Here is a 71,584-nt window from a genome sequence, read left to right on the forward strand (position 1 = left end):
ACCACATCTTTTCACCTTTGCAGACTCTGAGCCAGTAGGTGATCAATACATGATGTTTAGTGAGTGAATGAACAAATGAACAGGTATATTAATAGATGGGGGAAATTAAGGAAGATGACCCCATAAGCTGATTATAGACAGAGGAAGGAAGGGAAGAGAGCGAGGGAGAGACAAGGGAGGCAGACTGGCTGCATCGTCAGCATCGCGGTAACTCTCTGTGCCTCAGTTTCCTCATCTGTACTAAGGGGGCAATAACGGTACCCAGCACATGGCATTAAAATAGAGCCCGGCACACAGCGCTTGAGAAGTACCAGCCACAACGCAAGTGGTGACAGGCCGGGCACTGGAGGCAGTTTGGGGATTTGTATTGTAAAATGAAAGCAGCAAGAGATTCCATAAAACCAAGCAAACAGACATGCTTAAAGTCAACACGATGAAGACAACAAGTTGAATCGAACCATTTCAACCCAAGGTCTGCGCTCGATGAGGGCAAGTTTGGAGAGCCCTATTGCTCTCTGTTATCTGAGCCACCCACGCAGGGCATGGATTTCTGAAAAACAAGTCCCAAGGTCCTGTGAGGTCTTCCTCTGCCCTGCAGGGGCGAGTCCTGCCCTTCCAGCCCTGCCTGTGGTTCCCGGAAGGACCAGTGCCACCTTCTGCCCTCTTCCTCTCCCAGAGAGGGTCATGACGCCATGTCTTGGGGCAGGAGAAGGTGAAGATGGGCCTGGGCCGTGGTGTCATTGCTAGAAAGCAAGTGTGTGCCTTCTGGAGTGTCAGCAAGGGATGCTGAAAGGAGAAAGGAGATAACTTCACGGGGCTCCTATCGGCCAAAATGCGACAATTTGACATCCAAAAGGAAATACTCGTTATAGTTCAACAGCACAGGCGGAGTCTTCTAAAGGCTGAAAGTCCGTAACGGACATAATGGTCCATAAATTCAAAAGGGTAAAGTGAAAATAAAGTGTAGAAATAGTAAATTATAATAACAACATTGGTTTTATAATTTTAACAAGTGGGAGATGAAGCTGTAGATAGTGTTTCTTGCGTCTATCAACTATATTGTCACGTACGAAGCATTGATCTGCCTTCTTTTTCTCTGAGTAGGGAAGAGTGAAAACGGGAAGCTGTGAATAAGCCAGATAGTTCCAGAAAAAGCGAGAATCAACCGCGGAGAGGAAGTGGCACTGGAGGTCACGTGCAGGAGAGAAGAGCATCCGCTAAGATGTTACAAGTTGGTAGATTTGCAAGACACCAAGAGGAGGCAAACTGATGGTGCAAACTCAATTCATCTCCGGGACGAGCAGACCTGGAACATCTGACTAATTTAAACGAGTTGTGAGACAACAGACGCGGGTGCCACTTATGCTAACAGCGGGTCTGGTGGTAAACACCCCACAAGCATGCCCTCATTTAATCCTCACAACAACTATATGAGCAAGACACTCTCCCTATTCCCATTTTACAGATGAGGAAACTGAGGCTCAGAGAGGTGAGATGAAGTCCTTCCCCGAATCCGAGTCAGCTGGGCTCCAACCACCCCGTACCCGACTCGGCCCTCTGTGCTCACAGGTGCTCAGGAAGATGCTATTTGCACCTTGCCCTGGGCCCTCAGGAAACAAAATGAGCGCAGCCCCCAGGAGAGGGCATTGGTGGCCTTTTGGGATAAGCCGAAGCTTGAATCTGAAGAGGTTCCCTGGACAAGAACCACTACTCCCCAAGTCTTTCTCCCGCTCAGCCCCCAACCCGTCTGAAAGGTTTCCCAGGCCCTGGACACGTCCCCAAAGATCATTCGGGGGTGGGCTTCAACTCACGGCCCACCTGTGCTCGAGGCTGCCCCAAGTCTCACACGCTATCACCTCACTGACTCTTCACATTCCTGGTGGAAGTGACCATCCTCATACTCCATCTCACAGATGAGGAAACTGAGGCACAGAGAGGTTAAGGGGCTAAGATCTCACGGAAAGAGAGTGATGGAGTTAAGGCTTGAACCCAGATACTTATCTCCCGAGCCCAAGCCTTAACCGCTGACCCACACTGCCCCCTGAGGAAGGGAGCTGGTGCCTGGAGGGGGATCCCATAGTGAGTCTGGGGGAATCTGACAGTGGGGGTGCGTGTGGCGTGTCTGTGTGTGTGTGCGTGGGGCAGTTGGTAGGCTGGTTCCCACACTCTCTGGGGAGCTCTGCCAATGGGCACAGTGCCCTGAAGCCCACCATCACTCTCCTGACCAGTCTGGGCCTCTGGTCCTCGGTCTACTTGGCACAGAGCCCCCTGCACACCCCTCTCCCTCAGTCCCTTCTGGCAGATCCCACACCTCAGCTCTCATGCATCTCTCCATCCCACTGCCGTCTCCAGGCAGGGCCCATGCAGGGGCAGGGTCTCCCTCAATGCCGCTTATTTACAACCAGCCCACAGGATCTTCCTATGATGCATTAATTCCCAGGGAATCAGCCCAGATTCAATCTGCAATTGACAATTCCAGAAGTAATCAAGTGGACAAGACTTCCCCCACCATGGCTTGTGGTTCATGGGACACAGCGCCCTCGAGAATGGCCGCTGGATGACCCCATCCCGGGAATTCTGCCCTTGCTCATTTTCCCAGATCATTCCACCCATTCTTCCCAGGATGCATGTGCAGAGGAGCTCTCTGCAGCATGAAATACTAGTGGAGTGGGGAGTTAGTGAGTGCAAGGATGGGGAGATAAGGAAGGCTAAGCGCGAAGCCCTTGACTCGAAAGGGGCAGGGCCCCAGAAGAGGCAGAGTCCCTTACTTCCTCCAACTCCGCCTGCTGGGTGCGCTGTCTTCATTTCTCCTACTAATGCCGAAGTCCACCAAGTGATGTCTTGTGTCCTTTCTGCACCCAGCCAGGGTCTGTGACACACGCCTCTCCCATACACACAGACCCTTCCCAGCCTCCGCGGGGCTCCCATTGGGCATTTCAGAGGTGGCCCAGCCCTCTTCCGTCTACAGCTGGCCCTGGAAACCTGCCAAGATGCTGGTGCCAGGCCACGGGCCAGGAGGGCGATGCCTGTCATCTCCATTAATCCTCCGAGCTGGCTGTGATCATCTCTCTTACAGAGGCTCAGAGGAACTGGCTCGACCTGGGTCACACAGGCTGGAACTCAGCAGGAACAGTAGGTGACACGCAGGACAGCCGGGGCCAGGAAGGGCCGTCTGGCATCTGCCTGGTTGCTGGCAGCGCTGTGCGAGGCAGCTTCCTGCTCCAGTTCCCTTCCCCTCCCAGACCTGCTGCCTCCACCACCAGGAGCCTCCTTCCTCCCTCCCTCCTTCCTCCCTCCCTCCTTGCTCCCTCCCTCCTTCCTCCCTCCTGGGCGGGGCAGGCAGAGACTGGGTGCTGTGTCAGGGTGCATGACTTCCACACTGTAGCCCTCAGAGCCCTTCAGAGCAGTCGGAGGCCCATCGAAGGAGGAGGAGGAGGTCGGGCTGCAGCAGGAGGTGTGGCCACCACTGCAGAGCCTGGAATTGGAGGTAGATGGGGCAGGGAGGGAGGCCAATGCACAGATGGGGAAACTGAGGCACAGGGTGAGGAAGAAAAGCCCGGGAGGCATGCAGGGTAGGCCTCACCTCCACCACAGCCTAGCTCTCCAAGCTGTGAATGGATGTAGCGCCCCAGGGGGAGATGCCCATTCAGCCAGCTCAGGGGAAAGAGCTGGGACCCCGAAGCCGGACTGTAGAACTGGGGAGTCGGGAGGGAGTGGAAGGGAGAGCCCTCCCCTCTTTGAGCTCCTTCTGCTCCCGTGTGGGGGGTGGTACGTTCTCCCCTCACAGGGTGGCCGGGGGTACGGAATGGGAGAAGCCTGGAGGAAGCTCCTGGAATGCTCCCCTCACACACCCACTGGGACTGACACCAGGGAGACCCACCGGCACAGGGAGAGCACCATTATAAAGGGCTGACTGTGTGCACCCGACACTGGGCTCTGAGCTTACGTTGAACCACTGTGTTTATTCCCTGCACCAGCCCAATGAGGTAGGTACTGTCACCGTCCCCATTTCACAGGTGGGGAGACTGAGGCAGAGGGAGCTTAAACAGCTCTCCTGAGATCTCACAGCCAATGAACGGGAGAGCGGGGTTCCCTGTCCTGACCCTGTGTGCCAGAGGAAGCTGCAGGTCACCCACCTGGCAGAGTCCCACAGCGGGGACTGGGGGCATGAGAGAAGGGACAGAAATGCACTCATCCGCTCATTCCGCAGATGCCTCTGGAGGACACACTGAGCCAAGCAGGCACGGGGGGTGCACAGAGTGTGATGTGGCCTGCCTTAGGTTTTCAAAGGGATCACAGTCAAGCAGGGCCCTACTGGCCTCAACCCTGTGCCACCACCACAACCCCCACCAGTGCCCCGAAGGGCTTGCAACAGCCCCAGACTGGGGCCACGTTCTAGGGGAAAATTCCAGCAGTGTGTGGATTGGTCTCAGTAAAGACTATCCCATTAGTCTGCCAGGAACCTCATCCAGTGAAAACAGAAACAGGCCCGAGGGTGGCCGGGAATTGAGCCTCCTCCTGCCCAGAGAAACCTGGGGAACAGGGCTGAGCAGAGGGCTGTGCAGACCCAAAATAAAGAGCCTGCTGTGTGCCAGGCGCTGTACAGAAGTTATTTTGTACAACCCTGAAAACCACGCTAGGAAGTGGGACTTCCAGATCCCTACAATGCAGATGAAAACACCTCCTGGTTCAGAGAGGGGAAGCAGCTTGCCAGAGGCAGCACAGCGCTTCCTTATAGATTTACTCTCTGACTCCCGGCCTGTGCCATGGCCACCCACGCCAGCCTAAAGTGGCCGTGTCAGCATCAGTCATGCCCCGTTTCCTCCTCGGGAAGTTGAGTTATCGTATTTGAGGCTGGCTTGGTTACTTGGGATGAGCAGCCTCTCCACTCCCAGCCTCAGTTTCCCCATCTGCCAAATGGGCTCATAACCTACTCCGACCCCACCAGGGCAGCATCTTCAGCAGTAGGCCTTTCAAGGTGGCGCAGTAAATGGTAGCTCTTGCTCCCAGTGGGGCGGGCACTGCGAATTCCCCAGCGGGAGCATAGGCCAGCGAAGTAATGCTGTCCCAAGGAGGGCCTGAGTCATGCCCCCCCACCTTGGACGCAGGACGCTGTGGTTTATGAGCCGGATTCAATGACCTCCTTTGGGATACGGAGCAGAGGGCTGCCTGCTGCCCCGGCAGAGCACCTACGGGCAGCGTGGGCGGGCAGCTCAGTGTCCGTTCAACGGACTTAGTCCCTGTTTGCTCTTCCTATAACTGGGGTGACCCTGGTTAATATTCACCAACCCCCTCCCCCGTTGTCCCTCTGGGGCCACTGGTTAAATACCGATGAGGACAGGGGTCTGTCTCCTCAGCCTTGGTCACCAGCCCTGGCCTGGGACAGAGAATCGTAAGTCCGCCTTCTGCTGGCCAGAGCCCCAGAGAGGCCTCCGCGTCCCTGTGCTGCTCGGGCAGGCCCCGGGGTGCAGGGGATGGAGCGGGGTGGGCTGGGTCCTGTCGTCATGGTAACAGCAGCCCTGGAGGTCCCTTCCTGATCCCCCAGCCTGCCCCGGGGCCTCCCCAGCACCTGCTGGTGAATGAGCTGGCCTCTGTATGCAGAAGCGGGAGTGGGTGTCGGGCTCTGGTGACCTGGGACCCAGGAGAGGGCGCGTTTCTGCTGGCACAGCTCCTGCCTTTTTGTAGAGTGTCCCCCGCAGCCTCAGCACCTCCCCCACTGCTTGGGTGCGTCTCTTCCTCCCCTTCAACAGACGGGAAAGACGGGCCCAGAGAGGGACAGTGAGGAGCCCAGGCTCAAGCAGGGACCTGGTGGGGAGGCCAGGCCGGACCAGAGGCCCAGGGTGCCAGCCGCGCACCGGGCCTCCATCCTCTGCAGACCTGCCCCGAACAGAACCGTGCCAGGCCTCAGCCTGGAGGGGGCAGAGCGGGCCTCCCTGTGCACGGGGGGCCTCTGGGAGTTGGGGACACGGGAAGCCCTGAGAGGGACACTGCCGTCAGGGCTTCGAGCTGGGTTCCTGGGCCCTCGCTCCGGCCAGGCGGCTTCTCAGCTCCTTGCCTGCAGTCGCGCGTTTAAGGCCCACAGCAACCTCCTGAGGTGGTTACCGCGGGTATTCCCGTCTACAGGTGAGGAAACCGGGGACAGAGAGGCTCATACTTGCCCCAAACCACACAGCATCCGGGATTCAAACTCAGGCCGCCTAGTTCTAGAACCCGCGCTCCCGATCCCGTTGCTACTGTCAGCGTAATCGTCTCAGGTGTCAGGCGCCAGTTGGGGAACGGGAAGCCGGGGCTGGCCTCCAGGCTTCTCTGGTGCTGGGTGACCCTGGACGGTCGCTCAACCTCTCTGTCCTCTTTGGCAAAACGTGGATGACCTTTGCCCTCTTTCCCCTCACCCCACCCCCACTGGCCTTGGTCTCTGGAGGGTTGGAAGGATGTGATTTTTCTGTCGTTGGTTTTGGAGATGGGGCCTACAAAGATGACCATGGCCAGACCACCACCCAGCACTCCGAAAGATCCACAAGAACATCTGTGGTGGCTGATGCTGCCTGGGAGCTGGCTGTGTGCCAGGCATTCCTTGGCGCTTTGCGCGTATTTAATTTGCACCATAGATCCATGAGCAAGCGCACCCTTATCATCTCCAGGAAACTCAAGTTCAGAGAGGTTAAGTAACTCGTCCAAGGTCACACAGCTGATAGTGAATTGACCTCGGGCATTCTGGCCTCGTAGCCTCTGATCTTAGCCACAGAGCGATGCTGCCCCTCTTCATTCAGCCAGGCCACCTTTGAGGTTTTCTGTTACAAGCCCTCTGGATTCAGCTTTATACACGCAGAAGGGTCTGGAATCTAAATGCCGATTAGGATGAAATCCCAGTCCCATAAGCAACTAGCTCTGTGGTTTCCAGTGAGTTATTTAACTTCTGTAGACCTCAGTTTCTCCATCTATACAAAGGGCTAATAATAATTCCCACCTCCTAGGGTGAGCTTTGAGGGAAGAGTAGATGAGACAGTGCACATGGAACACCCGTTGTGACCGATTGTGACACTGAGGACGGTGATGCTGATGCTGACGTTGGCCGGGCACAGGGCTTCACAGCTAAGAGTCAGGAACTAAATACTTGGAGAACTGAATTTTAAATTTTGCAAACTCAGAGGCGGTTCAGCGCTGAGCAGGGGCCCCTTCTCTGGTCCTGGGCGAGGTGGCAACCGGCCAGGAAGAAATCCACCAGTGCTCTTGTGTCATCCCCGCCTGTGAGCAGGTGCGGGGAGGGCCTCCACACCTGGGGGTTCCGCCCACCCATCACCTGTCCGTCCCTCACGTCTGCCCCACAAGAGATTCTTTTCCCCACTTCACAGAGGGGAGGCCAAGGCTCAAAGCAGTGAAGTCACTTGCCGAGGCCACTGGCCGGTAAGTGGCAGGCCTGGCTCATATCTGGGCTTGTTCAGTGCCAGGTGTCAGCGGGTCGTGACCCTGTGCCGCAGTGATGTCCCTGGACCCTGCTGGGTTGCTCTTGGTCGCTCCTTTCCTGCTCCTGGGAGGAAATGGTGTGAGATTAGGCAAGGGGACGCTCACCTCACCCTCCCTCCTGGCAAAGATGCTCCCCTGCCCCGGGCTCTGGACATTCACTGTGACGCCTTCACTCTTCTGGATTAAAGGCACCCATGCACCTCTGGGTGCCTCACCATCTGCTGCCTCATCTCTGGTTGGCTCCCCACACGAGGTTTTGGGGATGTGGGGTGCTGCCTTTGATAGAAGTGCTAAAGAGAACAGAAATCTCGGGCCCCTGAAGTAGTAAGTAACAGATTAGGGGGCAAAATGGAGCCAACAGGAGGCTCAAGGCTGACGTCAGGGTCCCTCAGGGCCCAATTCTGACATCCACAGAGTCTGAGACCTGAGGATGTGGCCGTCTCCCTCTGTAGTTGGAGTGGAGGGAAAACCAAGGCTTGGTCCACCCTTGTCACTGACTCATTGTGTGGCCTTGGCGAGGCCCCGACCCTCTGGGCCTCAGACCCTTTACTGTAAAAGGAGAGGCCAGAGTAGGTGATGTACCATCCAGGAAGAGGGCTGGGGTAGGGCGGCACGTGCTCACCCCAGCTGCAGCCCCTCTCCATCGCAGCCCCAGCCAGCCTTGCACCTTCTAGAGACCAGCAGCCCCCTGAGTGGGGGGCACCTCACCCCAGCCCTCCTCATGGGAAATCTCAGTCCATTTTCTCCACCAAACCCAGGTACCCCTTTAATTAAGAATCCAGCATCAGTGCACAGGGACCTCATCTAGGTCTTCGCCCACGTCGATTGACACAGCTGGGAGAGCGAGGGCCCAGGACCAGACGGCGCTCGCCAGGGCCAGGAGGGCAGTAGTGGTCCTGTCGGGGCTGGAAGCCACCGCCTCTGGCCATGAGACCACTCGGCATATTTAGTGTCCCCACCCTTTGAAGGCCGAAATCCCTCAGGATCTCTGAGCCCTGCAAAGACGGGGAATTTCCATAAACCGGGAAGGATCACACCAAAATCCACTGGGTTAAGCAAAGAGAAACCTGACGGAGATGGAAATATTCAAGACTAATTCTAGCACCACCGTCAGCTCTAAAACAACTGGCTAGTTTAAGAAAAATATAAACACGTATTATGTAATGTGTGATCTGCTCCATTTGAATTATTTAGAGGCATGAAGGCCAGAAAAAAGTGGTGGAGAGAAACCAGCTCCATTTTGCTGCTTTATTTGAAAGAAAGTTTTGAAAGTCCAAGGGGGTAGATACAGCCCCGTGTTTCTAATTTCCACCTTTTCCCCCCAGGTTTTCATATTCCAAATTCAAGGACTCCTTTGTCTTTGTATTTTATTAAAACGATTGTTTTAGTTCTGTGAGTAATAACTAGCTAGGTGGTCGCAGGCACTTCTCCTCTGCTCGGACCTCAGTTTCCCATCTGTGAGGAGAGCAGGTTCACGTAGGGGGCTGCAGACAGGTGGCCCGAGGCTGGGGCGTGTCTGGAGTAGAGGAGCTCTGCGGGGCGGGGCGGGATCCGTGTTGCTGTGGGTGACACTGACTTTGACCATCGCCAGGTAGAGCCTGCTCTTGCAGGTTGAGCCACAGGCCTTGCCGCTCCCTATTGTCTCCCCCCAGCCGTAGAGCACATCTCCTTCCCCTGCTTATCCTCTGAACCCCTCAAGTTGGCCACCCTCACCAGCCTCTCCCTCAGAGAGCTGCTCCCTCAGATCCCTTCAGTGGAAGGTTTGGTGTCTAGACTTTTTTCACTAAATTTTCTCAACAACCTCACTTTCTGTATGAGGCTAAATGAGGGCCAAAGCGACAAAATGACTTGTCCTAGGTCACACAGCTGGTAGTGGCAGAGCCCAGATTAGAACCCAGCTCTCTCTGAAGAGAAAAGAGATGCTTTTTCAACCCCTACTCGCCCCCCCACACAAACCCCACTTTACTGGAGAGACCAGCGTCTCTAACTCCCACGTCACTGCTGAGCCCAGAGCTGGGACACAGCCGGTGACCAGGATGAGCAGCTAAGCTGACTGCAGGGACCACAGCCCGTTCTTGTAGCTGAGGCCACAGACTCACGGTGAGGGCAGCCCTCCGGCTCAGGAACATCTCCTAGGGGCTGAGGACTACCCTGGGTGGTAAGTGGGCACAACCCCCCTGCTGAGTTTCCTCAAAGCTCTACTGTGCTCTGGCTGTGTGTCATAGGGCAAGATTTTTCCCCTCTGGGCAACAGCGCCTCTGTCCATTAAATAACAGAGTTCCACGGAAGCCCTCTGCAGGCTTTCCCGATCACCCCTGAGCCTGATCGGGCCTGCTTCCTGGGTAATCGTGTGCATGGACAGTATGCTTCCTGTGCCTCAGTTTCCTCTTTTGTAAACTAAGGGCTGGGGCACTTGCACCTCAGGGTCATTGCCGATGTTAGTGGAGCCGTCAAGATCGTGGACTCCAGGCCCGGGATCCCCAGGTGTACACTCTGGTCCTGCTACTTCTCGGCTCTGTGGCCTTGGACAGGTGACTCACACCTCCCTCGCCTTTGGTCCCCTCATCTGTAAATCGAGACTTGTCGTGTGACCTGCCTCATGGGATTGTTACAAGAGGGCAATGAGACAAGACAGTCAGGTGCTTAGAAGGGAGCTTGGCATAGGGTGAGACCGTCAAAGTCTTTGGTATTGTTCTGAGTCTTTCAGTGATGATGGTGTAGAAAGTGCTTGGCACCGGCCTGGCACATAGTAGCTGTTTAATAAACTGTGGTTGCTCTCCATGGTGCTGATCAGTGGCCTAGGGACTCATCTTGCAGCCTGACTTGGGCTTGGTGCCCTTCTCTCTCTTGCAGGACAATGCCCTCCTCCATCACGTGGGGCCTCCTCCTGCTGACAGGCCTGTGCTGCCTGGTCCCTGGCTCCCTGGCTCAGGATCCCCAGGGAGATGCGGACCAGAAGACAGATGCCTCCCAGCATGATCACGAACACCAGCAGGAGCTACCCTGCCACAAGATTGCCCCGAACCTGGCTGACTTTGCCTTCAGCCTGTACCATCATGTGGCCCATCAGCCCGACACCACCAACATCTTCTTCTCCCCAGTGAGCATCGCCACAGCCTTTGCGATGCTCTCCCTGGGGGCCAAGGGTGACACTCACACCCAGATCCTGGAGGGCCTCAATTTCAACCTCACTGAGCAAGCAGAGGCTCAGATCCACGAAGGTTTCCAGCATCTTCTCCTCACCCTCAACCAGACAGACAACCAGGTGGAGCTGACCACGGGCAATGGTCTATTCATCAATGAGAGTGCGAATCTAGTGAATAAGTTTTTGGAGGATGTCAAGAACCTGTACCACTCAGAAGCCTTCTCCATCAACTTCAAGGACACAGAAGCGGCCAAGAAACAGATCAACGATTATGTAGAAAAGAGAACCCAAGGAAAAATTGTGGATTTGGTCAAAGAACTTAGCGAAGACGCACTTTTAGCTCTGGTGAATTACATTTTCTTTAAAGGTAAGGTTGCACAACCAACCTGAGCTTGTTCTCATGGAAGCAGCCAAAAATATTCTCAAACACTCAGTTCTTAAACTTTCCTTTGCAGTGCAGGATAGGATCTCAGGTTGTGTTATTCGATTTTCCACACACAACCACTAAAAAACTTCCCACAATCAAATAAGGTTAGGGAATGATGGGTTCAACAGTCAAATCATTGTCTTCTCTGCAGGACTTTTCATAGCCTTTAGTATCCTGTTGTGCATTGTAAATCCCTACCAGGGAGGGGACTTCAATATGCAATATCTCCCAAAATAGATATCCAGAAAAACAGATTGTAGCAGAGTGTATGAAGGGAATAGTGTTTCATGAAACATACTTTGAACAACTCTAGTGTAGTGGAAATAGTGACAGCTTTGGAGTCAGAAAGACCGGGGTTCAAATCCTACCTCTTGAGCTTCTTACCTGTTTGACTATGGGCAAGTAATTTTACCTCCTGGAGGTTCTAGTTTCCTCTCTGTAACATGGACATAACAATTCCCTTGTTGTCAGGTTGCTGTAAGAATTGAACATGTTACAGAAAACATGGGACCACATGCTCACACAGTAGGTGCTCAACTAAACTTGATCTCAGCCTTCCTCCCTCTGAGTGCTGACACTGTCAGGAACCTGTAGGCCCCAGAGGGCATCCTCAGGCAGTTTAAACAGTCCACAGGAATAGCCGGGGGTAGGGGTGGTGAGAGTCAAGGCCGGGGGCTGCTTCCCTCACACTGTTGGCTCCTTGCTCTTGAGGCAACAGTGCGATGGAGAGGGCCGAGCTGGAGTCAGCACATCTAAGTCCCAGCTCTGCTATGGGCTTAGGGTGGGCCTCATCGCCTCTCCAGCCTCCATCTCCACCTCCCGTCCAATGAGAACATTGGGCTCATGGTCCCTGGGGCTCTGCCCATCCTGACTTGGCAGGATGGTGACGTTCTGTTGGTCTAGCAGAGGGGAGCTGCCCAGGCGTCCGCATTTCATGTGTTGGTCCAGGAGAAGGCCATCAGGGTAAGAACGAGAGTGATCTCCCCAAATGATGGGAACTGCCCGCTAACGAGGGGCAGGGAGCCTCAGGCAAGGAGGTGCCAAGTATGACGGGTGCCAATAATTTTCCTTTAGAATCTCCAAAGCCACCCTCGAATAAATAAGCATGAAATACAAGTAAAAATGCTTACTCTGCACAGCCAGAGCACCATCCCTTATAGACGCCAATATAGAAATTCCTACTCCCGTCTTGCGTTACCCTCACAAAAGTTCTTTCCGGAGACTGACTTTGCTTTAGCCCCATTTTACAGATGGTGAAGCTGAGGCTCAGAGAGAAGCATCTCACCTCAGAGGGTCAGGGCTCCTTTCTTCTACGACACTTTTCTAAACCTCTTCCCACCCCGGCTGATGCCCACCTTCCCTTCTCTCCAGGCAAATGGGAGAAGCCCTTCAATGTTGAGTTGACCACAGAGGAGGACTTCCATGTGGACGAGAACACCACAGTCAAGGTGCCCATGATGAACTGCCTGGGCAAGTTTGATGTCCACCACTCTGACATGCTCTCCAGCTGGGTGCTGCTCCTGGACTATGTGGGCAACGCCACCGCCTTCTTCATCCTGCCCGACCAGGGGAAACTGAAGGACCTGGAGGACACGCTCAGCAAGGAAATCCTCGCCACGTTCCTGGAAAAGAGATCCTCAAGGTGACTTTCCAACCAGGGCTGACCCGGGAGCTGCCACACGAGGCCTGGCCAGAGGGTGGGAGGGTGGACCCACATCCCGCGGGCCACAGTCCCTGTGCACGACCTTGTGCTTCCAGACAGAGGCCAGCGTCAGCTCAGGGAGACCAGCCGGGCTCCGTGGGGGGAACAGGGCCCACGGGTGAGGAGGCCAGAGTCCTGTCCCTGGGGACTTCCTCCCCAGCATGGACACTGCCCCTCCCTGGTGCCCGGGCCCAGTGCAGGGCGAGCAACACCAACACATGCCATGCGAGAACCGAGAGGGAAGAGGTGGGCTTCCTGGCAGGGGAGCAGTTGATGTGGAGTTAGAGGAGGGAAGTTCACAGCTGTGCAGGGGAACATGCTCGGAGAGGCCGGAAAAGGGAAGGCCCGGAGTGGCGACCTGCAGCACGTGTTTGAGGGTGTTGGACTTCCTCCGTCACCAGATCAGTGTGGCCGGATTGGGGCTCTCGTAGTGAAGTCATACCTGAGCATGCGCCCAAATTAGTGCATATCCCCATATTCATAAAATGCCCACCCCCTGCACTATTCCATTATGTATATTATAAAAATATCCATCAATATATAAATATGCTTAATATAAACATATGTAAATAATCAAATGAATTAAAAATAGATAAAATAAATCATATATAAGAGCATACATAATAAACGTATATATCTGAAAATGAAAATAGACAAGAAGATAGGTCAAGATGAAACAAGAAGTTTTAGTACCTCTCCCCACCCCCTCGGTGTTCCTGCACCAGAGGCTGAGTGAACAGAGCAAGGAGGGGCTGAATCCAGAATGGCTCAGACAGACGCCGAGTGCCAGTCAGCTCACCTGTCAGACCCTCCTGGGGCCACACTTTGTCTCCATGGAAACCGAGGGCTGAAACCAGCCCTGCATTCACTCATCATTCACTGAACAGATGTCACTCAGACCCCGACACTTCTCAGGGGAGGTGGCGTTGGAGAGGCTTTGCAGGACAGGATGGTCCCTGTGATCCTAACATTCTCTGACACGGGTGTGGAGGAGCTAAAAATAGAATAAACCCAGGCCGACCTTGCGTCCTCGTGTGGGCAGGGGGACAGGGCGCTAAGTGGGAGAAATGATCAGAAAGGAAATACATTCAATGCTCTGAAACTCCTTTGTTTTCTAACCATGGTGACAGTTTCGTCAATTTACGTTTGCCCAAACTGTCCATTTCTGGAACCTACAATCTTAAAACCGTCTTGGGCAACCTGGGCATCACCAAGGTCTTCAGCAACCAGGCTGACCTCTCGGGGATCACTGAGGAAGTGCCCCTGAAGGTGTCTAAGGTGAGTTTGTCCCTGTGTCTATAGGTCAGAGTGTGTCCGGGGGCCGCAGCTCAGGGGTGAGTGTGAGCACACAAACACACCTGCAGATGGAGGTCCTCTGAGGACCGCCACTGGAGTCACCCAGACTGGAGTGTGGTCAGAGGACTGAGTGCGGGAGGCGCCTCACGGGCTTCGGACATTGTAGGGGCCTCCTCTGAGGTGGTGAGCCTCTCCCTCTGTCTCGTCTTCGTTCAGGGCCTTCCCTTCTCTGGGCCTCGATGGACCCATATTCACAAAGTCAGCCCCTGGCTCGGGGATGTCAGAGGACTTTTGGCCCCGGCGTCCTGTGACGCTGGGAGCTATTGGCGAATCACTGAGTCCGAGTAAACATGTGATTTTGGCTGAGGCACCATTTATTCGGGAGAATTCAAGGTGACCAAAGAGACAACTGTAGGTCAATGACAGTGCGAAGTGAGCAACTGGTTGTGGACTAGGTGATGTGAAGGTCCCCATCTCAGTCCTCATCCCCAAGGAGCTTAAAATCTGCTACTAGAAACAAGAGATGGGCCAAGGAGGATGAAGTGAAGAACATCTTCTCCTGCTGAGGTTGTGGGCTGTTTCCCAGGGAGGCTGAGGGTGTTGCTCAGGGAGGAGAAGTGAGGGTGCGCTGGTGCAGTCAGGCAACGGCCTTGAGGAGGTGGAGAAAGGCCTGGGTGTCCCCGCAGGGAGGGTGGACGAGGACGGGGAGAGACAGGCTGGGTGGAGAAAGGCCTGAGTGACTGAGCCCTCCCGGTCACCCCTCCTCATCGGGCTTTGCTCCCAGGCCCGGGTCGGGGGTGGCCCTCTTCCCCTGCTCAGGACAGGCCTCTGTGCTCTCTCCCCTCCAGGCAGTGCACAAGGCTGTGCTGACGGTCGACGAGAAAGGGACCGAAGCTGCCGGGGCCACAGGGATGGAAATCATGACCGTGTCGTTACCCCCAGATGTGGAGTTCAACAGGCCCTTCGTCTTAATCATCTATGACAGATACACCAAGAGTCCCCTCTTCGTGGGAAAGGTGGTGGATCCCACCAAAACATAACTTCCTCTCTGGTTTAGCCCCCACACCAGGCCAGACCCCCGACATTAAAGAATGGCTGACCCGGCCCAAGCTTCAGTGTGACGTGCAAGTCCCTCATCCTCTTGTCTCTGAGTCTCCCTTTACGTCCTCAGGATGTGTGACCCCAGGTCATAGCAATCTTTCCTGTGTCTGCTGTATTAATATCAATTAGGCATTGACACCATCCGGGCCCTGTGCTAGCTAGACCACGATGAAATGTTGGCCGAAACCCAGAGCTTACTGACATGGGAAAGCTCCAGGCCTCCCAGTCTTGTCTGGGAATCCCCAAGGGGGACTCTCTCGGGCTCAGAGACCAGCCCGAGGCCCCCACCTCCACCACGCATCCACCAGCTCCACCTGCTAAGCCCCCACCCCTGCCAGTGCTCACTGCACCCCCCGCCGCCTTCTGAGAGCCCCTCACCCCGCGGGGCTGCCAGTGCCGCCCACGAGGCTGCCTCCCTGCTGCCCCCGGTGCCTTCAGCTCTGCGGGGACATGGAGCTGCCACATCTGCAGCAGCAGAGGGAGAAGAGCAGGTCCCCTTTCCATCCCGCATCGTCACCTGAGCCAGGCTTGGACCCCGACAGCTCACGGGTCTTTTCTGTAAATGGCTCTGGCTGATTTCCCTGGAGCCCTGTCCAGTGGGGCTGGACTGGGAGTACACACTTCTGTCCTCCTCACTTCACCTCTGCCCCAGGAATCCTCGACCTCGTTACTCTTCTCCCCAGGTGAGGAGACCCAGGTGAAGGTGCATCACCTGCTCAAACTTGCCCAGCACTGTCAGGCCCCCAAGACTCTTGCCCTGTGCGCTCTCCTCCTCCCTCACCCTGTGGCCAAGGGGCCCCGGATGGCTCTGGAGAGTCATTCTAACGATCCCTGGGTTGTGGGAGAGGAAGTAGAGCAGACCACTGACCCTCGCTGGCCCCACCGGCCCTCCCTAGGCTAAGCTCCGATGGGGGCCACATTTCAACCTGCCCCCTGACCCGCCCTGGGGTCTTCGGAGGGAAACCACAGCTCCTGCGCCACAGCTAGAGGCCGTCCTGGGAGCAGCCCTTTTCAGGAAGGGCCACGTGGCTCCTTCCCGCCCTCCAGGGCCTTGCTGAAGGGCCGCAGCCGTCAGGGAGCCCTGCTGGACCCCCAGGCTGAGGGAGCCACTCCCTGAACTCCCAGCGGAATGTGCGTGTCCTGTGGGAGGGCTGCCCCGTCCCTCGCAAATCTAATCATCACCGCCTGAGCCACTCACTGGGGATGACACGGACCTAAAGACGTAGGTTGAGTCATGTGAAATGTACGCCTTTTAAGTCAAAATGGCCACATATGTGTCATGTCACATAATTTAATACAATGGATAAGGATTCACTGTTTCTCAAATAAGCCTCATATCCTCTTGAGCTTTCTCTGCCTAGAGACTTCCACCTTCCACCAGTTCCATTACTGACACCAACATCGTCAGCACCTAGAATCACACCAGACCCGAGGGTCTAGAGCCCTGGATCAAGCTCAGACTCTGCCGCTTTCCAGCTGTGTGACTTTAGTGAAGTTGCCAAACCTCTCTGAGCCTCCATGTCCTCATCGTGGTTATAAAACCTACCTTGGGTTGGTGTGAGGTTCACTTCAGATAGTTGAAACAGGTTTCAAAGGACAGCAGAGCAGGTGCCAATATGAGGGTCTATGCTTGTTGCATCCATGAGCTCCCTCTGTAAGCCTGGCTCCCTGGGAGGGGCTATCCAGCGTTTTCTTGTTTAATCTCACAGCAGCCCTGTGATGTCGCGAGTGCAGCTGCTCTCCTCTCATAGGCACATTGTACCGATGAAGAAACCGAGGCTCGGAGAGGCTGGTTGTCTTGCTCAAGGTCACGGAGCTGGTTAGTGGCAGAGCTGGCTGCAGGGGCTCCACCTGCTCCTCCAAACTTCACCACGTCACCCACGCCACCTACCAGACGGCCACGCTGGACTCAGACAGAGCTAGATTCCTCCTCAAAGGGTGCAGAATGCTGGGCGCCCACAGCGCACGCCCACGGAGCCTCTGCAGTTAGATCCCCCGACCTTCTAGAGCTCTTCCCACCCGAGCTTAAAGAGCTCACAGCCCGGAGCAAGCAACCCGGGCCACACCTCACAGTCCCCGACACTGGTGCTCTGCGGGAGGAAAGGGGCAGGCGCAAGGCCAGCGGAAATCCTGAGTCCAGGGAGCGTGAAGAAGGCTGAATGAGCTGAGGACGCTCACCTAAGACACCGTCATTTACCTCGAAGAGAGGCCTGTCGTTACATTACTCTGGACTCTGCTTGGCAGAGACCCAATTCAAACCAGCTTCAAGCCCCCGCTGGGGCATTCCTTGGCTCATATGGGAACCACCAGGGGCAATTAACGGGACCGGCAAAGCGTTGGGGCAACCCTGTCCTCAGGAGGACGGGAGGGTGCCACACATCAGGCAGGACAGCCCAAACCTCAGCGTCGCCTGTTCTTTGGAATTTTTAAATGTATTCACTGTCTAGTCTCACCCTCAAAAGAGGTCCTTGAAGATCACAGGCTGGGAACCATTATCCCCAATTTACAGCTGGGGAAATGGAGGCCCAGCAGGTTGGAAGACCTGACAGCACAGCCCAGAAGGCAGGTCCCTCACTCTGAGGCCTGGGCTGCCCTGACAACATACATTCTCCAGTCCATTCAGACCGTATGGACCATTCCAACCTCGCAGTCCTCACAGGGTCCGCTTCTCTGCCCTAACCCCAGCGGAATTACAGCTGCTGGGGGTTCTGGGCTGTTCCAGATCAGTTTCCATCTCCAGGCAGGAACCCAGCTCTGCCCTGAGTCACATAAGAGGGAAACACACGAGCAGGCCCCGGCTCAGGTGCGGAGGACGCGGTAGTGACATTTACACCTCTCTGACAGTTTGCAGGAAAATGATACACTAGTGAGATTTTAAGCACAAATAAATGAACATTTGAGGGGTTGAACAGGTGGCGCAAGCGGTTAAGTGCTCCCACTCCACTGCGGCGGCCTCGGGTTCACCGGTTTGGATCCCGGGCGTGCACCAATGCACTGGTTGGCAAGCCATGCTGTGGCAGCGTTCCATATAAAGTGGAGGAAGATGGGCACGGATGTGAGTCCACGGCCAGTCTTCCTCAGTAAAAAAAAAAAAAAAAAAGAGGAGGATTGGTGGATGTTAGCACAGGGCTGATCTTCCTCACCAAAAATAAATAAATAAATAAAAGAACATTTGAGTTTAAGCACAAGCTCTGCCTTGACTGGTGGGGCCATCTGAGCCTCATTCATCAAATGAGGACAAAGGTCAGGGGTGCTTCTGGGATCTCACACATGTGCACTGATTCATAAGCGGGAAACACAGATCTCATGTTGGTTTGTGTGTCATGAGCTCACTTGATCCTCTCCACAAACCATGGGGTGGGCATTTGTACCACAAGGAGAAGCAAACATTTGCTGGGTATCTGCAGTATCCTGGGCACAGAGAGAAGGAGATCAGGTCCCTCCTTGAAGAACGGTGGTCAATGGACGGTGGGCAATGGTGGTGGATAACGAGTAATGAACGAGGCTGTAATACTGTGACTTATAATAAGAAATATATATTCAGTTTTCATCCGTGTTTCTGGCACAGAGATCCTAAAACCCTTGGAATTTCCTAAGTGAAAGCCCCTAGCTCGTCTAAGAATGGGGGCTGGTTGCCAGGGGAACCAACCCCAGACCTGCAGGGAGGGTAGAGGGCTGGAGATTGAGATCCATCACCAGTGGCCAATGATTTAATAAATCATGCCTATGTCATGAAGCCTCCATAAAAACCTAAAGGACAGAGTTCCAGAGCCTTCCAATTGGTGATCACGTGAAGGTGCTGGGAGAGTGATGAGCTGGGAGAGGGCGCGGGAGCTCCTTGCTCTTTCCCCGGACCCTGCTCTCTGCATCTCTTCCATCGGGCTGTTCTTGAGCTAAATCTTTTTACAATAAATCAATAATCCAGTAAGTAAAATGTTTCCCTGAGTTCTAGCAAATTAACTGACTCAGTGAGGGGCCTGTGGGAAGCTCCATTCTATAGTCTGTGGGTCAGAAGCACAGGTGACAACCTGGACTTGCGATTGGTATCTGAAGTGTGGGGTGTGGGGGGCAGTCTCGTGGGACTGAGCCCTTAACCTGTGGAATCAGGTGCTGTCTCCAGGTGGACAGTGTCGGAATTGAGTTGAATATTAGTACACCCAGCTGGGGTTGGAGAATTGCTTGGTGGTGGGAAAAACCCCCCACGCTCTGGAATCGGGTGCAGAATCCTTAGAGCCCTGCCGCGTGGGGAGTGTGCACCTTCAGTCCCTTCCGGAGCCGTCAGAAACGATCCACAAACACCCACACGCTGAACCACGTGGGAGCCCCTTTAGAGGCTGGGGCCTTTCTGTTGCTGCTCCTTGTTGGGTAGTCACAATCGGGGCAGCAGGCAGAGCACGGGCCGCACTCACAGCCAGGCCCTGCCTGGACGGCTTCTGAATGAAACTGAGCCAAGTCTGGGAGGACTGATGGAGAAATCAGAGCTAGGCACTCTCACCAAGGCGGCTCCCTCCCCAGCAGGACGCAGGAGCAGCCCAGGGTGGCAGGAGACTGGCAGTGTTATAGCACGAGAGATATTCTGAGACAGCACCCTGTGCGACTTTGGGGGGATTCCTCAACCTCTCTGTGCCTCAGTTTCCCCATCTGCAAAAGGTGAGACAGAATATCTACTTTGCGGAGTTTCCATGTGGACTCCATGAGATGGCTTGTTTCTACAGCGGCTCCTGTCTTGGGCCTGGCAGCCCAGAAGTCTTCCTGCGGCCTGGGTGTCGGGCCACGGGGAGGCCCAGCCTCGGTCTCACAGTGCTGGGGGGAGTGATGCTGCTACTTCAGGGGCCAGTTTCTGGAAGCCCGCTGTCCCGCAGAACTAAGCCCCAGGCTCCAATACCAGCTTTATCAGAAATGAAGGCGCTGCGTGTCCCCGCAGGCCTTGTTTTGTGCTTTCCCTCAGTTGGTCTGCCACTCGGGCGGGGAGGAAGGGCTGTTTAATAAAGCTGGACAGGTGTCCGGAGCAGGCACTCGGGTGGCAGCGGCCGTCTTGTGATTGGTGCTGTGGGTGTCGAAATCGTTACGTGAGGACTGAGCACAGAAGCTAGAGACGGAGGATCCGAGCAGGAATGTGACTCCTTCAGCCTGGTCCTTGCTTCACCACGACGGGCAGAGCCCCGCGTTCGCCCCACAGGAGACACGTGGAGCGAGCGAGACATCACCTTCGCTGTGTGGAGCCCTTGAGGTTCTGAGCGTCTCTGTTACTGCAGCACAGCCCCGCCCATCCTGACCGAGACCCCTGGAACTCGAGGAGACGCGCTCGCAACGTCTTCACCGAGGAAGCAAGCCTGGAGTGATGACCGAGGTCTGAGGAGGACAAGGCAAGGCTGGAGGGCACCCTTCAGGAGGGAGCCACGTTAGAAAGTGCCGGAAAAGGAGTGCTCAGTGCACGCGGAGGGAAGTCAGCCCAGTGAGGTGGTGGGCGTGTGCCGGGGGACCTGGGGGACATGGGGCTGAGTCACAGGAGAGAGGGCAACAGCAAGTCAGTCGCGCAGGGAAGGGTCGGGCCTGGGTGGATCCGGCAGACGACTGCCTGGGTCATTTCCTTTCAGGAGTCAAAGCCCCTTTCCGTCACCAGGTGCTCATTTGGTGTCACTTGGCATCACTTTACTTATCTGGGAACAAAGTGAACACCACATCATGAAAAATCAGAGCCATTGGAATTTTTTTAATGCCACAGCATGACTTTCACAGACAGCACAGCAAACAGAGCAAGTTAGAAATGTGTATTAAGATAAAAAAGTGATTTTTTCCTTAGTCAGTAGTTATCAATAGCCTCGAAACATGTTCTGAGTTTGTCAATGTAATTTCCTTTCATTCTGAGGTGACTTTCAGCATTAAGATGTTAGGACAAAAATGCTACAGGAGTATGACAAAATAGAAAGAATTCAGGAATCCCAAATCATCCTTCTAATTAGTGTGGAGCCCTGAGCAGGCCATTCGATCTGTGTGCCTCAGTTTCCATTCTTGCAAAATGAGGGGAATGAGCCCTAACTCACTGGTTTCTTCCATGGATGATTGTGCCTAGTGTCTTTATATAGTGCTGGTTCTTACTGAAGAGTAAACGTTAATCTAGACCGCAGATCCCATCAGCAACCATTCGGGGCCTGGCTTCCCTTGTCTCTTGATTCACTGGCAGAAAATTAACACAGGAATAAATTACAGATACTCACACATTTTGTTACCAACGACCCCGAGCTGGGAGTCAGACAACCTGGGATCTTTTCTCAGCTCTCCCCTTCACGGTCCCTGGGAGCCAAGGAGGTCACCTCCCCTCCGTCTGCCTCCATTTTATCACCAGCAAAATGTGAGCAGTAAGTTCCCTGGAGGTCTTGATATTCTGGAAGCCTGTAACCACAGCAGGGGGGCCCAGTGTCCCTCTTTCACTGATTCCTCTGAGCCTTGGCGTTTGGCAGCTGCCTGTCATCTCCCGTCTGTGCCTGGACAAATGGGCTTTGGGGCTTGAAGGACACGGATTCCAGCTCCCAGTGTGAGGTTTTCTGGATCTGGGACCTTGCAGTAAAGTTTGTAGAAGATCAGCCAAGTATCAGGCACAGTCCCAGGCTCCGGACATGTTTCAGTCACTTACTCCTCTGTGAGATGGGCATCGAGGCGAGATGAACCCTTGGTCTTACATGGCCACGGGGCTCCCATCGCCCCACCCTTCCAGACGGCCTTGCACCTGCTGGCTCCGCTGGACTAGGCCAGTTCAGGGGAGAACAGCAAGGCCCCCAGGTGATATCAGGTCCTTGCTGGCTGAGCTCTGGAGGCACCCCAGGCTTGTTATCTGAGCGTGCCAACCCCCGTGACTGACCATAAGTAGGTGAAGCCGTGTGGGAGTGTGGACAGCCTGTGGAGCGAGTCCAGCCCAGCGAGCCTCTCTGGGGAACAAGTGAGTTCCATCTGCTGGTGAGTGGTTTTCCCTCAGCCTCTTGCTGAGCTGACGCGGGTGGGTGAGGCTGGGCCACTGAGCTAGGATGATTAGCTCCTCTTGACAGGGGAGAAAACTGAGGCACAGACAGGTCTGGCTCTGATCTGCCAGGGTCAGGACTCGAAGGCGGGCAGCCAAGCCTCTGCTGTGCCACTCAGCAGTCAGCCAGGAGGATGCAATTGCCTCATTCAAACACTCCCAGCACATAGTAGGCCCGCTACAATGATCCATGCTGGTGGGCGGGGCTGCACTGGGGTTACTTTTCTCCTTCTCCCAGCCTCCCCAGTTTGGACAGGACCCCGTGGCCTCGGTGGTCTTCACCCGTGTCTCTCCAACCTGCAGAAGGCAGGGACGCGTCCCCTTGAAGGGCCCCCTATTCTCTAATGTGCTTCTCTGCCTCAGGATCCTTCTTTCTCACTTGGCTCTTTCCAACTCCACCAGAGGCAGAGTCTTTGACCTTGCCTGGTAGATTCCATGCCCCACCACTTAACTATCTCGCTGGAGAAAGCAGAAGCCCTTTAGTTTCCCCCATGATGGCCTGTTCCCCAGATTTCCAGAGGACGGCCATGGTCTCCCCTGTCTGCTCTCAAGCCCCCACCTCCTGCACGCTGGATCCCTGGCCTTGACCTCTTTGTTGGAATTCCTCCTCTGAAAGGCTGAGGTGTGTTCATTAACTCCTCAGATAACCCTGCTATCTTTTCTGTCACCTCCTCCCCTTTCTTATCTGGGTTCATGGCCCCATCTCCCATCCTTTGACTCCTCACTGGTCCTAAAAGCTTTCGTTTGCAAAACCCACCACCCTCTTCTCCCAAAGAGCTGATGTCTCAGACCCCTTCTGGCTGTGAGCTTTGATGACTAGAATGACTTCGTTCATTCCTCCCAACAGTCTCATTTCAGAGAGGAGGCTCAGAGTGATTAAAATGTTATCCTAGTCCACAGCTGGTAAGTGACAGAGGCAGATCAGAGCCCGGATCTGTCTGAAGCTAAAAATCACGCTTTTCCTCCTCCCGCCACATCACTCTGTGTCACTGGAGGGACCAGCATCTCCGAGGCCCCCGTCATCTAAGCCTAGGGCTTGGGGGCAGGTGGTGCCCAGGGGGATGGGTGAGCTGCCTGCAGGGACTGCAGACAATTCGGGGGCTAGGACCTGAGACTTACCATAGAGCTACCTCAGGAGAGGCTTCTAAGGGCTGTGGCTGGGTGTGAGGGTTTCGTGGGGACACCGCTGGCACTCAGAGGGGGTTGTCATTAAGCTCCCACTGCTAGAAGGACCACAGGGGCATCCGAGCTCCCAAGGCGACAGGTGAGGACATTTGCTGTGGTCTCCTGAAGGCCTGGCACAACACCCCACAATAGAATCCTGGCATCCCCAGACAGGGGCCCCACCCAAGAAGAATGGACACCCCAAACTGACTAGGTCTAGGGAGCACTTTGGCCCCCATGAGCAAATCAGCTGGGACTCACTTGAGCCAAATTCACTCTGAAATGAGAAAAGTCTGTCCAACCTGAGAGGAGGAGGCCCACGTGGGCCTCGTGCTCTGAGCCCTCCTCCCCATCAGGGGACCTCCACAGGGCACTTTGACACCAGGGGATGCTGGGTAATGTCTGGAGAATTTTTGATTGTCATACCTGGGGGTTGAGAGGTTGCTACTGGCATCTAGTTTTCTCTAGGAGGCCACACATCCTACAATGCACAGGACAGCGCCCCACAGCACAGAATTCCCCAGCCCAGAATGTCAACAGTACTGAGCCTGGGACACCTGACTCCCCGAGTGCCAGGCCTTGAGAAGCCACCAAAATCCCACTTCAGGGGGCGGTTATCAGGGGAACACCCCCGTACACAGAGCCCCAGACCAGAAGCAGAGACAGCTGTCTGTCCCCGCTCTGCTTGAATGGCTGTGTGGCCTCGAGCAAGTTACTGAAACTCACCAAGCCTCACTTTCCACAGTGTGTAAAAGGAAGATAACAAGACACCCCATGAGACAAAGTTAGCATCTGTGATGCCTCGAGGGTGAGAGCTCTCATGTGATATTTTTCAACAGCATTCCCAGGCCCTGGACGTTGGAGGATCAGATGATAATCAGCTCCAGGCTCAAGTGGCCTGTAAGGTGAGGGCTGTAGTCGCTGAGGGAGAGGGACGAAGTGTGTGGAGTCAGGGAGAATCTGCACCAAATCAGCCAGGATGGGGTTCCTCACAGCCCCGCTGGGTTCTGGCTGTGTGTCATTGGGCAGGATCCTCCCCTCTCTGGGCAGCAGTGCCTCTGTCTGTTAAATAACAGGCTTCAATGGCAGCCCTCCTAGGGCTGCTCCAGACCCAATCATCCCTGCCTCCTGGGTAATCGTGTGCATGGACAGTATGCTTCTTGTGCCTCAGTTTCCTCTTTTGTAAAATAAGGGCTGTGGGACTTGCACAGCGGGGTCATTGCCAACGTTAGTGGAGCCGTCAAGAGCATGGATTTGAGACCCAGACTACCTGGCTGGGTGATTCTGGTCCTGCTACTTTACTGCTCTGTGACCTTGGATAAGTGACTTAACTTCTTGGAGCTTTGGCCCCTCATCTGTAAATCGAGACTTGTCATGTGACCTACATCATGGGATTGTTACAAGAGGGCAACGAGATAAGACAGTCAAGTGTTTAGAAGGGAGCTTGGCATACGGTGAGTACCATCAAAGTCTTTGCTATTGTTCTCAGTCTTTCAGTGGTGACGATGCAGAAAGTGCTTGGCACAGGCCTCGCACATAGTAGCTGTTTGATAAACTGTGGTTGCTCTCCATGGTTCTGATCAGTGGCCTAGGGACTCATCGTGTGGCCTGACTTGGGCTTGGTGGCCCTTCTCTCTCTTGCAGGACAAAGCCATCCTCCACCACGTGGGGCCTCCTCCTGCTGGCAGGCCTGTGCTCCCTGGTACCTGGCTCCCTGTAAGCATCCAAGCATGATCAAAATCTCGATCAGCACCCACCCCTCCCCAACATAACCCCCAACCTGGCTGACCTCGCCTTCAGCCTGTACCGTGAGCTGGCCCATCAGTCCAACACCACCAACATCTTCTCCCCAGTAAGCATTTCTATAGCCTTTGTGATGCTCTCCCCTGGGACCAAAGGTGACACTCACATCCAGATCCCCCAGGGCCTCAATTTCAATTTCAAGGAGACAGTTCAGACTGATATCCACAAAGGCTTACAACATCTCCTCGACAGCCTCAACCAGCCAGACGACGAGTTGCAGCTGACCACCAGCAATATACTACTCATTGATGAGAATCTGAAGCAAGTGCATAAATTTTTAGAGGATGTCAGAAAGCTGTACCACTCACAAGCCTTCTCCATCAACTTTGGGAACATTGAAGAGGCCAAGAAAGAGATCAACAAGTTTATAGAGAAGGGAATCCAAGGAAAAATGGTGGATTTGGTCAATGAGCTTGACAACGACACAAGTCTTGCTCTGGTGAATTACATTTTCTTTCACAGTAGGTTTTACCACCAGCCTGAGCTGTTTCAAATGGGAACATCCAAAAATATTCACAAACAGTCTTTAAATCTCCTTGGCAGTCTAAGATAGGATATGGCAGTGCATCTCAGCATGTGTTACTCAATTCTATACACACAGCCATTAAAATAGTTTCCATGATTGAATAAAGTTAGGGAGTGATGGGTTCAACAGTCAAATCATCCTCCTCTCTGCAGGACTTCTTGGAGCCTTTAATGTCTTAATGTGTGTTATAAATCCCTACCAGGGAGGGACGTAAAATAAGCAATGTCTCTCAAAGTAGAATCCAGAAAAACAAATTTTAGTAGAGTATATGAAGGGAAGAGTTTCATGGGATGCACTTCTGACAACTCTAGTGTAGTGGACATAGTGTCAGCTTCGGAGTCAGAAAGAACAGGGTTGAAATCCTGCCTCTACCACTTCTCAGCTGTTTGACTATGGGCAAGTCATTTTACCACTTGGAGTTTCTAGTTTCCTCTCTGTAACATGGATGTAATGATGTTCTCCTTGTCAGATTTTTATACTTTCAAAAAACAAGTTACAAAGAATACGGACTATACATTCACATAGTAGGTGCTCAACCAAACTTGAGTCTCAGCCTTCCTCCCTCTGAGTGCTGACACTGTCAGGAACCTGTGGGCCCCAGAGGGCATCCTCAGGCAGTTTAAACAGTCCACAGGAATAGCCGGGGGTAGGGGTGGTGAGAGTCAAGGCCGGGGGCTGCTTCCCTCACACTGTTGGCTTCTTGCTCTTGAGGAACAGTGCGATGGTGAGGGCCGAGCTAGAGTCAGCACATCTAGGTCTCAGCTCTGCTGTGGGCTTAGGGTGGGCCGCATCGCCTCTCCAGCCTCCATCTCCATCTCCCGTCCAATGAGAACATTGGGCTCAGGATCCCTGGGGCTCTGCCCATCCTGACTTGCCAGGATGGTGAAGTTCTCTTCGTCTAGCAGAGGGGAGCTGCCCAGGCGTCCACATTTCATGTGTTGGTCCAGGAAAAGGCAATTAGGGTAAGAACAAGACTGATTTCCCTGAATGATAAGAACTGCCCTCTAACAAGGTGCAGGCAACCTCAGGCAAAGAGGTGCCAAGTTTGCCTTGGGAAGCTTCCAACTGCTCCCAATAACTTTCGTTAATCATCCTCAGGCCATCCATAAATAAACATAAAATCACAGGAAAAATGCCTGCTCTGTGCACCCAGGTTGGCGCCATTTAGTCTCTGTGACACAGAAATTCTGGTTCCTCCTCTGGCTTCAGATTATCCTCACAAAGCCCTTTGGGAGCCTGATGGGTTCATTTTAGCCCCATTTTACGGGTGGTAATGCTGAGGCTCAGAGAGAAGCGTCTTACCAGGGGGCCTCAGGGCTCCCTTCTCTAGCACACCTGTCTACACCTTCTACCCACCCCCAGCTGATGTGCATCTTCACCTCTTTCCAGGCAAATGGAAGGATAAATTTGAGGCTGGGCACTTGATGGAAGAAGACTTCCAAGTGGACAAGAAGACCACCGTCAAGGTTCTCACGATCCACCGCCTGGGCCTGTTTGACGTGCGCCGCATCGATGTGCTCTCCTCCTGGGTCCTGCTGCAGCATTACCAGGGCAAGGTCACCGCCTTCCTGATCATGCCTGATCCCGGGAAGATGCAGCAGCTGGAGGACATGCTCTCTGAGAAGCACCTCTCCAACATCCTCAGACTCATTGACCGACGGTGATTCCCAGCCCAGGGCTGACCTGGGAGCTGCCACACGAGGCCTGGCCAGAGGGTGGGAGGGTGGACCCACATCCTGTGGGCCACAGCCCCTGTGCACGACCTTGTGCTTCCAGACAGAGGCCAGCGTCAGATCAGGAAGACCAGCCGGGCTCTGTGGGAGGCCAGAGTCCCTTCCCCAGGGACTTCCTCCCCAGCATGGACACTGCCCCTCCCTGGTTCCTGGGCCCAGTGCAGGGCGAGCAACACCAACACACGCCATGGGAGAACGGAGAGGGAATAGGTGGGCTTCCCGGCAGGGGAACAGTTGACGTGGAGTTAGAGGATGGAAGGTCATGGCTGGGCAGGGGGAACCTGCTCCGAGAGGCCAGAAAAGCGAAGGTTTGAGGGCGTTCAGGTTCCTCTGTCACTAGATCAGTGTGATTTGACTAGGTCTGCCGTAGTGAAGTAATACATGAACACGGACCCCAAATTAGTGCATATCTCTGTATTCATAAAATGCCCATGCCCCCGGCACTATTCTATTATGTACATTATGAAACGAAAATGAAAATACAAAGTATGAGGTTAAAAAAACGAATAGAAGGGGCGGCCCAGTGGCATAGTGGTTAGGTTCGTGTGCTCAGCTTCGGTGGCCCCTGGGATTCTGGCCCAGAGAAGTCCCACTCTGGGGGTGACGGAACCCTGAAGGACAGTGTGCTTCCCAGAGGACACCTGGAGCTGTCTGGAGGGCTTCTCAGAGGAGGTGGCGTTGGAGAGGCTTTGCAGGACAAGATGGTTCCTGTGATCCCAACATTCTCTGACACGGGTGTGGAGGAGCTAAAAGTAGAATAAACACAGGCTGACCTCGTGCCCTCGTGTGGGCAGGGGGACAGGGCGCTAAGTGGGAGAAATGACCAGAAAGGAAACACATTCAATGCTCTGAAACTCCTTTGTTTTCTAACCATTGTGACAGTTTGGCCAATATACGCTTGCCCAAACTGTCCATTTCTGTAAACTACAATCTGTTAAATGTCCTGGGCAAACTGGGCATCACCAAGGACTTCAGCAACCAGGCTGACCTCTCAGGGGTCGCTGAGGAAGCAGCCCAGGTGGTATCCGAAGTGAGTTTGCCCCTGTGTCTGTAGGTCAGAGTGTGTCCGGGGGCCGCAGCTCAGGGGTGAGTGTGAGCACACAAACACACCTGCAGATGGAGGTCCTCTGAGGACCGCCACTGGAGTCACCCAGACTGGAGTGTGGTCAGAGGACTGAGTGCGGGAGGCGCCTCACGGGCTTTGGGCATTGTAGGGGCCTCCTCTGAGGCGGTGAGCCTCTCCCTCTGTCTTGTCGTCATTCAGGGCCTTCCCTTTTGGGCCTCGATGGACCCATATTTACAAAGTCAGGCCCTGGCTCAGGGATGTCAGAGGACTTTTTGTCCCGGCGTCCTGTGACGCTGGGAGCTATTGGCCAATCACCGAGTCCGAGTTAACATGTGATTTTGGCTGAGGCACCATTTATTCGGGAGAATTCAAGGTGACCAAAGAGACAACTGCAGGTCAATGACAGTGCGAAGTGAGCACCTGGTTGTGGACTAGGTACTGTGAAGGTGCCTGTCACAGTCCTCGTCCCCAAGGGGCTTAAAATCTGCTACTAGAAACAAGAGACAGGCCAAGGAGGATGAAGTGAAGAACATCTTCTCCTCCTGAGGTTGTGGGCTGTTTCCCAGGGAGGCTGAGGGTGTTGCTGTGGGAGGAGAAGTGAGGGTGTGCTGGTGCAGTCAGGCAACAGCCTTGAGGAGGTGGGGAAATTCCTGTGTGCCCCCTGCAGGGAAGGTGCACGAGGATGGGGAGGGACAGACCAGTTGATGAGAGAGGCCTGAGCGTGGTGTTGAGGGACAAGGAAGGGACCAGTCCCTGGGGAAGTGAAGGGTTAAGCGAGGAGTCTGGGATGGGGCTGGGTAAGTAGGTGTGATGAATTGATTGACCCCCACAGTTACCAAGTAAAGATCTTCAATTTTGTTATCCTCATTTACACATACATACATGTACACTTCTCACACAAGCACATGCACGTATGCACACATATGCACATTTATTGAGCAACTATACTGAGTGGGGTGAAGCACCATAGTGGCCCTGAGTGATCATATTTCATAGCTCTGATTTTCCTACTTAGGAAACTGAGGATTCAAGAAGTCTTGTCATCTCCTTGAAGTGACACAGTTAGTTAGTGGGAAAAGTGGGATTTGAACCCAGGTCTCTGTGATGGAAATTCATTTTCTTTCACTACACCATGATGATTCAGTTGTGAATCTTGTGGTTCTTTAATAAAAATGCTCAAATGGTAGACACCCAGCTGGTGATTCTGCTTGTTTGTCATTGTTTTGGTTTTTAAATCAAGGAAATGCTAGAAAGACCCAGGTCCTCAACAGGGCCCTGGAGGGAGCCCTTCCTTGAGCTCCCAGGACAGCTCCTTCCACATTGGGCCTTGCTCCCAGGCCTGGGTGAGGGGGCTGTGCAGCCTGTCTCTGCCTCAAACAGGCCTCTGTTCTCTCTTCCCTCCAGGCCCTGCATATGGCTACATTGACCATCAATGAGAATGGGTCAGAACCATCTGGGAACACTCCTTTGAGAGACAGCGGCTGGTATAGGCATCTGACCATCAGGTTCAACAGGCCCTTCTTAGTCATTGTCAAAGATGAAAGCACCAACATTCCCCTCTTCATGGGAAAGGTGATGAATCCCACGCAAAAATAACTGCCTCTCTGGGTTCAGCCATTCACCTTCCCAAGCCAGGCCACCTCCCTAGGTGACATTAAAGAGTGGCTGACCTGGCCCAACCTTGAGTGTGACATGCAAATCCCTCATCTTCTTGTCTCTGAGTCTACCTTTACCTCCTCAAGATGTGTGTGCAACCCAGGTCACAACAATCTTCTATGTAACCATTTAATCAATATTTATTGTGTATTTACACTGTCCAGGCACTGTGCTATGCCACGACGAAATGTTGACCGAAACTCACAATTTACTTAACAGATACGGAGAGCCAGCAACATCAGGAGATGGACCTCTCTGGAGGTGGGTGGGAACACCTAAACAATTCTTCAGATTTTGGTAGAAGAGCAGGAAAAGAGGCCAACAGTAAGACAAGGGTAAGCCAGGCAGACCACACAACAGGGAGAGAGCTAAGGGGTCTGCACTTATGTGGGGGAACACAGTCAGTTCAGAATGTCAAAGGCTCAAGTGCACATTAAGTAATGGGTGTTTGGACCTCTGGCTAGATCAAATGTTAAAACATAAAAAACATAAATGCTCTAGAAGAAAGAAGCGGTTAATTTATTTCTTGATATTGTAGTGGGCAAGGCCTCTCTAAATAAGACAGAAAACCCAGAAGTCATAAAAATAAGGATTGATATATTTGACTTTATAAAATGCAAACTGTATGGCCAAAAAAATGCCATTCAATTCACCAAGAAGATATAACAATTAGAAATATATATGCACCAAACATCAGAGCTCCTAAATATATGAAGCAAACATTGACAAAATGAAAGGAAGAAATAGACAGCAACACAACATAGCAGGGGAATCAATACCCCACTTTCAACAAACAATAGAAAAACCAGACAGAAGATCAATAAGAAAACAGAGGACTTGAACAACACTATAGACCAATTGGACTAACAGATAAATACAGAACACTCCACACAACAACAGCAAAATACACATTTTTCTTAAGTGTACATGGAACGTCCTCCAGGATAGACCTTATGTTAGGCCACAAAACAAGTTATAATAAATTTTAAAAGATTGAAGTCATACAAAGTATCTTTTCCCATCAAAACTGAATAAAACTAGAAATCAGTAGCAGAAGGAAAACTGAAAAATCCAGAAATACATGAAAATTAAGCAACAACTCTCAAGCAACCAATGGGCCAAAGAAGCTGGTACAAGAGAAATTAGAAAATATCTTGATATCTTGACATAAGTGAAAATGAAAACACAATACACCAAAACTTATAGAATGCAGCAAAAGCAGTACTAAGAGGGAAATTTATCATTGTAACCATTGACATTAAAAAAGAAGAAAGATCTCAAATCAACAACTTAACTTTACACCTTAAGGAACTAGGAAAAAAAGAATAAACTAAACCCAAGGTTAGCAGAAGGAAAATAAAGATTAGAGCAGAGATCAACAAAATAGAAGATAAAAGAACAATGGGGAAAATCAACAAAACAAAGAATTGGTTCTTTGAACAAAATCAACAAAATTGAAAAACCTTGAGCTAGACTGCCTGAAAAAAAGAGAGAAGACTCAAATAACTAAAATTAGAAATAAAAGAGGAGACATTATGAGCGATTATACACAAATAAAAAGGACTATAAGAGAATACTATGAAAAAATTTTATGCCAACAAATTGGAGAATCTAGGTAAAATAGATAAATTACTAGAAACACACAACCCACCAAGATTGAATCATGAAGCAATAGAAAATGTGAACAGATGTATAACTAGTGAGGGGATTGAATCAGTAATCAAAAACCTCCTAACAAAGAAAAGTCCAGGACCTCATGGCTTCACTGTTGAATTCCAGCAAGCATTTAAAGAAGAATTCACACAAATCCTCTTCAAAGTCTTCCAAAAAATTGAAGAGGAGGAAACACTTCCTAACTCATTTTAGGAGGCCAGCATTACTCTGATACCAAAGCCAGACAAAGACACTATGAGAAAAGAAAACTCCAGACTGATATCTCTGATGATATTGATGCAAATATCCTCAACAAAATACTAGCAAATAGAATTCAATAGCACATTACAAGGATTATACACCACAACCAAGTGTGATTTATTCCTGGAACGCAAGGATGGTTTAACAGATGAAAATCAATCAATACAATACACCACATTAACAGAATGAAGAGGAAAACACATGATTATCTCAGTTGATACAAAAAAAAATTTGACAAAATTCAACAGTCTTTCATGATAAAAACATTTGAAAAACTAGGAATAGAAGGAAACTACCTCAACATGATAAAGGTCATATACGAAAAGCCCAGAGCTAACATCATACTCCATGGTGAAAGACTGAAAGTTTTTCTTCTAAGATCAGGAACAATACAAGGATGCTGGCTTTTGCCTCTTCTATTTAACATAGTATTGGAAGTTCTAGCCAGACAATTAGGCAAGAAAAAGAAATCAAATGCATCCAAGTTGGAAAGGAAGAAGTAAAATTATCTCTGTTTGCAGACAACATGATCTTATATGTAGGAAACCCTAAAAATTCCACACAAAAAATTAGAACTGTTAGAACTAACAAACATATTCAGCAAAGTTGCAGAATGCAAAATCAATAGACAGAAATCAGTTGCATTTCATTCACTAACAATGAACAATCCAAAAAGCAATTTCTTTTTAAGTTCCATTTACAACAGCATCAAAAAGAATAAAATATCTAGGAATAACCTTTCACCAAGGAGGTGAAAGACTTGTACACTGAAAACTACAAAGTGTTGCTGAAAGAAACTATAGAAGATATAAATAAATGGAAAGACATTCCATGTTCACAGATTGGAAATTTCCATATTGTTAAGGTGTCAATACTACACAAAGAAATCTATAGATTTAATGCAATCCTTACCAAAATCTCATTGGGATCTTTTATAGAAATACAAAAGTCCATCCTATTTCACATGGAATCTCAAGGGACTCGAATAGTCAAAATAATCTTGAAAAAGAACAAAGTTGGAGGACTCATGTTTCCTGCTTTCAAAGCTACAGTAATCAGAACAGGGTGGTACTGGCTTAACAACAGACATGTAGACTGATGGAATAGAATAGAGAGGCCAGAAATAAACCCTCACATATATCATCGAATGACTTTAGACAAAGGTGTTAAGACAATTTCACCGAGAAAGGACAGTCTTTTCAACAAGTGGTGCAACTAGATATCCACGTGTAAAAAGATGAAGTTGGACCCTTACCTTAAATTGTATACAAAAATGAACTCAAAACTGATCAAAAATCTAAATGTAAGGGCTAAAGCTATAAAACTTTTAGAAGAAAGCTCCATGACATGGATTTAGCCATCATTTCTCAGATATGACACCAAAAGCACAGGCAATAAAAGTTAAAATAGACAAATTGGACTAGATCAAAATTTAAAACTTCTGTGCATCAAAGGACATAATCCACAGAGTGAAAAGGCAACCCATGGAATGGGAGAAAATATTTGCAAATCGTGTATCTGATGCAGGCTTAATATCCAGAATAGACACAGAACTCCTACAACTCAACAACAACAAAAAACAAACAACCCAATTAAAAAATGGGCCAAAGACTTGAATAAACATTTCTCCAAAAAATATATAAATGGCCAACAAGTACATGAAAAGACGCTCAACATCACTTATCATTAGTGAAATGTAGATTAAAACCACAATGATACACCACCTCACACCCATTAGGATGGCTATTGTTTTTAACAAAGAAAAAAGAAAAGAACAAGTGTTGGCAGGGATATGGAGAAATTGGTAACTGTGTGCACTGTTGGTGGGAACGTAAAATGACGCAGACTATGGAAACAGTATAGCACTTCCTCAAAAAACTAAAAATTGAATTACGATAAGATCCAGCAATTCCGCTTCTGGATATATACCCCAAAGAATTGAAAGCAGGGTCTCAAAAAGATATTTTACCTTCATGTTCAGAGCAGCATCATTCACAATAGACGAAAGAGGGAAGCGACCCAAACGCCCATCAACGGGTGAATAAATAAACAATATGTGGTATATACATACAATGGAATATCATTCAGCCTTAAAAAGGAAGGCGGTTCTGACACACGCTACAATGTGGATGAACCTTGAGGACATTATTCTAAGTGAAATAAGCCAATCACAGAAAGAAAATATTGCATGATTTCCCTTATATGAGGGACTTAGAGTAGTCAAATTCACAGAGACAGGAAGCAGAATGGTGAGAACCAGGGGCTGGGGGAGGAATGGGAATTGCTGTTTAAAGGGTATAGAGTTTCAGTGTTGCAAGATGAAAAGAGTCCTGGAGGTTGGTTGCACAACAATGTCAATATCCTTAACCCTGCTGAACTGTACACTTAAAAACGGTGAGACAGTAAATTGTGTTATATCTGTTCTATGACAATTAAAAACAAAATAATACAAACTATCTTCAAATTTAACAATAATAATTGTATGACCAATATTTTCTAAATAAGCCAATGAAATTTCTGACCTATTCACCTATTCCTCATAATCTTATGGCTTTAATGGTAATTTTACATCAATTTGTTAAAAAATATATATTCGACTGCCATATCAAAAAATGCCATAAACAAAGCTGAAGGACAAACTGAGAAATTTTATAACAGATATGACAAACAGGAAATCATTTTAACTTTAAAGAACTCTTTCAAATCTATAAGACAGTAAGTAACCCAGTAGAATAATAAAAAAAGGATTTAAGCAGGCAGATCTCAAAAAAATAAATATGAACAGCCAATGGAAATACGCAAGAATTCTCAACCCCATTCACAATTTTAAAAACACAAATCAAATGAACAGAGCGCCATTTTCTACTTGTCAGACTGGCATAAATGTGTGAGGTTGACAATACTCAGTGCTGATTTACATGTGAGGAACAGATTCTCATACAATAGATGGGGAGTGTAAATTTGTGCAATCTCTTTGGAAGATAACTGGGTAACATCTATTAAAGTTAAAACAAAAAAAACCCCTCCTTTTTGAGTCAGGAACTCCACTACTGGAAATTTACCCTGTGGAAATATTTGCAAACAAAGAACAAATGTAAAAAAAAAAACAAAAGTTTTCTTTTTAATTGCAACATTGTTTGAAGAGCAAAAAAATCCTAAATGTCCATCAATAGGGAATCAATTATATAAATTTAGGCACATCCCCACAATGGAATGTCATGCAACCTTTAAAAAGAGTAAGGCTAGTTCTGTATAGGCTGATAGGGAAAGATCTCTAAAAGCAAAAAATACAAGAAAAAGCAAAATGCAGAGCAGTGTGCGTATATGATTCCTTCTGTGAACACACGTTCCTTTATCTGACCCCTATTTACTGGGCACCTGCCATGTCCCAGGCACTGGCTGTGCTGCTATGACCCACACAAACAAAATCCCAGTCACAGGAGCGCAATGGGGGACGCAGGCCATAATCCGGGTACGTCAACACCCTGTACGGAATAGGGGAAGGTGAGGAGTCCCACAGCCAAAATTGACGCAGGGGCGGGTGATGGGATGTGCCGGGTGTGAGACGCTCAGACAGTGAGCCGTCAGGGAAGGCCTCACTGAGAAGTGGCATCTGAAAGTCAAGGCAGGTGAGAGAGTAAGCCATGTGAGTGTCTGGGAGAAGTGCAACCAGGCAGAGGGACCAGGGAGTGCAAAGGCCCTGGGGCAAGGATGTATCTGGCATGTTCACGGGAAGCATGAGGCAGTGTGCCTAGAGCAGCAGAGAGTCTGAGAGAGAGAGAAGCAGAAGAGGCCAGGGGTGTGACTGCAGTGCCCGGCTGGAGGGGCTCACACACTGTACACCTGTAAGGACTGGCTTTTGTTCCGAGTGACCTGGAGCCCAGAGAGGGTTCCCAGCAGAGGCAGGAAGTGATTGACATTTTGACAGAATCACATAGAGATATGGGTGAAAAATTCATAGATGATTTTGTTTTCTTCTTTACAGTTTTTATATTTAAAAAGTATTAAATATTAATTTAAGAATCAAATGGAAGAGGATGCGGGGAGACTAGGAAAGGCGGGCGGGCAAGTGAGAGCCCAGGGAGGTGGTTCTATCCTAGACAGAGGAGCAGGGGGCCTGTCCTGAAGGGGACATTCTCAAGGCATTCCCTGGGGTGTTAGTTTGTGTTACACAGAAAAGGTTCCTTGGGAGAATGGGTTTGGAAAACTCTGGATGAGTCTTTACTGAGGAACTTCTCAGTTCCTTTCAAACATTATCATCCAAGTGGAAGAGAGAGGATGCAGCGTTTCCCAAGCTTATTTGACCGTGGAGCCCATTTTTTGTGAATCATCTCCAGGGTCCCACAGGGTGCACTTTGCCAAACGCTGCTGCAGGTGAAGAGGCTCTTTCGTGGGGTAGGGGCAAGGACATGCTTGCCTTGAGTTAGCTCAGCAGGCAGTGGGCGGGGGAATTGATTGGCAGGGCAAGATGAAGTATAAGGGGACCTGTGGGCTTACTCTCCTATCATACACATCTCTCGCCCCTTCTGAGCTGACAGGCCCTCAACCCCAGAGGCAGTGATTCAAATACCAGATGCCCCCGCACCCCGAGACTCAGTGGCATCCACTGGAAGCGTACTGATGGGGCAGAGTGGCGTTTGACATTCTGGGTTCAGAGTGACATCACCACTTGTTGCTGCCCAGAGACCCAGCCTGCCTCCCTCCTCCCCGGGCATTAACTGGAGGGCGGCTGGGGAGCAGGAGGCAGGGTGGACAAACAGGATGGTCAGCGGGGGAGGAGGCGGCCAGGCCCACGGTTACACAAGCCCACATCACCTTGGGGCTGTTAATATTAACTCAGCCCCCAGCCTGGGGAAACATCAGCAGTCTCCAGAGTCACGGCCCTGGTAGACGTTGACTTGCCCATCTTGTTGGCTAGATCTTCAACGTTTCTCACTTGGCCTTAGATTGCTCAGTCCTCCATAAATATGGAGCTTTAATCCTCTGTGGCTGCATGTTGGGGAACGTTCCTCCCATGGGACAGGGCAGAACCTGGTGGAGGACTGAATGTGAGCAGAAAACCCACCAGAAGCAGCATGGATGGTCAACCAAAGGGCTTCAGGATAATTGTCATCTTGAGACATTTCAGTCAGAGTGCCATCACAGCTGCTTCTAAGAAGAGTATATCTCTTCCTGGTGGGCACTCCCTGTGTTTTGTGTCTGGACATTTTTTGATTCCTAGTCTTTGCTCACAGAAACTAAGCTTATGAATAAGTAGATTCAGCCAACCAACCATTCTTTCATTCAACCTTCTTGTACTAAGTGCCAACCATGTCCTGGTCCTGGGCTACAAATTGTGTGTGAATTCCATGTAAGTTCAGTGAATAATTACGAATTATAAATTTCTATATAGGGCCGGCCCCGTGGCTTAGCGGTTAAGTGCGTGCGCTCCGCTGCTGGCGGCCCGGGTTCGGATCCCGGGCGTGCACCGACACACTGCTTCTCTGGCCATACTGAAGCCGCGTCCCACATACAGCAACTAGAAGGATGTGCAGCTATGACATACAACTGTCTACTGGGGCTTTGGGGGGAAAATAAATAAATAAATAAAATCTTTAAAAAAAAATTTCTATGTAAAAAGAAGCAAGGACTTTGTAGACACTCTATTGCCTGCTGCTTCTTCAGAGGATTGTCTTTGGGGTCAATGAGGACAGTGGTACAGGTTGTGCACTGCTCATAGGTGCCTGGCAGAGGGAGTATGGAGCCTGAAATCCAGCCTATGCTACACTCGCCAAGTGGTGCATGCTGGTACATGTTGACATTCATCTGGTAAAAAGGTGTTCTTTTTAATTTGCATGAAGATGCTATTACTCCAGAGAGTGTGTCATAAAACAAGTATCGTCATATTTCATAAGACAAGCTTGTGTCATAAAACAAGAATAGTCAAATGTTAATGTAGAATCTAGCTGGTAGATTTAAGGCATCCCTCGTAAAAATCTTTCTAATTTGCTCTACGTTTTAAAACAGTCATGATAAAATGTTGGGAAGGGTGCAATGCTATTCCTCATCAAGTTATGCATGGTTCGGAGACATGTTGTCAGAGGTTCAATTTTATCCCCCCTAAAATTTGTATATTGAAGTTCTAACCCTCAGTACCTCAGAATGTGACCTCATTTGGAGATAGGGTCTTTATAGAGGTAGTCAACTTAAAATGAGCTCATGATGGGGGGGCCATAATCCAATATGACTGGTGCCCTTATAAGAGGAAGACATTTGGACACAGAGACATGAGCATAGAGGGAAGACGATGTAAAGACACAGTGAGAACACCATGTGAGCATGATGGTGGTCAGTCTACAAGCCAAGGAGAAAGGCCTGGAACAGGCCCTTCCCTCACAGACCTCAGGGGGAACCAACCTCGCCCACAGCTTGACTGCAGACTTCTAGCCTCCAGAACTGTGAGCCAATACATTTCAGTTGTTTAAGGCACCCAGTTTGTGGTACTTAGTGATGCAGCCCTAGCAAACCACTACAGATGGCTTTTCCTAGCCTGCACAGAGGGAGGCACCTGAAGGCTAGCAGTGGCCCGATCACCTCCTTGAACAACCAGAGCAGGATTTTGGCAGTGTTTTAGTGGAGAGACTTCCTACTGTGGGGCTTCAGTTGCTGGAAACTGACCATGGGCCACTGTTTGCGTTAGGATGAAATGAGTGATAATGAAGGTAAGTCATTGCCCATTGGGATCCAAAGGGCAGTTAATGCCCAATCATGGGGCTATAAGCAAAGAGCCTTGCCACTGTTGACTTTTGACACTCAAGACTATCCTACAAATAAGACACATTACAAGGTTGTTTAAAAACCCACAGGAACCCGAGCAACCAAGCAGGGCAAAGAGAGTGGTTGGAGTCTGGTTCTATTCCTGGCACTAACCACTCACAAGCTACATCATCTGGGTAAGCCACTTGAACTCAACTTTCTCATTCACACAGACACAGGATGTTGCGAGGATTAAATAAGGTGTTACACACAAAGCTCTAAGCACATAGTAGGTGCTCAAGAAAAGGGGGCAGAAATCCAGAGAAAGGATTGCGATAAGCCTTGTGAGGACTAATAAACAAGTTCAAAGTCTTGTTTGTTCAACCAACAAATGGCTGCAGGTGAAGGTCAGCAGGACTGTGAATGTCAAAATCAATACTCGGCTGATAGCAGGTGTTTATTCCCATTAGACTAGAATTGGCCGTGATCTCTCGTCAGTCCTGAGAGAATGCGTGGTAGAGTGGAAAGAATACTTGCTTACAAGGCAAGAGAAGGGATTCTAATTCTCACTTTGCCCCAGGCTATATAAATACCAATGACATATACACACCAAGGACGTACTCTTGGTATGTCCCTGTTACCTCTCCCAACCTCCAGTTCCTCATCTGTAAAATGAGAGTGTTGGACTAGACTAAAAATGGCAAACACAGGCCATGTACAGCTCCTTCTGCTCTCACGTCCACAACTGGCATCACCAATCAACCACAGCCCTGTTTTCATCTTCATTCAGACACACTTTCAGACTCCTTCTCAAGATAATATTCCAGGAACCACTACAACATATCCAAGATGGCAGCTTGGATGGAAACCATTTACTGTCCTGTCCAGATGATCTTTAAAAAGCTTTCTAGTTCCTGTGTTTGCTGAGCCTGATTGCTTTCTTGGCCAGACATAACTTTATTTTGCATCTTTCAAGACTTCATGTGGTAATTATTCACTGTCTGGGGTCTTACATCTTGTTATATTGTCCTACTGCTGCCCACACCTTCTCCCAGACCAGACATCCAACATCCTCACCAGGGTCCTAGATTTTGGTAACTCCATTACTTTAGTAACCTGGTTCCTAGTAATAATTCTCTCTCTTTGTCTCTACCTCTCTCTCTCTTTACTTTTCAAAACTCCTAGAGACCCCAGAGCAGGATTAATTCGTAATGAATTATTTATTTCATCACTTCCTCTGCCTATTCCAAAGAGAGTCACGGTTAGCAGATTAAGACATTCTCACACAGGAAGAAGCAGTTTCAAATGCCTTCTCAACCCAGTCTCCCAGGCAGCCCCTACCAATTGCTTGAAATTGACGTATCAGGGAAAAACTATTGGCCATTTTATCCCAAGAACATATGTCCAGAGAAACTTTAAAGCAAATTATTAAACCAAGAAAAAAGTAGCTCTGTGTGTGTATGCGTGCTTCAAAACAGTGCCAGAGGAATAGCTTTCTTTTCAATACTCAAGACAAATGAAGCCTTCAAACCACCATTCCAATTCTCCTCTTACCTCTGCAGCAACCTCAGAATGTGCCTATTCCCAAGAAGTCACCTGTCGTAGTACAGGATAGATCCGGGTGTCACATAGTTTTGCATGCCAAGCCTGCCTCAATCTTTACAAGCTGTTTGCTTTTGATTGAGTAACTTTACTCAATCTTTCCCGGGCTCATCTGCAAAATGAGACTAATGCCTCCTTATCGGGTCACGTTAGCACATAGAATATATCCTACCACCTAGAAGATATTCAACAAATAAATAAGACTGGCTGTTATCCTCGCATGTATTAATATCATTATTAGTACTGTATCTGTATTGCTCTGTCGGTCCTTGGGCTTTTGCACAGAGAAATAAGATACTGCTCATGCCCCCGAGAAGAGCAAAGGGAGCAACGACAGGTGGACAAACTGGAGGAACACCGCAGTGGACTCTCAGTCCACTTGAGGCACTGCTCAGAGGTTACTAGGCCAGTGTATCCTCTTCCCTCTTTATGGCCGCCCAAATCCTGCCATCCTTCAGGACCCCGCTCAAGCCCACATCCTTACAGAAGCTCCCTGAGTACTCTAGCCTCTACTCTATCTAGTGGAGGAAGTTTAATCTCAGTTAAGCCTAGTTGAAGTCTACTAGTTTAACATAAACTTCGTCAACTCAGGGTTCTTTCAGTCAATTCAGAGTTTCCCCAGTCCAGAGGTTCATACACCCTGCTATCCATCCCTGAGGTATCTGAGTAGGGAGACAATAGGTATCCACAGCCTCAAGTGAGACATGCCTCTTGAAGTCAGTGATAAGATCACTCTAAATGCCCCCTCAACGCCCAGCCAGCATTAAGCATATAGCAAATGCTTCAGAAGTAGATACATGGATGTGAGGATGGGTGGATGGATGGACGGACGGAGGGACATGCAGATGGATGTATGGGTTGGTGGATGGGACGATGGATAGACGGACCGATGGACGCATGGACGGATGGATGGATGGATGGGTGGATGGATGGATGGATGGATGAGAGGATGGGAAAACACTTTCCCCACAGAATGTGGCATCTGTCCTTCCTCCTCAGGCTCTTTGACAGTGTAGCAAGGCCACCATCCATGGCCAGGTCAGTTCAACTGTTCCTGTTCCTCTGGTTCCCCGTGCACCAGCGAGTACTGCACACTATGCCCCCAAAAGGTGTAGATGCAGTGGGCTGAGGGCTGGAACATTTGCCTGAGGTCAGCTTGTGTGATTCTGCATCCTTGACCACCAGAATCAGCTGTTAATGTTGGCTACCCTCTCTCCTTCTCCCCAAGACCGCTGCCCACACGGTCCAGCCTTGAGGGTGCTGTGGTTGTATCAGACTCCTAGTACCTGGCCTGTAAGTAAAAATTACCTTCCCCTAGCCTCATCCCTGGTCCCCATGGCCCCCAGTTAGTACCTGAGGAGACAGCTCTCTCTGTGTGGCTGCGGGCTGGGGTGAGGGGCAGGAAGGGGAGGGAGCAGGGCAGTGCCACAGGACCCGCAGGGCTCACGGGCAGGTAGGTCTAACTGTGGAGTCACTTTGTTCTGAAACAGAGAGCCGGAGAAAGATAAAATCAGGCCTTCAGAGTCAGCAGACCTGGACTCCAATCCTGGCTCAGTCACTGGCTAGCTGTCGACCTTGAGGAAGCCACTTCCCCTCCCTGGGACTCAAGTTTTTGCAGAAGCTGGTTGTGAGGATTAAATAGAGTGTTACTCAGAGTCCCCTCAGTGGTTCAAAGGATGAGAGTTTCATGAAGAGACTACATAGAAAGATGTGGGAAGGGTTAAGGGAAAAACAGGAGAGTCTCTGGCGAGACACCCAGAGGTTAGCAAAACCAGGGGGCTCTCACCCGCCCAGAGCTGAGGGAGCAAAGGGAGGAAACGGTGAGAGCAGGAGCCGTGGCGGAGGGCGACCCGGAAGGACCCGAGGTGGGGGCGGGACGCAGCTCCTCCAGGCGCGGCGCTGAAGCAGGGATGAATGGGGATAAACACCCCTACCTCTCTCTCCTCCTGCCCAGAACTCCCACCCACTACAAACCCAAGAAGAAGGCAGGAGAGGAGAGCCTGGCAGTACAGCCCACAGGGGTCAGCCTCCCAGAGCACAGAACACGGCAGAAAAGGGCAGACCATGGATCTGGGCAGGGGACTGGCGAAGAACAGCCTGCAGGAAAGATATCACGAGCACAGTAGTCACAGTAATAGCCAACTTTCGCTAGCACCTACGAGGTGTCACGAGGACATAAGCTATTTCATTTAATTTTGACTCGTAAGGAGTTTAGCCCTGAGCACATAAGCACTCACTGCAGTATAAGTTGTACCGTTGGTTTAAGGGAGTTTCTCACTGACCCAGAAGGCGAATTCAGCTTCTGGACGTGTTTAAGAAATGGGGGATCAGTGACTCCCACCCCCGCACCTACCCCCAGGTTTTCCTTAGAACAGACTTGTGTATTTGACCAAATCATATAGTATTGTGCACAGAGCCTCCAGAGTAGAGGAGACTGATGGCCACAGCAGAGGGCAGTGGAGGATTGGCTGGCCTCCACCCCTGCCGGGCCTGAGAGAGGGGCAGGGCGCCCTGAGCCCCACATAGGGCCTGAAATGCTGTGGGAAGCCCAGAGTGCTCTCTCTCCATCTCCCACGGAGCTGCCTAACCCTTCCCCACCCCTCTCTCTCCAGACCAGCCCCCGAGCTTCTCCCATCCAGTGGTGGCAAGTACCACTGTTCTCCCTGCTCACAGGGCAGGGGAGACGGCCACGGGACAGGCGCAGGCCCACTGGGTCCCAAGGACAATTTCTGAAGGACGAGTCTGGCCTTCCTGGGTCAGTCACCCGCTCCATGCCAATCAGCGTGGCTGGAGGTGGGGAGCTCATGCTGCAGGAGCTCATTTATGATGGCAACAAAAATGCGCACAAATATACTGTACAACATGCAAGGTAAGTGTTAACAGGAAAAGGGTCAGACCTAAAGGAAAAAAGCTACTTTTTTTTTTAATTGTGAAATTTTTGTTGTACATTATTGTTTATCAGTCACCATATAGGTGCATCCCTCCACCCCTTGTGCCCACCCCCACCCTCACCCCCCTAGCCCCTGGTAACCAGCAAACAGTGCTATCTGTCCGTGTGTTGGTTTATCTTCCACATATGAGCGAAATCATGCACTGTTTGTCTTTCTCTTTCTGGCTTATTTCACTTAACATAATACCCTTCAAGTCCATCCATGTTGTTGCAAATGGGACGATTTTGTCTTTCTTTATGGCTGAGAAGTATTCCATGGTATATATATTATCACATCTTTATCCATTCATCCATCGAGAGACACTTGGGTTGCTTCCATGTCTTGGCTATAGTGAATAATGCTGCAGTGAACATAGGGGTGCATAAGCCTCTTCGGATTGTTGATTTCAGGTTTGTTGGATAGATTCCCAGTAGTGGGATAGCTGGATCATAAGGTATTTCTATTTTTAATTTTTTGAGGAATCTCCATACTGTTTTCCATAGAGGCTGCACCAGTTTGCATTCCCACCAGCAGTGGATTAGGGTTCCCCTTTCTCCACAGCCTCTCCAGCATTCGTTGCTTTTTGTCTTGGTGATTATAGCCATTCTAACGGGTGTAAGGTGATATCTTAGTGTGGTTTTGATTTGCATTTCCCTGTTGACTAGTGATGTTGAGCATCTTTTCATGCGCCTATTGGCCATCTGTATATCTTCTTTGGAGAAGTGTCTGTTCATTTCCTCTGCCCATTTTTTGATTGGGCTGTTTGTTTTTTTGTTATTCAGTTGTGTGAGTTATTTATATATTACGGATTAATCCTTTGTCAGATATATGGTTTGCAAATATTTTTTCCCAGCTGGTGGGTTCCCTATTCATTTTGATCCTGGTTTCATTTGCTGTGTAGAAGCTCTTTAATCTGATGAAGTCCCACTTGTTTATTTTTTCTTTTGTTTCCCTGGTCTGAGTAGACATGGAATTCAAAAAGATCCCTTTATGGCTGATGATGACTAGTGTACTACCTATATTTTCCTCCAGGAGTTTTACAGTTTCAGGTCTCACCTTCAGGTCTTTGATCCATTTTGAGTTAATTTTTGTGTATGGCGAAAGACGGTGGTCTACTTTCATTCTTTTGCAAGTGGCTGTCCAGTTTTCCCAGCACCATTTATTGAAGAGACTTTTCTTTCTCCACTGTATGTCCTTAGCTCCTTTGTCAAAGATTAGCTGCCCATAGATATGAGGTTTTATTTCTGGACTTTCAATTCTGTTCCATTGATCTGTGTGTCTGTTTTTGTACCAGTACCATGCTGTTTTAATTACTATTTATTTGTAGTATGTTTTGAAGTCAGGGATTGTGATGCCTCCAGCCTTGTTCTTCTTTTTCAGGATTGCGTTAGCTATACGGGGTCTTTTGTTGCCCCATATGAATACTAGTATTCTTTGTTCTATTTCTGTGAAGAATGGCCTTAGGATTCTAATTGGGATTGCATTGACTCTGTAGATTGCGTTAGGTAGCATGGACATTTTAACAATGTTTATTCTTCCAATCTAAGTGCATGGAATATTTTTCCATTTCTTCATGTCATCATTGATTTCGCTCAATAATGTCTTATAGTTTTCATGGTATAGGTCTTTCACTTCCTTGGTTAAATTTACTCCTAGATATTTTATTCTTTTTGTTGCAATTGTAAATGGAATTGTCTTCTTGAGTTCTCTTTCTGTTAGTTTGTCGTTGGTATATAGAAATGCAACTGATTTTTGTAAGTTGATTTTGTACCCTGCCACTTGGCTGTAGTTGTTGATTATTTCTAATAGTTTTCCAATGGATTCTTTAGGGTTTTCTATATATAAGATCATGTCATCTGCAAACAGCGAGAGTTTCACTTCTTTGTTGCCTATTTGGATGCCTTTTATTCCTTTTTCTTGTCTAATTGCTCTGGCCAGAACCTCCAGTACTGTGTTGAATAAGAGTGGTGAGAGTGGGCACCCTTGTCTTGTCCCTGTTTTCAGATGGATGGCTTTCAGTTTTTCCCCACTGAGTATGATGTTGGCTGTGGGTTTGTCATATATGGCCTTTATTGTGTTGAGGTACTTTCCTTCTATACCCATTTTGTTGAGAGATTTTATAATAAATGGATGTTGGGTCTTGTCAAAAGCCTTCTCTGCATCTATTGAGATGATCATACAGTTTTTATTCCTTGTTTTGTTAATGTGGTGTTTCACATTGATTGATTTGCGGATGTTGAACCATCCCTGTGTCCCTGGTATAAATCCCACTTGATCGTGGTGTATAATCTTTTTAATGTACTGCTGTATTCGGTTTGCCAATATTTTGTTGAGGATTTTTGCATCTATGTTCATCAGGGATATTGGTCTGTAGTTTTCCTTCTTAGTATTGTCTTTGCCTGGCTTTGGTATCAGGGTGATGTTGGCCTCGTAGAATGTGTTAGGAAGTGTTCCATCTTCCTCTATTTTTTGGAATAGTTTGAGAAGGATAGGTATTAAGTCTTCTTTGAATGTTTGGTAAAATTCTCCAGAGAAGCCATCTGGTCCTAGACTTTTATTTTTTGGGAGGTTTTTGATTACTGTTTCAATCTCTTTACTTGTGTTTGGTCTATTCAAGTTCTCTATTTCTTCTTGACTCAGTTTTGGGAGGTTGTATGAGTCTAGGAATTTATCCATTTCTTCTAGATTATCCAATTTGTTGGCATACAGTTTTTCATAGTATTCTCTTATAATCTTTTGTATTTCTGTGGTATCTGTTGTAATTTCTCCTTTTTCATTTCTAATTTTATTTATTTGATCCTTCTCTCTTTTTTTCTTGGTGAGTCTGGCTAAGGGTTTGTCAATTTTGTTTATCTTCTCAAAGAACCAGCTCTTTGTTTCTTTGATCCTTTCTACTGTTTTTTAAATTTCAATTTCATTTATTTCTGCTCTGATTTTTATTATTTCCCTCCTTCTGCTGACTTTACGCTTTGTTTGTTCTTCTTTTTCTAATTCTGTTAGGTGTAGTTTGAGGTTGCTTATTTGGGATTTTCCTTGTTTGTTAAGGTGGGCCTGTCTTGCTATGAGTTTCCCTCTCAGGACCGCTTTTGCTGCATCCCATACGAGTTGGTGTGGTGTATTTTCATTTTCATTTGTCTCCAGATATGCTTTGATTTCTCCTTTAATTTCATCAATGATCCATTGGTGGTTTAGTAGCATATTGTTTAGTCTCCACAGCTTTGTCACTTTCCCGGTTTTCTTCCTTGTAGTTGATTTCTAATTTCATGGCATTGTGGTCTGAAAAGACGTTTGTTATGATTTCAATCTCCTTAAATTTATATAAGCATGCCTTGTTTCCCAACATATGGTCTATTCTTGAGAATGTTCCATGCGCGCTTGAGAAGAATGTGTAATCTGCTGTGTTTGGATGGAGTGCTCTGTATATGTCTATTAAGTCCATCTCATCTAGATTTTCATTTAGGTCCATTATTTCCTTATTTATTTTCTGTCTGGATGATCCGTCCATTGATGAGAGTGGGGTGTTAAGATCCTCTACTATTATTGTGTTGTTGTTAATGTCTCCTTTTAGGTTTGTTAATAGTTGCTTTATGTACCTTGGTGCTCCTGTATTGGGTGCATATATATTTAAAAGTGATATGTCTTCTTGGTGGAGTGTCCCTTTCATCATTATATAATGCCCCTCTTTGTCTCTCATTACTTGTTTTATCTTGAAGCCAACTTTGTCTGATATGAGTATGGCAACACCTGCTTTCTTTTGTTTGCCATTAGCTTGGAGTATTGTCTTCCATTCTTTCATTCTGAGCCTGTGTTTGTCTTTAGAGCTGAGATGTGTCTCCTGGAGGCAGCATATTGTTGGGTCTTGTTTTTTAATCCATCCCACCACTCTGTGTCTTTTGATTGGAGAGTTCAGTCCATTTACATTTAGGGTAATTATTGATATATGGGGCCTTGTTGTTATTATTTTATTGCTCTTTCTCCGGTTCTTTTGCATTTCTTTTGTTTCTCGTCTCATGTGTTTCGGACTACCAATGCAGTTTGGTAGTTCTGTATGGGGGTTCTCTTAGTTTTCTCTTTCTTTATTATATGTAATTCCGTTCTGATTATTTGGTTAGTGGTTGCCATGGGGTTTGTATAAAAAATATCGTGGATGTGATATTCCATTTTTTGATGGCCTCTTATTCCCTTAGACTAAGTCAATTCGATCCCTTTCCTCTTCCCCTTCTGCGTTATTGTTGTCACATCTTATTCCTTCTTATGTTGTGAGTTCCTGTTTAACATGATGAAGTTATATTTATTCTTGGTGCTTACCTTCCCTTGATCTTTTGTTTTATATTTAAGTGTTTGCTAATCTATTTTGGTAGAGGAGTGCAATTTTTCTGGTTTTGTTGACCTATTTTCCTCCTCATTCAAAACTTTGAATCCCCTTTCTCTTTTTTTCCTCGGGGATGAGAGCCTTCTTGAGCACTTCTTGTAGTGGAGGTCTTGTGGCAATGAGCTCCCTTAGCTTTCGTTTATCTGGGATAGTTATTATTTCTCCATCATATCTGAAGAATACTTTTGCTGGATAGAGTATTCTTGGCTGAAAGTTTTTGTCCTTTAGAATTTTGAATATATCGTTCCACTCTCTCCTAGCCTATAAAGTTTCTGTCGAGAAATCGGCTGAGAGCCTGATAGGAAATCCTTTATATTTTATTTTTTTTTTGTCTAGCTGCCTTTAATATTTTTTCTTTGTCGTTGACTTTTGCCAGCTTTACTACTATATGCCTTGGAGAAGGTCTTTTCGTGTTGATATATTTAGGAGATCTGTTGATTTCATTCACTGGTATTTCCAGCTCCTTCCCGAGGTTTGGGAAGTTCTCAGATATTATTTCTTTGAACAAGTTCTCTGCTCCTTTTCCCCTCTCTTCTTCCTTATGTTGGATTTCCTAATTGAGTCAGATATTTATCGGAGATTTCTTCCTTTCTTTTTAGTTTTAGTTCTCTTTCCTCCTCCATCAGGAGCACTTCTGCATTGCTGTCCTCAATATTGCTAATTCTTTCCTCCATATTGTCAACTCTGGTGCTTAAGGCTTCCAGATTTGTCTTTATCTCCTCTATTGGGTTTTTCATCTCTAAGATTTCTGATTAGTTTTTTTTTTCATAGTTTCAATCTCTTTTGTGAAGAAACTCCTGATTTCACTGAATTGTCTGTCTATGTTTTCTTGTATTTCATTAAGCTTTTTTATGATGGCTATTTTGAATTCTCTGTCATTAAGGTTATACATTTCTGTGCTTTCTGGGTTGACTTCTGGGTGCTTGTCATTTTCCTTTTGGTCTGGAGATTTAATATATTTTTGCATGGTGCCTGTTGGTGTTGGCTTACTTTTCCTCATAGTGAAAATATATGGTCGCAGTTTCCTCTTGCTGCTGCTGGGTGGGGGTCAAGGGCTGTGTATTCTGGCCTGCCTCAATCTGTGGGCACTCTTGTTGGCCCCTGGCTGATCTGCGGTGTGGCTGAGTGGAGGCTGCTTGGGGGGAAGTGCGGAAACAGCCAGAGCTGGAACGTGGGAACAGCTGAGACTGGAGCACAGCTAGGCAGAAGCAGCTGGGGCTCGGGTGCGGGTGGGTTGAAACAGCTGCAGCTGAAGTGCCGCTGAGCCAAAGAAGCTGGAACTGGAGTGTGGTGAGCTGAAGTTGCTGGTGCCAAGTCAGCTGGAGCCTGCGCACGGGCCAAACCGAAGCATCTGGAGCTGGGGGGAGGGAGGGTGGTCAAGCCAAAAGAGCTGGGGCCGTGGCATGGTGGAGCCAGGGAAGGTGGGGCCATGGCTTGGTCCAGCTGGAGCAGCTGGGGCTGTGGCATGGTGGGGACTAAGCTGCTGCTGACCCTGGTGCGGGGGTGCAGGCTCGCCCCACTGCTGGTCAGGCCGGGCGCCTGGGGGCCACTGCCTCTGGAGACAGGGCTGAGCTGACGCGCTGCTGTGCTGAAGCGCCCGTCATGTGGGCTGGGGGGGGGAGGGGCGCTTACTTTCCACTCCCCAATCTCAGAGGTTTCTCACCTCACTGTCACTCTCTGCTCTCCTGAGGGGCTAGCTTGTTGAAACTTCCCTTGCAACAGTTCCGCTCCCTCCACAGGGGGATCCCCTCAGGTTGTGAGGGGTCTTGGAGAGCCCATTTTTCATGGAGCGAGGCCCCTCCCCCCACTCTGAGAGCCGCATGTTCTCAGTCTCTGGGTCGCAGTCCTTGGGGAAGGAACGGAGCTCCTCTTACCTTCTTCCACCTGCTCTGGAGATTCCAGCACCTCAGTCCTTGGGTGTATGGCTGCCTAGGTGCCTCAGACGTCCCCTGTGTTGTGTGAATAGCTTCTGTTGGAATATGAATGTCCTTTTTGTTGTGTCTTAGAGGGGGAGAGTTCAATGGGAGAAGCTCACTCCACCATGATGCTGACGTCACAGTCCAGGGTAGTTTCTAGGGTGATGAAACCATTTTATAAGATACTGTAATTGTGGTTACATGACACCTATGCATTTGTCAAAATCCACAGAACTTCACAGCCAGGAATATTAACCTAAAATATGCAAATTAAAAGAAAATCTCATTTAGGAGATTCAAGAGTCCCAGAGTGGAAAGCAGAATGTGACAAAACAGTCTAACTGGATTCAAATGTACAAAACAACCTCACTGAAGGGAGCAGCAGGCTGGGTCGGGGGTGCTGACCTGAGTAACTTTGGAGATGAGTGAAACTTGTAAGACTAAAGGTGAAAGAAATTGCACATAGCACTGTACTGTAGGTAGTAAAGTCGTTTCCCACAAGAGCACAGGTTAACAATGGATACTGCAGTACATGTAGACAGGAAATGAGATACTAAGTAAATGAAGTAAATGGATAGGGGATGGTGGGAGCCGGGTGGGAACGGGAGATTAGAGATGAGCAAGAGGAAACTGAAATGATCTATGCATTAGAGTAGCAGACATCAGTATCAACTCGTGTTTAGCTTAATATAGATACAGATGGTTACATAAAAAATGTTTACAGATATGTGTATATACATGGTTAATGTGCATACATATATTCCCCTGCTCTTTCAGCTGAGAGGGTCCAGAAGCAATGATACCCCAGCAAAAATGAGCTTGTGTAGTGCCCAGGTCTTGGTTTCTAATAGCATTCTCCAATAAAAGAAACCAAAGCTCCTTGAAGAAATGGCTGAATCTATGACTGGGGAAGGATATATACAAGATGAGCCTGGAGCATGTTGTATTGCCAGAAAGTGAACAAGTAATATTAAAAACCCCCCAGTGATAGGTGGGGGGTATGTCAAATCAGTACAGGAGCCAACGGAAAGAGCTTCAAATGGCTAAAGTTGGATCAATTTGAACAAAAAAGAAGTAATTAAAGTAGTGTTATAGATTACAACAGTTTAACTATATATGTTAAATTAGAACCCGAAGTATAAAATAAATATCCATGAGTCCATACTGATAGAAACAAACGAATGAATAAATAGATAAATGGGGGAGAAGAAACAAATCTTTCATGCAAAAGAATTCCAAAGAATTTATGTAGATCCTCCTCCCTCAAGGAGGTGGATCATAACTCCCCACTCCCTAAGGGTGGGCTGTGCATAGGGACTTTCCTTCTAAAGAGGACTGTATGGAAGGTTGAGGGGACAGTAACTAGTTTACAGTCACTAATTTATAGTAGAGAAACCCGACAAACACAACCTCAGCCAGGGGATCAAGGTCAACATCAACAGTGATAAGTCATGCTGATAGCATGCACCCTTGATAAGGTGTAATGAAAATGGTAACTCTTTGGTCTTTCTCTCAAAAACCTGTAACCCCAGGAGAATCATGAGAAAACCATCATAAAAATTCGACCAGAAGGGTGTCCTATAAAATACTTGGCCAGTACACCTTAAAACTGGCAAGGTCATCAAAAACAAAGTCCAAGAAACTGTCACGGCCAAGAGTAGCCTAAGGAGACATGAAGACAAAATGTAATGTGGTGTCCTGGATGGGATCCTGGAAGAGAAAAAGGATAATAGGTAGAAATGATTCATATTGAAATCTGAGTAAAGAATAGACTTTAGTTAAAAATAATGTATCAAAATTGGTTTACTAATTGTAACAAATGTATCATGCCAATATAATATAAGCTGTTAATAACATGAGAAACTGGGTGTGGGGTTTATGGGCCCTCTCTGTACTATCTTTGCAATTTTTCTGTCAACCTCGAACTGTTCTAAAATAATAAAATTTATTGAAAAAAAGGCAAGCTACAAACAAGAAGAAAATATTTGCAAATCATATATCAGGTAAAGGACTTGTATCCAGAATATAAAGAAATCTTATAACAACTTAACTCTTACAACAAGTTAACCAAATTTAAAAATGGCAGAAGACTTGAAAAGATGTTCACTCAAGGAAACATATGGATGGCTAATAGGGATATGCAAAGGTTGTCCTTTGGTCATTAGTGAAAGGCAAATTAAAGCCACAATGAGATACACCTACACACCCACTAGGATGACTATAATCAAAAAAGCAGGCAATACTAAGTGTTGGCAAAGATATGGAGAACCTGGAATGCTCACACATTGCTGATGGGATTGTACAATGATGCTGCCACTTGGCAAAAACAATTTGGCACTTTCTTAAAAAGTCAACTATAAACTCACCATATGACCAAGCAATTCCACTCCTAGGAATCTACCAAGAGAAATGAAAACATATGACATACAAAAGCAGACTTGCACGTGAACGCTTCTATGAATAATAGCCCCAACTGGCAACAATCCGAATGTCCATCAACTGGCGAGCACATAAACAAAATATGGTCTATCCAGACAGTGGAATATTATTCAGCAACAAAAAGGAATGATCTACTGATACATACTAAGATGGATAAGTAAAAGAAGCCAGACCAAAAAGACTACATTTTATATGATTTCACTTATATGAACTATCCAGAAAAAGCAAATGTATAGAACTGTAAAGCAGATGAATGGTTGCCTAGCTAGAGATAGGAGTAGGAATTGACGGCAAAAAGTTCACAGGATTTTTTTGTGGTAAGTGACATGTTCCAAAACTGGCTTGTAGTGATGTTGGTACAACTGTATACATTTGCTAAAAATCATTGAATGACAATGGGTGAGTTTATAGTATGTAAATTATATCTCAATAAAGCTGTTAAAAAACACTTGGGAGACACATCTAACACTGTGCCAGGAGGACCTTTTACTGCTTTAAATGCATATATTAGCATATAAAGCAAAAAAAAAAACCTATGAGGCAATCATCATGTCAATCATCATGTCAAGAAGTTAGAAAAAGAACCACAAATCAAAAAAAAAAAAATGTAGAAGAAAGGAAATAATAAACACGACAGAAATTAATGAAATAGAAAGCAAACATAAATTAAGCCAGATCAAGAATCCCAAAGGTTGGTTTTTTGATTATACAATAACATTAATGACCCCTTGGTGACACAGATCAAGAAAAACAGAAAGGAAGCACAAATAACCAAGGTCAGGAATGAAAAATGAGCCATTGCTATGGATCTGGAACATGCTAAAAGATAATAAGAGCATGTTATGAAAGCTATATACACAAATTTTAAAAGCTATATGAAGGAGTATCTCTCTGCTCGCTAGATGGGATGCTGCCAAATTCATGAATCGCTTAATAAATCCAATTAGATCTTCAAAAAAAAAAAAAAGCTACATGAAATGGAAAAAATTTTTAAAAATACTGCTTGAAGAAATAGAAAATCTGAATAGTTCTCTATGAAAGAAATTAAATCCATGTTTTGAGAGGTTCAGGGGATTCGATCGGAGACGTAAAAGAGACTCTCCACTACAAACAAACGGACTGAAGGTATATTTTATTCTATAGAGGAGAATAAAGGTGATAGTCTGCAAACAGATCTGAGTAGGTCAAATAATAAGAGGGAAAAACACCAGCTCGATTGGAAAGGGAAACACCAGATCGACTGAGATAGAGAATAGGTCATATAATAGGAGGGAAAAACATCAGATGGATCGGAAAGGGAAACACCACATCGACTGAAGGGAAATGACACAAATCGACCAGAAAGAGAAACACCAGATTGACCGAAAAGAGAACACATCAGATCAGTTACTCACAACATCCACGCCCCACTGCCAGGAGAGTCCCTTCAATTGACACGGCTGGGCGGGAATCCGATCATCAGAGGTCCTGGGCAAGGCGTCCCCTCCACAGGTGAGACTCTCACCAGGCCTCAGTTTTCAGCAGTTTATATAGCATCAGTAATTTCCAGAGTAAGCAGTTACAGAGTTTGCAGAGCAAGCATTTAGTGTTCCCATGCACAAATGGTTATCAGTGGCGTACGTGCACTGTTAACCGAGGCCTGGTGAGAGTCTCACCTGTGGAGGGGACGCCTTGCCCAGGACCTCTGATGATCGGATTCCCACCCAGCCGTGTCAATTGAAGGGACTCTCCCCGGCAGTGGGGCGTGGATGTTGTGAGCAACTGATCTGATGTGTTCTCTTTTCAGTCAGCCTGGTGTTTCTCTTTCTGGTCGATTTGTGTCATTTCCCTTCAGTCAATGTGGTGTTTCCCTTTCTGATTGATCTGATGTTTTTCCCTCTTATTATGTGACCTATTCGGATCTGTTTGCAGACTATCACCTTTACTCTCCTCTATATAATAAAATATATCTTCAGTCCATTTCTTTGGAGTGGAAAGTTTCTTTCATGTCTCCGATTGAATCCCCTGAACCTCTCAAAACAATCCATAAATAAAAAATTTCTCCCAAAGAAAATTCCAAGCCCAAATGATTTCTCTGGCAAATCTGCCAAACATTTAAGGAAAAAATAATGTCAAGCTTATGCACTTTTCCAGATTTTAGAGTAACAGAGTACACTCACCAACCTGTTTAATGAGGCCAGCATGACCTGATACCCAAACCTGTGAAGAACAGAGGTAAAAGGAAAACCCACCGACCACTGCGTGTTAAACACATTAAATTATTTCCACCCACCACCACAATGACCCTCTTAGGTGAGCGTGATTCTTCACCTCATTTAATGAAGCAGAACGTTGAGGTTTGCATAAAGGAGGGGATTTGCCAAAGTTGCATAATCAGTAATGGCTGGAGCGATATTGGAGAAGGTCTGACAGACTCAAAGGCCCTGATGGTTTCTCTCTCACGGACTTGATTCTAATCTCCTGCCCCCTCTGCCCTCAGGGAAGGCGGGAAGTTAGGGAGCTGAGCATCAGAGAAGTCAGGCGTCTTGGCCAAGGTCCCAGAACAAGTTGGTGACAGAGCAAGAGGCAGAGCTGGGACCCGGCCCTGGGCCCTGCAAGCTTCTCCTGAGGGAGACGGTGCCCCCAGAACTTGTCTGCCCTACCCCATGTTTCTCTGACTTTTTCAGGCTACTGCCAACTTGTGAATTCGCAGGCCACACCTGGACCAACAGAGGGCACTCACATCACCTCTCCAGACCCCAACCCAACAACCCTATCAGTCCCCAGGGCCCAGAACCTGCCCTGGGGAATTCCTCAGGATCAAGACTGGAGTGCCCCCGCCCTCTGCTCTGACGTGGGACAAAGCAGGGAAGGAATGAATGCCCATGGGGGCAGTTGAACTCTGTGGTAAGGGCTTTAGCTAAGGTCCCTGGGCTCCAATTCTGATTTCTCTACTTAGTAGTGTGACTTTAGGTAAGTCTACTAACCTCTCTCTGCCTCAGTTTCCCATTCTGCCAAATGGGAATAGCAATAATCATTAGCATTCACATAGTGCTTAGAATATATGGAGCACTGTTCTACGCTCTTTCCAAACATTCACAACGACCTGAAGAGATTCTAGATACTGGAATCTCCATTTCCCAGCTAAAGGCCCAGGGAGCTTATGTAACTTGCCCAACATCACACAGCTAAGGTCTAGACTCGAACTCAGAGTCCATTGCTCTTGAGTCCTTCTCCAATATCGCTGCTATACTTCCTGATCGATAATAATACTTAGCCTGTAGGGTTCTTGTGAGGATCGAATAGTTCAGTACACGTAAACACCAGAGCTGGCACCTGGAGAGGGCTCAATAAATGCTGGCTTCTGTCCTCACCAGGTACCAGACCCAGTGCTCAGTGCTTTACACACGGCTGTGCAACTAGAGCAGAGCAGGAACTGGCAGGTGGGAGTGAGAAGGGAGATAAAGGCGGGAGCCAATGCAAAATCTTATCAGCAAATTACTAGCCCCTATGGGCTGTGTTCCTGGTGTCCGGGAGGCGGGGGCACCCAGAAGGGCTTAGAGTCCTGCTCGGTCCAGGAACTTCCCAAAAGCCGAGCCTGCAGGGGGGACCCAGCAACGCGATGCAAGCCAGCAGGGCTGCAGGTGAGGGTGCCAGGCAGTTCCCCGACCCACGACAGCCAAAAGAACCAGCGAGAGCCAGCACAGGTCCAGCCTCCAAAGTCCAAAGTTTAGCCCAACCTACCCACACCACCGCCACGCTGGCCATGAGTACTGGCTGGCAAAATTCCTTGCCAGAACAGCTCACGATTCCTTGGGTAAACAGCCAGCCAGGGCTCAGCAAAGGCTGGCCGAGACTCCTCCCTGGCAGTTCTGATCACTGTAGGTCTCTGGCTCGTCGTGTCCTGTCCCATGCCAGGCAAAGCCTGGGCGCTGTTTTCCTGGGGACGGGTTTCAGACAGCGCTGCCTTATCCACAGGGCTGGAGAAGTTAGGAGGCCCTGAACAACCCTCCCGGTTCCAGCTTCTGTGGTTGGTAGAGTCAGGAAAGAGGAACCCAGAGCCACACATCTATATTGGGGTGATTTCAGAGGAGGAGGTGGTTGTTCTCAGAGGGCTTCAGCCAGAAGCTCCTCTCAGGATTTGGAGCGACCCCTGAAAGACTGGTAAATCGTTCTCGAATGAGACCCGAATGTAGCAGTGACTGGCCCAGAGGGAACCACTGAACTGGGCCTCCTGGTAGGCAGGGAGCGGGTCTCGCTCACCTGAGGGCCGCTTAGCCAGGGCTGGTGGGCACAGACCCGCGGTTGGGGGAACACGCAATAAACTAATGGACATCTGACTCAAAAGTGCTTATGAAAAATGTGCTTTATTTTCAAAAATTATTTTTCTATTTTAAGGGGCTAAGAGGCTGATAGTTAAAGAAAAGGTCTTGTTGGGCACTGGCTAAGCAGAATCCAGGACTTGGTGGGCACCAGTCACTAAAGTGATCAATAACAAGTCTAGCAACGGTTTCCCTGATTGAGGCTTTATGATGCACCCGCTGCTGTGCTGGGCTGACAGTGCCGTCTGGTCTTCACAGCAAGGCCGTGTGTGTATGTGTGTATGTATATGCACATGTATATGTATATATAAATTTTTTTCAGAATCATTTGAGAGTAAATTTTATACATCATGCCCCTTTACCCTTAAATACTTTCATGTATATTTCCTTAGAATTTGGGATATTATTTTTCAGGAAAGCTATCAACTTCAGGAAATTTAGCACTGATACAATACTTTAATGTACATCCATGTTCCAGTTTTGCAAACTGTCCCAATAACGTCCTTCCTAGCACGTTTCCTCTGGTTAAGGACTAGGCACTACACTGAGTAAGGCATCGAGGATGATCTGTTGGTCTTTCAGGGGTCAGTCCAAATCCTGGGAGGAGCTTCTTGCCGAAGCCCTCCAAAAGTCACCACCTCCTCTTCTGAAATCACACTGTTACAGACACCTTGCCTCTTCAGTCTCCTCCAATAGGTAATATATTTTGTCTTTTATGACAGTGATATTTTTTTCCAGTTTTATTGAGAAATAATTGACATACATCACTGTACGACTTTAAGGTGTCCTGCATGATGGTTTGATTTACGCATATTGTGAAATGATTATAAGAGTAAGTTAACATCCATCATCTCATATAGATACAATAAAAAGAAAAAAAGATTTCTCCTTGTGATGAGAACTCCTAGAATCTACTGTCTTAACAACTTTTCTATGTATCACACAACAGTGGTAACTACAGTCATCATGGTGTACATTACATCCCTAGTACTTATCTTATAACTGGAAGTTTGACCTTTTAGCCCCCTTCCTCTATTTCCCTCTCCCTCCACCCCTACCTCTGGTAACCACAAATCTGATTTCTTTTTCTATGAATTTGGTGATTTTTTTTGTTAGATTCCACATATAAGTGACACCATACAGTATTTGTCTTTCTCTGCCTGACTTATTTCACTTAGCATAATGCCTTCAAGGCCCATCCATGTTGTTACAAATGGTAAGACTTCCTCGTTTTTTATGGCTGAATAATATTCCATTGTATATATGCACCACAGCTTCTTTATCCATTCATCCATCAGTGAACACATAGGTTATTTCCATGTCTTGACTATTGTAAATAATGCTGCTATAAACATGGTGGGGACAGATATCTTTTTGAGTTAGTGTTCTCATTTCCTTTGTATATATTCCCAGAAGTGAGATTGCTGGATCATATGGTAATTTTATTTTTAATTTTTTGAGGAACTGCCATACTGTTTTCCATAGTGGTTGTGCTAATTTACAATCCCACGAACAGTGCAGAAGGGTTCCCTTTTCTCCACATCCACACCAGCGTTTGTTATCTCTTGTCTCTTTGATGATGGCCCTGCTAACATGCATGAGGTGATATCTCATTGTGGTTTTAATTTGCATTTCCCTAATGACTCGTGATGTTGAGCATCTTTTCACATATTTGTTGGTCATTCATATATCCTCTTTGGAAAAATGTCTGTTCAGGTCCTGTGTCCATTTTTTAACTGAGTTATTTGATTTTTTGCTATTGAGTTGTATGAGTTCTTTATATATTTTGGATATTAACCCCTCGTCAGATATATGGTTTGCAAATATTTTTTCCCATTCCATAGGTTGCCTTTTCACTTTGTTGATGGTTTCTTTTGCTATGCAGAGCTATTTAGTTTGATGTAGTCCCACTTGTTTACTTTCAATTTTGTTGCGTGTGCTTTATGTGTCATATCCAAAAAGTCATTACTAAGATCAATGTCAAAGAGCTTTGTTTCTATGTTTTCTTCTAGGAGTTGCACAGTTTCAGGTCTTATATTTAAGCCTTTAATTCATTTCCAGTTAATTTTTGTGAATGGTGTAAGATAGGGTCAAGTTTCATGCTTTCACATGTGAATGTCCAATTCTCCCAGCAGCATTTAGTGAAGAGACTGTCTTTTCTCCACTGAGTATTCTTGGCTCCTGTGTCAAATGTTAGTTCACTGTATATGCATGGGCTTGTTTCTGGGCTCTCAATCCTGTACCATTGGTCTGTTTGCCCGTTTTTATGCCAACACTGACATTTTTAAAGAACACAATCCCTGTTGTCGCTAAATGGTGTCCACATACATATGGGAAAAGATACATTTGACACCAACTTCACACCATACACAAAAGTCAAATCCAGATAGACTAAAGATCTAAATGTGGAAAATGAAGCTATCAAAGCTTCTAAAAGAAAACATAAGAAAATATATTTCCCAACATTGGGGTAGGCAACGATTTCTTCAACAAAACATAAGCAGCACTAACTATAAAAGAATAAATGGAAGACTTGGACTCCATTCAAACTGTGAACTATGTCCATCAAAAAATTCCATAAAGACAGTGAAAACGCAAACCACAAACTGAGAGAAGCTATTTTGCAACGTAAAGTCATGCGTCACCTAACAACGGGGATATGCTCTGAGAAATGAGTGGTTAGGCAATTTCGTCGTCATGTGAACATCCTAGAGTGCACTTACACAAACCTAGGTGGTACAGCCTACTGCACACCTAGGCTGTATGGTACTAATCTTATGGCACCACCGTCGTATATGCGGTCCGTTGTTGACCAAAATGTCATTATGTGGTGCATGACTGTATGTGTCTATCTGGCATTCCTATCAATCAATGAGAAAAGATAATCTGACAGAAACAAGCACTGCTGTTCAACAGACACTTCTCAAAAGATGATAGCCAAATGGGGAAAAAAAATTAAAAGATGATCAACTTCATGAGTCCTCAGAGAAATGCAATATAAAACTATCGTGTTGTTAACCGAAATGAGCAACTTTACGAGGCAAAAATGAAATTTTAAAGAAAAAGAAGCTTTATTTAAAAAAAGGTTTGCCAACTGGGGAAATGCATCTCAACCTGCAAGGTGATAGCTGAACCCCCTCTCAGTCTTTGGGTGGTTGGTTTTAAAAGGCAAAAAGGGCAGGGTTTGTAAGGCTAAGGCTGAGTCCAGTTCTGACTGGTCGCCCTTCCCAGCTGCAGTGTATCTTGTGTCTGGGGCTTTCTAAATGTTCTAACTGCGGGGAAACTGTTCTCCACCATCCGGTGACAGTCAAGGTTAAAATGTAATTTTTTATTTCTGCCCATAATTCACCCTTGAGGTGGTCATGGTGACTGTCACATCGACTCTGGCCTAGCTTATTTTCTTTTATCATTTCCCCCTCTTGACTATTGGTTCGCTGAGGCAACGTCTTTAATCAATTCAAAGAGTATTCAGGTCCCTCAACGCCCAAGTGCCCTCTCAGCTGCTTGGGTTCCATCTAGCCCCTCGTGGGAAGCATCAGAGGGTGGGATGGGCTGAACATAGGTGGTGACTCCAACCAGCATCATGGGGGTTGCCGGTGGAGGGGTGGCATCTAGATCCTGCTGCACACTGTTTAATCAGGTGACGGGGGGAACTGTTGGCAAGCTGTTCTCTTATCAGCGGTCCTCCTGTTGTTCTGCAAAACAAGCTCAGAAACTTTGGTTACTTTGTTTCCCATGCCAACCTTGTGGGTATGAGGCACAGTTTCACCCTAATCCAGGGAAAACTTGAACTCCTTTGTTCTCGGTTTTAATTAAAAGTGGCCTTTATTTTATGATCATTCCTCAATCTTGGCAAATGGGCACAAAGACTTCCTGCTGTGAAAGGGCGAAGATCAGGGTCAGAGGTATGAAATTGTTCTACTTTTATTTTAAAATATTTTGGGTACCAGATGGGGAAAGCAAGGAATGCTTCACATGACTAATATTTTAGTATGCTGATCAATGGCTTTGGAATAACATTTAAGTCCATATTTTATAATTATATAGATGACCATACATATTAGCAAAACAGAAAGCACAAATTTTAGAATTCTCTCCATAATGGACCTCAATCCTTGGGGAATCCAGGAGAAGAGGCCTGTAAATCAATTAATGTTAGGGCCTGGAAACTCAAGTGAAATCTGATGAAAAATAAAAGAAAAACAAGGTTAATGGTTGGAGCAACTTATAAATTAATTCCTGAGCCCAGGGAATGGCCAGTCAAGAAGATTTCTAGAAGTCAGGGTCAAAGCATCTTTTGCAGTTTGAAATGTCTCTGATGATGTCATTGGGTGTTCAGGTAAACTTTTTGAGTGGCTTACACAGTAACAGGCACGAAGATTCTCTAAACATGGGCCATCATGGTGATCTCTTTTAAGTTCATACCAAGCCATCCAGTTTCAGTTTGCAAGGCCTCAGGAAAAAAAGGTGGCCTCAATTCTCAATGATTTCAAATGAAAAGGATGGAAAAAATTGAAAACTTTAGTTTGGAGATTTGTACCAGATATTTGAGGAAACTAGAAGAATCCAGGGTCCAGTCTAGTTTACAGGTGGAAAATAAAAACCTCCAAGATAATTAATAGAACTAGAATCCATTATCCACAAATGTATATTATAGTTTTTACTGAAATATAATTTTTTCCTCTATAATTACCCTCATTTTTACCAAAAATAGCCAAATTCAAACTCATTGGTTTGCAAAATAAGTCTAGCTTTAATAAAATTGGCCCAATTATTTACATAGGTACAGCAAGAATAGTAATTGATCAGATAGGCTTTTTTAAATCTGCTTTGCTGGAACTTTTTATAAGGAATCTCAGATGGAACTTTAAAGGCCTCTCGGGGCCAGGAAAGCCAAGCCAAGGACTTGCCGTCAGATTCCACCTGCAATACCTACAGATTTGGGTGAATTTATCTCTTCTTGAGGGCCCCCAAATATCTTGAGATTCTTTTACCTGCCAGGGACGTGACCTTCTTTCCTCATCTAGTAAGGTTGCTGGAAACCCTGTAAGGCAGGTACCAGGCCAACATTTTCAAGTGGCTTTGTTTGTTCCATAAAGTCAATCCTTGTTCCTCAAAGCTGTTTGGTCATATCTGAGTTTATGCATGTTTTTCTCAAATATGATATTCCAGTCAAAGCCTTGGTAATATAATCAGCGTTTCCAATTGTGTCCTGCTCTAAGGAGAACAGATTCATATTGACCTATGCAAACAACTATATTGCCAAGAAAATAAGAATGCTTACTTATCAAAAGTTTTCAAATTTTGGAGGGATCAGGTAAGGAAAAAAAGATAAATGTTTCAATTCTGTTTACAAATTGTTATAAGTCACAGTTAGCTCAAGAGAAAAGATTTCTTTAAATATGGAAAAACAAAACATTAGAGTATCTTTCCGAGTTCATGTAGTCCCATGTAATTTAAGTTTTTTTTTTTGCCTGAATCCAGTTTTTTAATTAGTTTTTTTTAACTTTGTCTGATGATTGAGGATGATAGGAACCAAGAAGTTTAAAAGAAGTTTAAGAGTTTAAAAGTGCAAGAATTTTAAAAGGTTTTTGCTAGGGTTAGTATGATTTGCCCAGTGACGTGGGTGCCTCGATCACTGGAGACTATGGGAGGTATACTCTAAGTGGGAAATATATTTTTTTAATAATTTTTCTGCCATTGTGAGGTTATCAGCTTTGTGGCAAGGGAGGGCGTTAACCCATCTGGAAAACAGACATATAATAACAGGAACATAATAACCCATACTAAGTAGCATTTGAATGAAATCCAGCTGCAGGTGTCCAAAGGATCCAGAGGGAGGAGTTATGAGGCCCCTGGGGACAGTAGTAGTTTTTTTTTTTAATGCATAATGGTGGGTGAAGGAATGTAAAAACAAAAAAAATGGAGTTTGTCAGGGAGCCGGGCAGAACCAAGTGGCCATTTTGGGTTTCCCATAACCCTGACTGTTTGTTTAATTTACAGCCATTGCTCACTCATCTTAATTTCTCTTATCAAGCGGCAGACTGTTGCCATGTTACAAGGACATCAGGATAGCCAAAGTCTGGCAATGAGGGGTCAATTTTTTTTTTTTCTGCAAGAGAAGCAGAATGGACTTCATCCACGTGTGTCATAACTTTTATAGATTTTATTGTTCCTGCTTTGTATGAAAGTCAGCTAAGGGCACTTTCCTGATATTCAGTGCAAGCCTCAATTTTGATGACAGACAACATTTTATAAAAGGACATATTAGATTTTCAGGAATTTTGTATAATTTCTGGAACTCATATGTTTATGAAGACATAACAAAATGTAATTTAACATATCAAACAAGTTTAATTATTTTAATGTCTCTTTCTTTATAGAAAGAGAGAACAAATTCTTTGAGAAGTCTCAGGGCTGATTAGAAACTTCCAAACTTCCTTTTTAAGTCAAAAGGAAGATTTTACCCAGGATTTGAACCCTGGAGGAACTTTGTTAAAAATATCAAAAGGTTTTAAAATATGTGATCAAAAAGAATCACAGATTTTTATGAAACAATACTTAATTATCTATTTAACCAAAGTGACAAAGAGATTTGAAAGGCAAACACAGAAAGTTGTACAGTTTTGAGCAAAACCCAGCTTTTCTAAGTAATCAAAGACTTGATACAGACAAAACATAGAATCTTTGTTTCCTAGGCGTTTTACATCAAAGGTAAAGAAACTTTGTTTACAATTTCTTACTAAGAGCAGACCAAATATCTGATAAGACTTTGTCCCTTAATAGAAAGTAAACCCAAATTTTAATTTTTGTGCCAGCTTACTTTTGATTTTAAAATTTATTTTTAAATAAATTTATTTTGATCTTAGCTGGCTTGACCATGGACAAACCTCTTTCCTCAGGGTTTTACTTCCACAAACCTTTTGTCATTTGTTTTTTACATTCAGAATTTGTCCCACTACTTCTTTTTTTTTTTTTTCCCTAGTGCTTGAGGACAAATTTATCTTTCTTAACAAAACAGCCATAAATATTTCCATTCTTTATCCCTTCTTACTGAAAACACGTATTTTATTGTCTACTTTTCATACACAGTCATTTTCTAAATTTTAAAACTTACAAAGTTTATCTAGGAAAGAAATGATGCAAGGCAGTTAATAATTACAGATTTTACTTTTAGAGGATGGCATAATTGCCTATGCATTACAGTAAATGAGTATAAATTTCTCTTACATAATATGGTTAAAATAGACCATATACTTTTTGGAAATTACAGTATGTGATTCACCTGTGTCTATAGTTCATCCTGACATGGTTCTGCCAAACCAGGAATGATACAGCAGGCAGAGGCAATAACATCCGCAAACTATTGCCGAAAGGGGTTACTCTAGGTTGAGTAAGCAGAATAAAGATTTGAAAGACGGAACAACAACTTTTAAACCAATGGCAGAGCTACAAATATCTGGGAAGCCACCACCAGAATTTTCAGCTTTGCAAGTAGTTATAAGAAATGGGGGAAGTTCTTTTAAACAAAGATTGCTGCTTGGCTGTAAATCTGAAAAGACAAGGCCACAGAGATTGAGCCTGTGAGAGAGTGACTACAGCGTGGCCTTGAGGAGTGATCACTGTGTGTGTACAGGACAGAAACTGTGGTCGTCCTTGTATTGGCTTCTCCATCTGGCTGCATAGACCCTTCTGTTCCTCAATTTACTGCGGAATAAGAGAAGTAGGCTTCAAACATGTTGGATCATTCCACAGTAAGAAATATACTGTATATTACGGTCCAGTATATATCTATCTATATATAAAACATCACATAAGTAACAGAAATAAAAATTTAATAACTTGACCCATATTTTTTATTTTCAGTATATGCTATACATGTTATTTTTTTTGGTTTATGAAATTACTTTCTTTTATTTAAAAGTATAAATTTTATAATAAATTCATCTAAGTATTATAAATAAAATTGAAAATATATATTATCTATTATCTACATTGATAGATGTAAATGTCATGTACATTTTTTATTTAAATAAATGTTACTTGTAATTTATCCATGGTCTATGACCACAGGTTGAAAAATAAGCAGTTACAGTAAATCCTTCCATAGTAGGAGAAAGCTCTCATGAGAGTTCCACTGCTTCTCATCTTTCAAAGGGGCATCTGCTCCTTTGCCTGCACTCTCTCAGCATCAAAGCACCCAGTTTGTATAGAGTTAATTTACATTTATTACTCTAAGTGTTCTGACATTTTTTCTTTGATTCCTTTTGTATTTTTAGTTCTTTTTCCAACTTCTTTTAACTATTTGTAATTTTTGTTTTCCAGTGAAAACTAGGAAGCAGGCGATTGTGAACTGTCTATTTTATATTAGCATCCTGTAATAGATTAGCAAATCCATAAACACATTTCATAATTTCTAAAAGCATATTTCTCTTCACAGAAAACTTTTCAACGTGGCACAAAATATGTCTATTGATAGACCCAAATATTGTTTGTCTCTGTAAAAAAAAATTAGAAAGCCAAAACTAAACAAACTTATGTTTAGCAATCAATGTCTCAGTATACCATCCTATCCAGAAATGATTTAGATATTTAACGAACATCCATTATTTAGTTTAACTTGGTATAGGCTTTTATCTTATTTACATTTATTTAAACATTTGTTCTTAACAATTACTTTTGGATTAGACGTTAAATAGTTAACCATTACCCCAAGTTATTCTCCCTGCTGACAAATTCCACAACAGAAACAGCCTGAGTCCATCCAACCAGTAAACCCAGGTAGAAAAAGTTGTATGTTTGTATTATATTTAATATTGAGAACTCTGAAGACATGCCTGTTTTTATTAAACCAACAAACTTAAACAAGCTTGTATTTAGCAAAGATCATTTTTATATCATGTTAACTTGAAAGACATCTGGGCTAGTTTGTATTACATTTAGAAATAATTTATATAAGTGCCTACTTTAAGCCAATTAAATAGAGCTCCTTTAGAAATTTTTGCCATCCAGAGGCAGACAAATATACGTAGAGAGAGGCTTACATACATAAACATACACATACAGATAGACACAAACAGAGATTTTCAAAATTTTAGCTATGTCTCAGGCACAAAACTCAAAAGAACGATCGGAAACAAATTGCTCCCTGGCAGATGGACCTGCTCAGATGGCCAAAGATTTTTATTAAAATTTTTTCCTTTTTGCTGTAAGGATCCTTTTTAGAGCTGTTTTTGAAGTCATTTTGTCTTTTAGAAGCCTCTGCATATTAATCAAAGACTGCATTCCATTGCTTCTGAGAGGTTTTGAATCCTTTCTTTTCCAATTGAGCACACAAATAAACCAATTTGGGAATATCAAAGGAGCTCCATCGTGGCCTATGTAATTTTAGATCATCTCTAGTAATTTGGACCCAGGTGACAAGGAACTTGCAAGTATTTGGTCCATAATTTTTGTACATAAAGGCCACAGGAGTGGTGGCAGGTGGCTGGCCGTTTGCTGTTTCTCTAGAAGAATCTTTAGAACAAAAGTCACCCATCCTGAATGGAGAAACCTCCCCGGAGAAACCTCCCTGTAAACCAGCCACAGCCGAATCTTATGAGGGAACCCCCTCCTAAGAAATTGAGGAAACCCCCTCCTTAGAAGTTGAGGGAATCCCCTCCTTAAAGAGCCTCTAGACCTTTACAAAGCATGGGAGTTCGAGGATCCGAGAGAGTCTTACCTTGATGGTCGTCCTGAGGCTGTTGGAGATGTGGAAGAACTGTCAAGGGCCTCCAGGTTGTGCGGGCATGCAGTGTCCATTTGACCCCCAGGAGGAGATCGGGTGGCCACCTCACATCCCATCCTCATCGCCAGAAATGTTAACTGAAATGAGCAGCTGTATGAGGCAAAAATGAAATTTTGAAGAAAAAGAGGCTTTATTTAAAAAAAGGTTTGCAAACCTGGGAAATGCACCTCAACCTGCAAGTTGATAGGTGAACTCCCCCTCAGTCTTTGGGTGGCTGGTTTTTAAAGGCAAAAAGTGCAGGGCTTGCAAGGTTAAGGCTGAGTCCAGTTCTGATTGGTCGCCCTTCCCAGCTACAGTGTATCTTGTGTCCAGGGCTTTCATGTCCTAACTCCAGGGAAAGACTACTGCATTGTTCTCCACCATCTGGTAACAGTCAAGGTTAAAACTTAATTTTTTATTTCTGCCTATAGTTCAGCCTTGAGGTGGTCATGGTAACCATCACGTCAACTCTGGCCTTGTGTTTTTTTTCTTTTATAGATGTGATACCACTACACACCCACCAGAATGGCTAAAGTGAAGAAGATGAACACCACCAACTATTGGCAACCAAGTGGAGCGAGCGTATCTTTCACACACTGCAGTTGGGAATATAAATTGGTCTGATCACTTTGGAAGATTGTTTGACAGGATCTACTAAAGCTAAATATATGATCCTGCAATTTTGTTTTGGTTATCTTTTGATGTATAACAATCTATCCCAAAAGCTAATGGCTTAAAAGAACAACAATTTTATTATAATTCACAACTTTAAGGTCAGGAATTCACGCAAGGCATGCCTGAATGATTCTTCTGCTCCACATGGCATCAACTGGGATCATGCAGAAGTTTTCAACTGGTGGCTGGTCTGGTCTGAGGATCCAAGATGGTGTCACTTACCTGTGTGGCACATTGGTGGGGATAGCTCGAAGGCAAGACTCAGATGGCCCCCTCTTCCTCCACATGTTGTCACAGGGTCTCTCCACAGAGTCTCTCTAGCAGAGTATTTGGACACCTTACATGGTGGCTCAGGGCTCCAAGAAAGAGTGCTCCAAAAGACCAAGAGAGAAGCTGCAAGATTTCTTATGAACTAGCCTCAGAATTCCCAGGACATCATTTCTTCTACATCTATAGGTCAAGAAAGTCACTAAGACATGTCAAGATTCACAAGGTGGGGAGGAATAGACTTCACCTCTTGATGAGGGCACAGCAGGGAAAGAAGGAATGGATGGCAGCCATCTTGGGGAACAGGTACCACTGTCCACACTCTGGCCTTAACAATTCATTTCCCTCACACATAAGAAATACACTCGCCTACCCTGGGACCCCCAAATTACATCCTATTACAACACCACCTCGAAACCCAGGATCCCTTCACTTAAATCAGTCACAGATCATTTGGATTAATGCAGTTGAGGGTCCTAGGATATCATTCGTCAGTGTGGACAGCTCCTCAAATACAGTTCCTCTTGGGCTGAAGACCTATGAACTAAAGAGATGTCATCTCTTCCCGCCCCTCCACACACACAGTATAAAATGGTGAGACCAGCATAACTGAACACAATGGGTACTCTCGTCCTGCTCCTGGGAGTAATCCTCCATGGCCCTTTGCTCTGTCCCTTGAGATCTTGGTTCTGCTCTCAGGTCATCCTTCCTTTTCCACAAGAAATGCCCATGTCTGTGACTGAGTAGCCTTCTCAGCCTGTTTCCTGCCTGTAGAAATTTGGGGGTTCAAAGGCCTTTCATCATTGTGTACTATCCCGTCCCTTTCAGACTAAGCTGATATAATTATTTTGTCTAATTGTGGGTTTCATATGAATTGATTTATCATCTTTTCCATTAGAATGAAGGCCAGACCCACCAATCTCTTCAAGATAAGTTTTTCTATAGCTTTGGCTTCTTGTAAGGCCACGACGGAACATTGGCCTTAAAATCCTTAGAGTTAGAGGGCCTTTTATCTGACTGAATGGTTCTCCGAGGCAACACTTTAGATCTTTCTGAGGTCTTCATCACGGGCTTTACTGTCCCACCCTAGATTTATCTTTGCTTTGAAATCTTTTCTTTTTTTGTGTGTGAGGAAGATCAGCCCTGAGCTAACATCCATGCCAATCCTCCTCTTTTTGCTGAGGAAGACTGGCCCTGAGCTACGTCTGTGCCCATCTTCCTCCTCTTTGTATGGGATGACGCCACAGCATGGCCTGACAAGCAACGCGTCAGTGCACGCCTGGGATCTGAACCCAGGCCACCGGCAGTGGAGCGCACGCACTTAACTGCTACACCATGGGGCCGGCCCTGAAATCTTTTCTTAATTTGAGAATTTTGGAGAGGCTAAGGCAAAACTATCTTATTTTTTAACCCAGAAAGTCCTGGGTCTTGTCCATCTCCTCTCACATTTTACCATAAGTAGGAAGAAGAAGCCAGACCATACCTTCAACAGTCTGCCTGGAAATCTCATCAGCTACCAGTTCATTTGTTACATTTTCTATTTTCACATTATCACTAGTGTTGCTAAACTTTCCGCCACTACATGACAAGGATCCTCTTTCCTCCAGCTTCCCCTAACCTGGTCCCCACTTTCCTGTAAGCCCTCACCAACAGCCTCCTCGAGAGCCACCAGGCATCCACTAACAGTCTTTTATAAGGCCTTTCCAACTCCCCTTGGCCAATGGATCCCAGAACTGCTGCCACAGTTTTAGGCTTTCGTTTCACAGCACCCCGCTACCAGGTACCCAAAGCTGTTCTGGGTACTATGGCCTAATAAATTATCCAAAAATTTAGTAGCTTAAAACAACCATTTATTAGGCTCTTGGGTTCTGTGGTACAGGAATTCAGACAAGGCACAGCGGGGATGGGCGGTCTCTGTTCCATGAGGGGTAGGCCCTCAGCTGGAAGTTTTTAGTGTTTTTTTAGTAAAGAGCAATCGCCATAAAACCAAAAATAGAATGAATGTCTTTTAAACCAATAGGAGAAAATTCAATCTTTTCGATGCAATGAAGTAAAAGACACAAGAAGAAAAAGAATACAGAATAAATGAAAAAACATGAAACAAAATGGTATGTCAATTCTAATACAACAATAATTAAAATAAATGTAAATAGGTTAATTTTGCCAATAAAAAGACAGAGACCCTCATTTTTGGATAATAAAAATAAATATAACACAATGTTATGTACATGAGACACTCTGAAAACAAGAAGGCACAGACAGTATGGAAATGAAACACTGAACTATATCAGGCTAGTGTGAACCAAAAGAAAGTTAGGAAAGCAATCTTATTAGAAAAAAATAGAATTTAAGAGAAAAATGTGTCATATGGAACAAAAATAAAAGAAAAATGAACAATAGAGCAAGAGGATATAATTACCAAAAGTACATATGCTTTAACAGTCACAAAGTATATCAAGCAACAACTGACAGAGAGATAAATGAATGAAAATTTGTTATTAGATGGGCCGGCCCCATGGCTTAGTGGTTAAGTGTGCACGCTCTGCTGCCTGCGGCCCGGGTTCGGATCCTGGATCCCGGGTGCGCACCGACGCACCTCTCCTCCAGTCATGCTGAGGCAGCGTCCCACATACAGCAACTAGAAGGATGTGCAGCTATGACAGACAACTATCTACTGGGGCTTTGGGGGAAAAATAAATAAATAAAATCTTCAAAAAAAAAAAAAAAGAAAATTTGTTATTAGAGATTTTAACATTCCCTATTGAGAAACTAAACCTCAAGTGAGTAAAGAATCAACATAGATATTGAAGAGTTGAATAAAATAATGAGCTCAAGCTTTATACATATAGATATATGTATACATATATATGCATGTTGAACAGATAATACCCATTATTTTTTAAGAAAATATGGGACATTTACAAAAATAGACCATACTTGATTGCAAAAATGCCTCAATAAGTGCCAAATGTTCAATATCATAGAAAGGATATTCTTTGACTATAATGAAATAAAAGTAAAAGTTAATAACAAAAGAGCAGTCTAAAATTGTAAATAAACTAAATGTCACATTACTAAATTACTCTTGGGATAAAAATGAAACCGTAAAGAAAATTAAGAACTACTGAGAAAAAAATAACAAAGAGAATAGTAAATATCAAAAATTTGGGGGACGTAGCTAAGTCAGTATTTAGATGAGAACTTTTAACTTTAAATACATTTACAAAGACACCAGAAATGTTAAAAAATAGGAAAGTTAGGCATTTAACTCAAGAAAATAGAAAAAGAGCAACAGAGAAAAACCCAGAGAATTTGAAAGGATAGTAAAAATAAAGATAAAGGCAGAAATCAATGAAATATAGATTAAAAAATCCAGTAAAGATTAACGAAACTAAAAGCTAGTCCTTTGAAAAGACTAATTAGCTAGACAGATCTCCCTAACAAGACTTATCAAAGGAAAAAAAGAGAAAATACCTAAGTAAAATATAGAACCAAAAAAAATTAAAAATAATTACTGATATGACAGAGATTTAAAAATAATAATGGCAAGCCATTATGAATAACTCTATGGTATTTAATTTAAAAACTTAGATGAAATATATAAATTCCTAGAATAAATTCCAAAATTGGTTTAAGGAAGAAAAACCTTGAAAAGACCAATAAGGATTAATAAAACTGAAGTGCCCCCAAAACTCTAGACGCAGCTGTGGGCGCTCTTATCCCCTTTCCTTGTGGAAACAGCTCGCCCATCCTTGGAGGGAAGTAATGGTGCTGTCAACCCAGCAGAAGACACAGCACCCTGACTGGGCATTCACAATGCGCACTGTGATCAGTCCGAGGATGGGCAATCATGATCAGGGTCCTTTGGGGGGCTAATATGAACACTGAGAAAAAAGTGAGTCTCTCTCCTGATATCAAATAACCAGTTAGAACCAAATAACCTGGAGCTGCAGTGGCCACATTTGTTCTCACTGTAGAGAGACGAAAGCAGGAAAGCAGAAGAAAGAAAAGCTAAGAGTGAATTTTAAAGAGACAGAGATCTGATGACCAACTTGGGACCCCTGGATCCAGCAATGCCTGAATGCCTCTCCATCCTTCAGAACTCTCATTCATGAGATCCAATAAATATTATTTTTTGCTTTAAAGCAGTTTGAGTTTGGTCTCTGTCACCTGTAATCAAAAGAGAATTGATGAATAATGTGGGGAAGAAAGAAGGTGCTAGAATTTAGAGTTGCATGGTCGAGTTTCAATCTCAAGGGCAGCTCACTTAAGCTTCATGTGCCTCAGTTTCCTCATCTAAAGAAGAGTGACAATAACAGTATCTACTTCATAAAGTCGCTGTGGAGATTAAATGAGTTAATCCATGGGAAGCTGGATTATTTGGCTGATTTTATTCCATGTCTGTCTCTCCCACCACACAGAGGTCCCCTCAAAGGCAGGACCTTGCTGGACCCATCCCTAGCCGGAGCTTAGCACCTGGTTCTTCACAGCTGTCAGCGCCATTGTGCTAAGGAGGGGCAACTTTGGCTCCCGTGCCAGCTGCCACCGGGCAACCACAAATATTGACGC

The 71,584-nt window shown here is 46.5% G+C and overlaps 2 protein-coding genes across 4 annotated transcripts; both read left to right on the forward strand.

Annotated features, from left to right (window-relative positions):
- The first annotated feature begins 1,918 nt into the window (after positions 1-1,918).
- LOC131421065 (alpha-1-antiproteinase 2-like) lies at positions 1,919-15,133 on the forward strand. Of its 3 annotated transcripts, none has more exons than XM_058567622.1 (5): positions 1,919-2,079; positions 10,318-10,976; positions 12,408-12,678; positions 13,869-14,016; positions 14,883-15,133. In XM_058567622.1, exons 2-5 carry the CDS (start codon positions 10,322-10,324, stop codon positions 15,072-15,074), a joined length of 1,266 nt encoding a protein of 421 aa, XP_058423605.1. In that variant the 5' UTR covers positions 1,919-2,079; positions 10,318-10,321; the 3' UTR covers positions 15,075-15,133. The 3 variants fall into 3 exon arrangements, with proteins under 3 accessions (XP_058423605.1, XP_058423604.1, XP_058423606.1); XM_058567621.1 differs by lacking the exon at positions 1,919-2,079 and adding an exon at positions 3,387-3,487; XM_058567623.1 differs by lacking the exon at positions 1,919-2,079 and adding an exon at positions 5,242-5,392.
- Positions 15,134-24,184: 9,051 nt separating this feature from the next.
- On the forward strand, positions 24,185-30,038 carry LOC131421179 (alpha-1-antitrypsin-like). The gene is given in 5 exon segments (XM_058567901.1): positions 24,185-24,219; positions 24,959-25,578; positions 27,033-27,303; positions 28,259-28,406; positions 29,847-30,038. Coding segments are annotated over 5 exon segments (1,266 nt in total).
- Positions 30,039-71,584: the final 41,546 nt, after the last annotated feature.

Source organism: Diceros bicornis, chromosome 24, assembly GCF_020826845.1.
Source record: "Diceros bicornis minor isolate mBicDic1 chromosome 24, mDicBic1.mat.cur, whole genome shotgun sequence".
NCBI lineage: Eukaryota > Metazoa > Chordata > Mammalia > Perissodactyla > Rhinocerotidae > Diceros > Diceros bicornis.

What these genes read in the sequence shown, in the direction of transcription:
- LOC131421065 (XM_058567622.1), top strand. Translation starts at nt 10,322, where the DNA reads ATGCCCTCCTCCATCACGTGGGGCCTCCTCCTGCTGACAGGCCTGTGC. An exon ending in CTGGAAAAGAGATCCTCAAG is followed by an intron (nt 12,679 to 13,868) that starts GTGACTTTCCAA and finishes CCATGGTGACAG; the next exon opens with TTTCGTCAATTTACGTTTGC. An exon ending in TGCCCCTGAAGGTGTCTAAG is followed by an intron (nt 14,017 to 14,882) that starts GTGAGTTTGTCC and finishes TCTCCCCTCCAG; the next exon opens with GCAGTGCACAAGGCTGTGCT.